The sequence below is a fragment of the Dryas octopetala genome, chromosome 5 (assembly GCF_963921425.1).
Source record: "Dryas octopetala chromosome 5, drDryOcto1.1, whole genome shotgun sequence".
In the NCBI taxonomy this organism is placed as follows: Eukaryota; Viridiplantae; Streptophyta; class Magnoliopsida; order Rosales; family Rosaceae; genus Dryas; species Dryas octopetala.
In genome coordinates, this window is record NC_141370.1 from 19,241,904 (window position 1) to 19,311,546 (window position 69,643).

The following is a 69,643-nucleotide window of genomic DNA, read 5'->3' on the forward strand; positions in this document are numbered from 1 at the left end:
GTTACCAATTAAGGACTTGTTCAGGCCTAAAATTTCAGTACCAAAAGAGGGAAAAACAACATTTGATTATAATTTGTTATGACATCTCAGTGATTGTTTCTGTACGAAAAGTTCAAAATAGAAAAAGGGAGAGGAGGCCAGTCCGTCCATAAGCAAATAATTAATCAACAATATCTCTTCTTTAACATTTATATATACGATAAGGTTACATACTTACATGAAGAAAGTGAATTCAAAGTGAAGATAATTAACAACTATACCAAACGGTCCAAACCTATGGGCTATAACATAGAAATGTAACTAATTTTTTAACGTACCCCAGAAAAAAAAAAAGAAAAGAAATTCAAAGCTATGAATTCAAAGGTCTGTGAAATCTGTAAAACCCATTTGATGTGCACTGAGTTGTGCAATTCCTACAGGCCTCAGTGGTCTGAAACCCAACATGGCAACACAGGCACACCGCCGCGGCGGCCTGCACTGTTCCAAACAAGTTGTTGTAATTGGGCTGCAATTCTGACTCGGCCGAGTTTGCGGAGGATGGCCGAGTGTGGATTGGTAACTCGGACTGGAACGGCTGGAGCCCTATTGAAAGGTCCAAGTTGAGGTCACCACACTTGTACTTATCACAATCTCCTTGTAGCAGCTGTTGCTGATGTGGTGGTTGTTGTGGGCCCTCTTCCGTGGTGGTCCCACTGCTGGTGCAATTCGCCTCTTCTTCTGCGTAGTACTCCGTCTTGGGGTTCTTAAGCAACACATTCATGTTGGAGTTGTTGAGCTTTTGGTGGTGGTGGTGGTGGTTGTGGTTGAGCTTCTGAGGATCCACTAGGGACGAGCCATTTGTGCAGAAATCTAAGCGTGAAGCGGCGGCGGCGGCGGCGGAGTCGTTGAGTGGGCGGTGGGTTTGGGGGTCGAGGCCGCGGCTGATGAGCTTGCGTTTGATGTGGGTATTCCAGTAGTTCTTGATCTCGTTGTCGGTTCTTCCCGGTAACCGACCCGCAATCAGAGACCATCTAAAAGAAAATTACCACAGAATTCATTCATTTTCTCAGCAACCAAACAAACAAAGAAGAGAATTAGTGGGTGATGACTTGATTGCTTACTTGTTTCCGAGTAAGCTATGAAGCTTGATAATGAGCTCATCTTCTTCTTCGGTGAAATTTCCGCGCTTGAGGTCAGGGCGGAGGTAGTTTATCCACCTGAGCCTGCAACTCTTGCCGCACCTAAGCAACCCTGTATTAAGGAAAATTGACGAATTAATTAAGGAAAATTGACGAATTAATTAAGTAGAAATTTGAATTAAATTGATTACCTGCTTGTTTGGGGAGGGAGCGCCAGCAGCCTTCGCCATGGATGCGGATGTAGTCGATGAGGCGTTGGTCTTCTTCTTTGGTCCAAGCGCCTTTGTTGGTGTGAGCTTTCTCACAGCACGGTGACCTTCCCATTAATTTTTATTTTTTTGGGGTTTATAATGATTGAGTGATTGATTGATTGATTGATTGGTAAATCAGAATATTGAAGTTTAGATGAACCCAAAAAAACACAAATACTGAGTGGTGTATGTGTGAAGCACACAAACAGTGTATGGATAAGTACGTAGTCTGTGTGTGTCTGTTATGGTTTTGTGGTGTTTTGTCTGCACCAGTTTGAAAACAGCTCAAAGGATAAGAAGAGAAACAAGAGTAGAACAGAGAAGGAAGAAAGACAGAGACAGAAGAGAGAGAGAGAGAGAGTTTTGCGTTTGAAGAATCAAAATGGGAAAGAAATTAAGGATTTATACGTAGGAAGAAGGGTGGGGATGAGAGAGAAAGTAGTGAGAGAGATAGAGAGAGGCAATAGAGTCGGAGGTGGGGAATGAGGGAAGGATTTGACCGAGTTGGTGAAAAAGACGAGTGGTTAGTGGTTACAGATAGGGCTGGATTTTGGTAGGTAGCTCTACTTTTACGTCACATTCGGCCCCCTCCCTCCCTTTGTGGGCTCTCTTTTTCTATCTCCATCTCTCTCTCTCTTTCTCTCTCTAAACTCACTAATTACTATTTCATTCTCACACTTTTAGGACAAAAATCAGATAAAATAACACAAAACTAAAGTAAAATTGGAATTCCAAATCAACCCGACATTCAAAATCAAAATGCTTCCACACAAGCATAAGGTTCCTCCATGTAAGAAACTACATAATGTGTGAACTGGTTGTAACAAACTACATCAAGAACTCTCATCTCCATGTGAGTCATGTGACGTGGCTCTAAGACCAAAAAAATAATGTGTGAACTTATTTTTGGTACTTTGTGGTGTTGAATTGTATAATTAAATTTATCATTAAATTTGAGATCTGTGAGCGTTTGAATGAACTCTTTTACCACTCAACATTATTACAAAGAGAGTTACAATTCTCACACAAGTCATGTACCACACACCACCTAGAAGCAAATTTCTTGTGGGCTAGGTTTTCCCTGTTTAGCTTATGATGATGCACACTCACACCAAGGCATATTTGTCATTTGGCATTAGCATACACATGATCTTATCGAAATATATACCATAATAAAACTTGGGCAGATAAAAAGGGAGAATTTTCTGAGTCATGTTTTGGGTGGTTGCTTACCTCCATCTTGATAGGCTAATAGGTTATGTTGTTCATCTCAAAAGTAGCATGAAAGGTATAAAAGGTGTTTTTTCTTTGCAAAGGAGGCTGAAAAGGGTGAATATTAGAGAACAGGGGAAGATATAATAAGGTAAAGTATGTGTGCGCGTTTGATCTACGCACAACGAGAAATGGAAAACAACTTAAAAAAAAAAGTCGGAATAAAGTTTAGTTAATTACCAAAAAAACCTTTTTTTTTTTTTTTTGTGGAGATTTTACATGTTTCAATTTAGACTGCATTTTGAAAATAAACACTATCTCGATTTAGGTGACCCAAAGAACTTTGACATGAGCTTAGGTATCGTCTCATGCATAGATTTAGGTTTGGGGTTTGAAACTATCAAAACTTGAAATGAAGAGAGAAACGAGTTGAGTAGAATAATAGATCATGGGCACCAAACAACCTCATCAAAGAATAACTACCAGAGCAAAGGAGAAGGTTTAATATAATACAAAAGAATTATGTCTTGATCTGTTATTGTCCTTATACAATGAATTTTGAGTACCTAACGAAAGAATCAATACCTGGGATACACTCCCCTCTACTCCAGTGAGAAAAATTTCGGAACTCAATTAAATGACTATTACAACAATTAAATGATACAATAAATTACAGTTTTACAAAACAATTGTAACCCTAGTGACAATTTTTATGTATTCAAGTCAGTCTTGTCGTGTTAATGTTTTCGTTTATAGCTTCTTCTTTACACATACAATCTGGCATGGGAAATGTATATAGTGACCCACTGGGTTTTCTCAACTCAAAACCCTTTTGGTCACTGTGTCGAAGCATATCTTGCATCTGTCTCTTGAAATCTTTCCATCTGCGACATAGGAAATATGGATGAATTAAAATGTGACGATGCTTCATAGTGAAATATAGGGCTGTTAATGAACAGATTAACGGCTACAGTGGTTACAAGACACACAAATTACATTCATGTTAGTTTGTATATATGCTTAAAGTTCCATTCATGTTGCTCCTATCTATCTATATGCTAATTTAATCTGTATATAAAATGATGAAAATAAGTGACAACCACAGGAAAACCTTAGTACAGTGAACAACAATGAGGTTCTTGAAGTTAAGAAACACCAAAAAGAGAAGTTATGCATGATAATATTCATTCCTAGCCCACTGTAAAACAAAAGTTACAGAAAGGTGTAACTATTTGGATGGTTTTTGTTTCTCAGTTCAGTTATAACATCTGCAAGATGCACAAGTTAAAATGTACATAGACAAAGAAAGCAAAAAATTGCCTAGACAATCTTTTCCAAGAGAGTGTTAAATAATATGTTAATGTGCATCATCTTTCCTACTTATTTGTAAACACAACAAACATTATAAATATAGAGACGAGGTAAAACACAATTTTTGTATCAGAATCAGAAAAAGGAGGGGGGGCATTGCAAGACATAAGAGAATTGTTTACTTAACACTACCCATATTCTTGGGATTAAGAACTATTACTTGAAACTCAACAGATGAAATCAAAACGTAAATGACAGTTCAACCGCATTTTACCTGATATGGGGATTATCCAACAATAGTGCTAATTTTCTCTTATCGGGCTTGATTGTCTTTGAATGCCCTCCATATAGATACCGCCGGTGACCAATCAAGAAGTGGGGAAAATTTCCACCTTGAGTGGTGACAAATACTTCACTGTGAAGGCAAACCGTGTAATCAAGAGCAGCCAACCTAGATGAGTGGCCCTACATCAGAAATTCAGCATTAAGAAGATTAATTTGATGGTAACTATATTATGTATAACAAAAGCAGCCAGGTTAGATGAATCTGCAGAAATGGTATAACAAATATTCTGCCTGCTTCAAGCTAATGTTTGCTTTTGTTCTACATGATCGATGTGTACTTAGTTGGGACCTGCAATTACCATGACTCAAAAAATGGTACCTTAAAAGGAGCAAGTTCTTCTGGAGTAGCCAGTGTGTCTTTCATTTCCAAGCGTGGAAACATCTGTTTAAGAGGAGCCATGTACTTTTCTGCTTTATAAATTTTTCCTGCAGCAATGTATAATGAGGTCGTATTATCAAATCCCATGCCCCTGAGCATCATTCCTACCTACAGCACCAGATAACTAATTAGTCACTAAGGTTGAAAAAAGAATTCATACTAATCCTAGTATGATTAAATTTAGATGCAACTGCTGTGCTTGGTTCAGCCACAGAAAGACCAGCTATAATTTTTACATCATTAGAATGTTTGATACAGGAATGCTATAATATAATTTGTTCCATAAAATCCACAATTGGGGGGAGTGAGCAGAGGGTGCTCTGTTATGGACTTTAAGATGGGATGTCTTAATTTGACCTGTAAATATAAATGACCAACACATTTGTGATCCAGGGGGAAAAGGGCCTTGCACATATTTAATTACTTAAAACTAGCACATAACATATGCATTGCACGTGAATTAAGCATAATAGAATAACCATATAACTCAGGAAATAAAAATTTATTATGTAGTGTCATAGAAAAATTGGATAAAATAAAAAAAAAATACTTCAACTAAGTAAAAAACCGAAAATATTTTATCAATCTTGGTGACATAATTATTAAATCAATAAAAAGTATTGATCAAGAAATTATTAAATTTTTTGAAATATATGATTATTTTTAAACAAATAATAACTAGGAATTTTTTTAGATAGGACATAACAAATAATATATCCTTCTTAGCTGGAAACGCAAGTAATTTGAAATGGGAATAACTTATAAATGAATAGAGATGATCAAGAATAAATAAAGTACGAGAGATAGTGATATTTTATTAAAAAAGGGGTATCAAAGGAAGTTATAAGTCACTTCTCAAATGGCTGCTTCACGGGTGGCTCACAAGCCTCACGACCATTTGACAAACCGAGATCAAGGCCTAATGTTGAGGCTCAAGTGGAGTCCAAGACTAAATACTCAACCAGCCCAGCCTCAGCAACAACGACAAGCACGGTCAACTCAACTGCAACCCTATTGAAGACGATTGCAGGTTGACGTTGGACCAACCCATATAATAAGCCAAATACCTCACCACCAAAAGGTTGTTTCAGACAACTGACTTGCTCATTATGACATTATTGATATAAGAAAGCTACTCACCATAAGAGGTTTTCACACTGCTGATTCAAGATACAAAATTCCATCTAATTGCACTGTTTGTTCTTGAAAGTTAACCTCCTCTTTCACATTCTCCCTATTAAAAATAAAATTCCCAATTAAGGTAGCACTCCTATGAGAATTGACTAAGCGATGAATGAAGTTAGTACCGCGGTCACCTTCCTCCAACCAAGTAGTTCAACATTTTTTCCTCCAACTGTGCTAAGTTCTTCAATTCCATCTTTATGAAAGCAAATGAAAAGACAGATGGGAAAGAGACTCTGTCACAATAAATAATCATATCTTGTCGATTTTGGGTGTGTTCCGTAATTTTAACTATAATATCTTAACCCCCACTCCCCCCCCCCCCCCCCCCCCTCAAAAGAAAAAAAGCCCTAGAATAAAAAAATGAAGGGAAAAAACCTCCAAGCAATGTGTCCTGCTATAGAGGTCGACAGGGTATAATGATTGTTCTGACTTGTAAAAGTTTGTGTAATATTCTTTTCCTCAGAAATCATACAACGAATGTGAAAGCTCCCATCACTCATCTACTTTAATAAGTTTATTACTATTAATTAATATTTCTGAATTCATGTGTTCAAAGGTAATACAATCAGAGAATTTATGGTTCAAACTAGTTGATTGTAGTAATAGAAACAGAAATTATCTGTGAACGAAATCTAAACACTGAGTGAGAGGCTTACTTGCTCATTTTAAGCAATTTAGTTATCCATATGTTAAGGATAATCGTTTCAATAACCCATGCAGCAGAAATTATACATACCCTAAAGCAAACAGGTAAAAGAAGATTTCGGGGGGTGTCCCCAACTCAAATTTTAAAGGAGTTTAATGAATTTTAAAATCCATAGAATCCATCAAAATCCAAAAGAATTGGGTGGAATTCTCATAGAATTTGTTATGTGTAAAAAATGCATTCAAATGCATTCAAATCCGTCCAAATCCATTTAAATCCTTCACTTAATGAAATCCATGACTTTTTGAGAACACCTGGATTTCATTGGAATCCATTAAAATCTGAGTTGGGGACACCTAAATTTCATTGTAATCCATTAAAATCTAAGTTGGGGACACCTAGATTTCATTGGACTTTTAAAATCCAATGAAATCTAAGTTGGGGACACCCCGAAATTAAAATAGAAAGAAAGAACAGACTTATACCTCTAATGGAGTTAAAGGGCATTTCCCATCCACACGATTTGCTCCTGGCCTTATTACTCTACCCCTTCTCCTGAATTTTCCTCTCCAACTTCTTTCTCGAGCAATATCCATTTCACGTTTCTCTTCCTCCCCACCATCATATTCACAGCACGAAAACGCAACCATGTCCTTTTATAAAAAGAGAAATAACATTTAGAACTTACAGAAAACACAGCTACAGAAGAGTTCAGAAACTGTTCATTTCAAAAAGATGAAAAATAACACCTCTTCAAATCGAAGATGTACTGAAACATATTTTCCCTCACTGTGGGAACTATTTTTAATCATTCGATCAACCATTTCATCTGCAAGCGTTCTTATAGAACTTGAAAACCTCAGTGCTTCGAAATTGGCTAAGCATCTAAGCCTTTGGACACTTGAAGGAACTGCATGAGCCAATCTGTTGGAAAAAGGTGCAATGCGCACGGCCCTGCAACATGGATTGAGGGAAACTATATATAGCTGTCACATACAATGTAATGCAAGCCCATGACTGAAACTAAAGAAATTAAAAAGAGTCGTATGCATAACTGTGGAAGAAAGAAATAAAACACATCATAACATATAAAGATTAAAAAGAACATTAAAAATAGCCATAAAGGTAAGTCACATACCCCATTTCCTCCAACTTTGGGAGGACCTTTTGGAGATAGTAAGTTGAACTTGACCAACCTTTCACTCTCAAATTCACAATGTTGCTTATATTATAGTCAAACCGCTGAAGTATATCCCCTGGGAGCTCCCTGACCACATTCACGTGATCTCTGAGAGCATGAATGAAGAAATCTTCATCAAATATGTTCCCAAAGCGGCTGCAACACGCGTTTAAAATAATTTATCAATATCTTGCAACATTAATAAGAACAGAGAATATGATTTTCTCAATCAAAGCATGACATTTCATTAATATTATTCAGACATGCTTCACCTATATGATTGTGGGTCATGCACCAATCAATAAATATGGCAAACTTTTCATCGACAACACCTATTAGATGCTTCTATATGGTGCTTTCTTTTGGGTTAGAGAAAGGGGAAAATCATATAGAACTCCAAAAGCCTCATCCCAACTGTTTGGTTGGAGATGAATTACCCAATTTGAATGATGCATATTTTCTCATGAAAAGAGAACTTAGAAAATGGTAATTCTTGGTTTAAATTATCATAATTATTTCCCTTTATAAGTACAAAGGTAACTTCAAGTTGGCCAATTGAAGTATTGTATTGTTAAGTTCTGACAGATGGAGAGCCATCCTTTCCTGATATTCAATACAGGATCATCTTGTATCTTTCTAAATAGTTTGGCACAGTTACGTGCATTTTTATTCTTTTTATATTTGGGGCAATAAAACAGCTTATAAAATCAAAAAATGAAAAAAATTCAAATATAAACAACAAGAAGATATTAGATATGTCGACAAAAAAAGTTTGGAAAAAATAAAGAAATGTAGGGCAAAGACCTCGCTCAGGCTGCAAAAATTAGAGCAGCAAAGCGGCTATCGAGCCCAAAGTTGTTAATGTGCGCCCAACGCACTACTGTGCGCCACGATTAAAACCTCTCCCGTGGAATACCACGCCACCCCTTCCTCAAGAGGGAAGCGCTCGGCCTTGGGCGCTTTTGAGTATGACAATTTTGTAAGAGAAAGTTTAAAAAAATTAGTTAAAATAGTCTAAACAAATTCTTATCAGAAAAATGGTGGTAAATACCAGATAACAAAGTCATCTTGTTTTCTCCATCCAGATTGAATTACCATTAAATTCCAAAATAAAAACCTAGCTTTAAAAGGAATCATAGGTCATCATTTCAATATTGAGCTTTTCTTTTTTCTTCGGATCCTGCTTGCACTTGAAGTATCCTCAACTTGAATCATTGTCCTTTATAGGTACAAAGATAACTTAAGGTTGGCCTGTTCCAGTATTGTCTTGTTAAGTTTTAACAGATGGAGTGGGTCTTTTCCTGATATTTCAATACAGGATCATCTTACATCTTTCTAAATAGTTTGGCATAGTTATGTGCATTTTTATTTTCTTTTATATTTTGGGACAAGTAAGAGGAGGAAGCGGAAAATAAGTACAACCCAATGATAGATGAGGATGCAAAAATTATTATATTTTTCTTTACTAATAACTAAATTTAGAAACATCTTAACTTATCAGCAAGAACAACCCAGCAATTATGTTAGTACAATTATATTTTTCTGTACTATCTAAACTATTTAAAAGTATCCAAGAATAAAACAAGAATCACCATGTAGGTGGTATGCAGCTGATGATGATTAAGATCATAAGAATAATAGTATAATAAAGCTAATACTCACCTTGAGTCTCTCCAAACACTATTTAAATGAAAAATTGGAATCAGAACAGTTGCATTCAATAGTCCAGCCACTGCAACTGCATCACATATCTACATTGAATTTGTTAAGACAATTGTCAGAAAACAAAGAGAGGAAAAAAATAGATGCACAAGACATAGTTCAGACAACAATTAAGCTTATAACACAGGTGTCCTTCTGTCCTATCTAGGCAACTCATGCACAAAGCATAATTCTTTTGTCCAAGTCCAAATGTAATTTGATGGAATAAAATGACAATTGTACACCAAAATTACTGCCAAAGGCTATGGATTTGGTCTCACATGAATAGCATATGATCAAATCAATTAAAATATGAGTTAATTACACTTACACCCTCTGAGGTTTATCGTCTTTTCACACACCCCTTGGGGTTTCAAAAATTACACATACACCCCCTGAGGTTTCAAAACTGTTGCATATAACCCCCTATAGTGAGACGAAAAATGATAAGAAATTATGCAAAAAGACATGCTAAGGGGTTAAATGGCCTAATAAGATTACTCAAGGTGTAAGGTCCAACCTCAATACAAATATTTTCTTTTTTGTTTATTTATTTTTTTCTCTTGTAGGGGGTTATATGCAATAGTTTTGAAACCTCATGGGCTGTATGTGAAAAGACGATAAACCTCAGGGGGTGTAAGTGTAATTAACTCATTGAAATATATATATATATGGAAATGTTCTCTTGTCGGTCAGTATGACTTGTTATGTTAGTGGACTAAGAATCTGGACCATTGATAAGGTAGATTCTTGTTTAAATGTAATGTAAAGTTCATATTCACAATCTAACAGCATAATATTCTGTATATTTGGTAAGAGAACATAATCTTAAGTATGTATATATAAACATACAAGTCAATGGCAAGAGAGAACTAATATATATATATACATCACACATAAGTGTATAAGTGTTAATAGTTAATTTCTCTTGCATAACAGCAAAGTGAAACATGGGAGACACTCCTCATCTTGTTTATTGTATTGACTTCACCACATGGTCAATACAACCAACAATCTGCAGTGATCCACAATGTCGAAGACCTCCCACAACTGAAAATCCAATTATACATATATACATTTATATATATATCTAAATATATTAAGCATCATCAAAGAGACCAAGCAGCCTTGGTGTTCTCAAAACAGCATACTTCAACCATATCGTAATTTTCACTTTATAACAAGAAAAAAAAATTTGAGGTGATCACTACAAATTGGTGTTTGGCTGACGAATTAACTCTAGTCACCAATTGGGTTTTTTATTAATCAACACAGAAACAGTACTAAACTGTGAACAAGAAGCCCACCTCAGAAGTGCAAGAAAACTAATTAGAAGAACAAAATACTTTCACTCTACTAAAAGAAACCATAGCCTCACTAAATACTTACACACAACTGCCTTCCAATCTCATTTCTTTCTTTATGATACATTCAAAGCAAACAACTCAACTGAAAAAAGGAAGGTCTAATACTACGCTTAGATATAAAATTCTAACAATGACAGCCACCTAAATCAAACAAATTAATAATAAGTTAAACAAGCCAAACCAATCAAGAAAATGAATTCCAGTTCGAAAAAATAACACCTACCGATAAGCGTTGCTGGTTCAACCCACCATTTGCTTCAATTATAAATAATCCATTTGACTTTGGTAATTCTGTAGTTCCTCCAAGTATTAAAAACCGGTAGTTAGTTATTCATTATATTTTAAAAACCACAGAATTATTCTTCTATTTGTAAATTATCAACATTTATAGATTTAAAATTCGGTTTTGATATTTTACTGTGACATTAAATTACAGATGTCAGACAAATAGAAGTAATCTAAACATAATAAGGAATGGAATATCACTAACTGATAACATGCATTATATTTTGCTACAAAACATTTGTTAATAAGTACTTTGCCACACAACATATACATGATGTAAAAGTAAAAGTATGCGTATTTTTGCAACATATGCATGAAGCAGGATGTCTTAGTAGTTATTACACATTTGTGTGCATATGTGCGAAATGGAAAAGCCAAGGGAGGGCAGGAGACCCAAAGTATAAATTCTAAAGAATCGTCTCTAAATGAATTCCAAAGTGCAGAGTAAGGCATATTGCCAAGAGAGGCTCCAAAACCCACCAAATTGTGAGTCTGACGAAGAAAATTCTAGGTAAGCATTAATAAATGTATCAATCCATCAATAAAAAGAGGTTATTGTCAGTTAATTATGATCCTCATATAGAAAACTCAAACCTGCTTTTGGAGTATCTTTGTTAAAACAAGGCTTCCAAACTTGATGCACTTTTGAGTTCCACACTGTCATCAACTGCATGATTTTCATATCAGCATACTGTCAATTCACATAGTTCACAATGGCTGTAAACAGCATTAAGAAACTTAAAATGTGTTCTTTTTATAGTTAGTAATTCACACTCAAATACACATACACAAACCAATACATCATAATACATAGGAAGTGGACAACAATGTATATCACAAGCATGCATGTTGATTGGCAAAATGATCAAATTCCCAGTATTTAAAATTACATAACAAATGCTGCAGTTTCAATCCCCCACTCAATTCCAATTTAAACAAAGAATGTGCAATCTAAAGCATTTACCAAATTGTCAGTGTGGTAATTGCTCTCATTCTGCATATAAGGCCAGAGCTTCTCAAAAACCTGAGGGCTCCTATACACGGAGCCCGGCGGGGCGCGCTTACGGACCACAACGACGGCGTTTTTCAAGCTAACTACATCGAAGCTCACCGTGCCCATATACAACAACATCCCCGAAATGTACAATAGAGGGGCGAATAAAAGCAAGCCCCGCCGCCTGAAGACCACCGAAATGAGCAAAAACACAACCCTCTCCACAATGCTCTGGTGCTTGGAGCCTCGGCCGGCGGTGTTCTTGCTCCGGCCGTGGCGGCAACGCGGCGAGGACGGCGGGGAGCTGCCGGGGGAGCTGGAACGGGAGCCCCGGGGCATGCCGAGCCGGCTGTAGCCGTGCATTGCGGGGAGAGAGAGGGAGAGTTAGGGTTCTAGAAAATTCTAGAGAGAGAGAGAGAGAGAGAGAGAGAGAGGTTGAGATCTGATTGTGAGAGATTGAGGTCTACATTAATTACATGAATGGCGGTGTGTAAGGTAATAAAGGGGATCGCGATTCGCGCGTGAGGGCGGCTGGGTTGAGAGCTTGAATCGCATTCACGGGAATTGTTGTTGGCTGTTGCCTGCCAGTGCCAGCTCTTTGATCAGAGTGTTGCTGTGTATACGTGGGGTGTGGTTTCAGGGAAGAGCTTCTCTTCAACATTATGACATGTCTTTGTGTAATTTTTTTCTTTTTGGTGAGAACATCTTTGTGTAATTGAGTAAGGAACTAAGGACTAAGGACTAATCTCACAAATTTACTAAATTTACTACCAAGTTATGTCAATTAAATAATGTTGCAGTATTTTATTTATTTCATTCACAAAATTAGCAAGACTCAAATGTCTTTAGCGTTTCGTTAGACTCGTATGTTTTGCAAAATTCGAGTATTCCCAAAGTCTCTAGTGTTTCATGAAACTTGAGTGTCTCGTTGGTTTTAAACGAGTCTCTACTAATTTAGTTCCAAATCCAACCCAACCCAAGCCCAATAAGAATATAATAGTCAATTCGTCTCTCAGCGGGTTTAACTAAAGAACTAATGCATATGTTTTATGGTTTTTTTGTTATCATTTCATCTTAAATTATATAGAACTAGGGTAACTTGTGCCGGTGGCACATTTAAAAGATAAATTAATTTCCTTAATTAAGAAAAAATTAATTAGAAAAGTTGAATGTTAATGAGAAATTAATTATAAAAAGAGAGATGACAAATCAATTCTCATGAACAGAAAAATAAATTTGGAAAATAAATAATAGACCATTGGAAGAAAATTGAAATAATCTCAACTATTCAGACCTAAAGATAAATTTTAAGATTAAAAATTTATTTTGTTTTATTATATAAATTTAATTATTTATGATATAAATCATCAACGAAAACTTATTTATTAGTTTTGAATTTTTTTTCTTTGTTAAAATTTAGATTTTGACTCTCAAATTTTAGACTATCCTGCAAAACTCAAGATTTAAAACTTAAAATATAACCTCAAATAATATTATTCTAATCTTAAAATATAAGACCCTATATCCAATTATGTCGAACCCGTAAAAAATGACAAAATATCATACAAATACTCACGTCCGTTCCGTAGTAGTTGAGAGAATTTGTGGTCAATCCGTACCCAAATGAAAAAGGGTAGAATCGGCAATAACATGGTCTGAAAAGTGAAAACCCTAAAGACTCCATTGCCTTTCAGAAGCCATTGGGTCTTCAAAAGCCGTTGCTCGCTCGTTGGTGGCCTTGGCCTTGGGCTCTGATTTTTGATTCCCTTTGCATAAATCACTTCGATCGCTTCTGATTATCTCCGAGCGCTTTCGCTTGTCTGTTGGTGGTTGATGTGACAATGGATAAAGGGGAAGCAGAGAAGGAGGGACCTATCTTCAGGGACATAAGGCGCTATTACTGCGATTACTGTGGCGTCTGCAGGTCCAAAAAGTCTCTGCTTGCTTCTCACATCCTCGCCCACCACAAGGTAACACTTCCTTCTTCTTAGTATTGATGTGGTTCTGTCGAAAATGAGTTTTTATGAAGTGCGTTTTTGGTTTTGAGTGATATACTGTTGTGGGATTGTTTGGTTTTGTCTTGGAAACAAAATTTGGAAGTTGGGTTTCCTTCAAATTGATTAGGTAATTTTTATTTATTTATTTAGTTATTTTTTGGTGCAGGATGAGATGGAAATGGCTAAGGCTGATGGAGATGGAGAAGTTGAGAGAGACAAATCTAATACTTGCCAAGAGTGTGGTGTTACTTTCAAAAAGCCTGCACATCTCAAGCAACACATGCAAAGTCATTCCCTTGAGGTATTGTTTGCTATTAACTTTTAATTGTCTATTGCTTCCTCATGATTATGGTCTGATTGTATGGAAGTTTCTCAAGGGAATGTATGTCATTGGCTTATGAGTTGACAGTAAAACCAGCTAGCTTCGAAAGCAATAGTTGAATGAAATTATAGGTCTGATATAATACGAGTTTGATGATGTCACTACCAATTGGTTTGATAGTTGCTGATCATGTGCATAGCTTTCTATGCTTTTTATATGAAGTTTTTGTAATGTTTGCGTCAATTGAATCAATTAAAGATATAAGTTTTGCAGGAATCAACATTTATGATAAATATATAAATGGATAGCGTGAAGCATTGGATCCCACACAAGGAACTCCAAAATGCGAGAGGGTTCTGACTTGAATGGACTAGTACCAGGTGGGTGACCTCCTGTGAAGCTCCTTCAAGTGAACCTCAATCACGCACTGTTCGGTTTAAGGTTTGAACCTCCATCAAGTGAACCTCAATCACGCACTGTTCATGTGTATTTTGAAGTCATGGTTATCTGCTTATCAATTTATTGTAGCTTATTCTTTGCAGAGGCCATATGTTTGTTCGGTGGATGATTGCCATTCCAGCTACAGAAGAAAGGACCATTTGAATCGCCATCTTCTTCAGCACCAAGGAAAACTGTTTAAGTGTCCAATTGAGAACTGCGAGGTTGAATTTGTTTTCAAAGGTAACATGACCAGGCATGTCAATGAACTGCACAATGAGGATTGTCCTTCAGCTGATGGTGGAGGTCAGAAGCAGCATGTGTGCCAGGAAATTGGTTGTGGAAAAGTGTTCAGATATGCTTCGAAGTTGCGGAAGCATGAGGAATCCCATGGTAGCTTTTACTTCTAAATTCTGTTTACCTCTTGTTCTTTTTTTGAAGTTTTGTGTATGATTTTATATTCGGTTGTGTATACCTGTGTGTGTAATGAATAATGTACAATGGTATATAGGACACACATGTTTCTTCAAATGAGGAAATGTGTCTTTAAATTGTTTTGCAAGATTTTCATTGTAAACTCTGATGCTATCCTTTACTTTGCAGTTAAGCTGGAGTCAGTGGAGGCCTTCTGCTCTGAACCAGGTTGTATGAAACATTTTTCTAATCAGCAATGCCTTAAAGCCCATATGCAATCCTGCCACCAACATGTTACCTGTGAGACATGTGGGATCAAGCATCTGAGAAAGAACATCAAAAGGCATCTCCACACGCATGAAGCGGGAGGTTCAGTGGAGAAAATTAAATGCAGTTATAAGGATTGTCTTCACATGTTTACAACTGTAAGTTGCTGACTTGCTTTGAATGGTTGTATAGTTAACCAACAGATTTAATATCTTCATATGTAAAAAATGTGGCATTCTTTGTGTTGACATTTGGTTTTACATTTGCAGAAATCAAATCTCCTTCAACACGTGAAGGCAGTCCACCTTGAACATAAACCTTTTGTCTGTAGCTTTTTGGGTTGTGGCATGAGATTTGCATACAAGCATGTAAGAGATAACCATGAGAAGACCGGATGTCATGTCTATGAACATGTGAGTTTTGTTTCTTGGATCATTCAAGACACTCATATGTTGGATTTTTGAATATTTTATTGGATAAGCATCTTTTCAGGCAATGTCACAATATGAATTCATACATGGGATATCAATTGCTTTGAATTTCAGGGGGACTTTGAAGAGGCTGATGAGCAATTCCGGTCGAGGCCAAGAGGTGGGCGTAAGAGGCAGTGCCCCACTATACCGATGCTGGTCCGGAAAAGGGTGACTCCACCAAATCAATTGGGCCAGGAGTCTGAGTACCTCTCTTGGTTGCTCTCACAAGAGGACGACGTGCAGTGAGTCATGGCTCTGTGTTGAATGTAATTTGACATTTTCCACAACCAATATAGAAGTTTCTTGTTGATATGAACCAGAACACTTGATATGTATATGTATAGCATCTTTTTAGTCTCCAGATCTGTTCTTCATTAAGCCCAAGGGTTTTGTAGTACTTTATATAGTGCGTTGTAGTCTTGTTCTCTTCCTCGGCTTCTGTAGTTTTCTTTGAAAATGTGGTTTATATTAGACCGTAATGGAAGCTCATAATGAAAGCTTAGATCATCTCTTTAATGCTTGTATTCATTATTGACCAAAATCATTAAGGCCAGATTCCAAAATTCTTGTCCTTCTTCTCATCTTCCTTCAATTATTCATATTATCAATTTTGAGTATCAGATCTGATTTGACGTGTTCCTAAGTTTTATTAATGTATAAAGAAATTGTCTCGTCCCTTCTACCAATAAAAAAAAAATTGTCAAATGTTGCACGTTGAAAATCAGAATATCTTATTTGGATTTTTGGACAAATTGAATAAATTCCATGTAAAAATCACTTGTATTTTTCGTTCCTTGATTTCTGAAGGGTTTTCTTAACCGGTAATAGTAGATGCACATCCTTTTTTGGTAACCCCAATGCATATCTTGACTTGATCTTAATTATAGGACAATTTTGATGTGTCAAAGACTCAAAATTGATGGTTTATTAAAAACTAATTAGTTTTCTAATAATTCTCTCTCTTTTTTATTTTTGGAGAGATCTAATAAGATAAAGAAATGAATCAAAAATAAAAAAAGAAGTTGGAAAATAAAACTATATTCTATATATACGGATATACCCGATTGTAATTTTTCATTTTTATATTTTTAATATCCAAAATTTTTTGGTTCCTAACGTAACATTAGCCATTAGCCTGCTGCCTCCCCCAGTGTTGGCGCCCTGGTCCGATAAGAGATGGTGTCACTGATATCTTCTTCTTGTTCAGCTCCATCAAGTGGGTCGCTTTTCTCCTCCGAGTTACTTCCAACTCGGTCGACTCAGCCACTCAAACCCGCTTCGCTTTCATGGGTTTCTTCGTTTCCTCTGATAAACATTTCCATGAGCTCCACAGCAGACCCTCCCAGTTCCACACTGAAAAAGGTACACTCACTCACTTTCCCAATCAACAAAACCCCCCCTTTGACAATTTTCAGCTACAAATTCAAATACCTTTTGTTACATTAGATTGTTGGTTTGAATGAATAAGTTATCTGGGTACTACAGTTTTCAATCTTGATTTCTGAATGAGGAGAGATATTGTGCAATTTCGAAGTGTACAACATCCAGAAGCAGCATAGCTTACATGATGGTACACTGTCCCTTTTGTTGTTATTGCAATTCATGTGATGAGAGTATAGCAGTCTCAGGGTAGCAGAGCACTTCATTTTTTTTTGGCTTGCTTAGGCTAAGAAGGAATAACTCCCAATAAAGGGTGAAACTTTAAATTATGGTTGGTAAGTACTCCAGATAGGTTGCATCCTATTTGCTTTTCAAGGTCTATGCTAGTAATTGTTTGTGTCTAAGGTCTATTTGGCAGTGCTTTTGTAGGAAACAATTTTTGCAGTAGTGTTTCTGCTGGTAGCGCGTTTGCCTGAAGCATATAAATTTTTTATTAAAAATCCAAGTTCTTCCTGTAAATGTGCATAGAAGTGCTTCTTGACTAGGTGCTAAAAAATTGTTTTCATGACTCAAAAAACACGTTAATGCTATCAAAAGCACTTTTGATTATCAGAAGTACTTTTAACACTTCTAAAAGCACTCCCTAATAACCCCTAAACTTGTTAAACTCAATTAACACTCTGCTACCAAAAATCCTCCCTCCAGTGGAACGTCTTTGTAGGAGGGTCTACTAGCCCACCCGGCTATCTTGTCTGGACAGGGGGATTGATTTGGCATGTCCTATTGCAAATAGCTGCAAGGTCCAATGGGGCTACTTAGCCCTCTCCCGACTCCATGAACATTTTGAGGGTTCAGCAACTAAACTAATTGTGCAATGGGGACTCAACCTTTTGATGGTAGTTGTGCTATATTTTTTGTCATGTGCAATTCAGTTTGAACCATCCGCTACTGTAGTTTTTGGGGAATTGAGGATGAATTGGTGGGTGAATGTAAACCAGTACAATTACAGTTTTATTTATTTATATATATATATATTAATGTCATATTGGCCCCTTAAGAACTCTTTAAAAGAGGTCCCTAGAAATACATTTTTCCACTGTTGCTTTATATAGAATGAATAACTGAAAATTTACCTGTAATTTTAGAATTCTTTTGTTCGAGCTGCTTGGACCCGGAGATCTCGAAGTGAAGCTGCAAAGAAACCTAACAGGAAATCATGGAAACAGAAGACGGATATGTATATGAGGCCATTCTTACTAAATGTTTTCTTTTCAAAAAAATTTATCCATGCAAAAGTGATGCATCGGGGAACAAGCAAAGTGATATCAGTTGCTACTACGAATGCCAAGGATCTTCGGAGCAACTTGTCCTCACTCACAGATCACAACGCATGCAGAGTTATAGGGAGGCTTATTGCTGAGCGATCAAAGGAAGCTGATGTATATGCATTATCGTATGAGCCCAGAAAAGATGAACGGATTGAAGGTAAGCTTGGGATTGTTCTTGATACCATTAAAGAAAATGGTATCATATTTGTTTGAACTCATTAGTCCAGACTCAAAACTTTTTTAGCCATGTTCACGTAAGATGAAATTAAGATGTAGAATGTTTATCATTGTTCCTCCACCTCTTGTATGTCTCAAAAATTGGTTGCTGTCAAGACTTTCTCTACGTAGTTCTGTCTACGCTTGATTCAGCATCCATCAACATCTAGTGTATAGTGTATAATCTCATTATCTCATTTAAAAATGTCTATCCAATTCTGTTGCTCAAGTTCAACCTGATGGAAATAAATTGACCCTACATCAAACTCAAAGTTGGACAATTGATTGCTAGATTATTCATCAAGCATCTGATGAATAATCAGATCAAGGTTGATTGCTAGACTTTGGGCAATTGAGCTGATCTTTTATGGTCAAGTTTCTTTTAATATGCTTTTGGATTCATTTCAACTTGAGAAGAGTGGGATTTGAGGAGGGGGGGGGGGGGGGGGGGGGGGGCTATTCCTCATTGTGCAGATTAAATAGTAAAACTATGCAGCTGCATACATCTATTGCTGGCGTGGTCTAGTGGTCCAACTAGCCAATTAGATGTCGCCATAGTAGTGTTGATTCATGTATTTGGGGATTAAGTCCTACTGGAAATTTCTCTGTCAAGACTGCTTATCAATCTCTTTTCTGCATTGAGGAGTCCGATTCTTTGCCTTGGGAGTTCAATTGGAAGCTGCTTATTACTCTTAATTGAAAACCTTCCTTTGGCATATAGTCCATGGAAACCAATTACTAATGTGCAAATGGCCAGGAGGAATCTCACTGCTGATGTAAGATGTTGGAGGTGCCCCACCTCCACTTTTATGGTTTTGTTGGAAGTGGAGACGTGGTAGCATTTTTAATGATGGTTATCATTTACCAATTTGCTACAGAATGGTTTGAAGCAATAAAGTTAGTTCTGCGGAGGCCCCTAGACAGACCGGTCATTTGCACCACCTTATTGGTGCAAATTGAATATTGATGGAAGTTATTTGAGCCATTCTGTTTAAGTTGGGGCTGGTGGTTTGCTAAAAAAATCTGATGGATAGTGGATCAAAGGGTTTGCCATTTATCTTGGTATTGGTACCGTTGTGGAGGCTTTGCTATGGGGACTTTTCAATCAAGGGTCTTTGTCTGGTGTGGGATGAAGGGTACAGGAATGTGAAGATTGGATGTGACAGTGCTGTTGTTACTTTAATTAGCTGCCAACCTATGCAAATCATCCAATTCTAAACCTCATTGATGGTTGCAGGGAGATTATAAGTAGGACTTGGGCTGTTTCTCTGGTGCACAACTACCGAGACAACAAATTTGTTGGAGATCATTTAGCTTGTATGATGGCTTAAGGCTTGGGCTACCATCTTTTCAACTCTCCCCTCTTCTCTTGTTAGTTCTTTTTGGGCTTTAGCCCTCCACAACACCAAAATATAAAAAAATAAGAAAAAACAAATATAATAACTGTATTCATCACAATGGTGCCTACTGTCTATTTAAGAGAAATGAAAATGCGAATCACCTATGCTTTTTGTTACGACATTTTAATTTCTTCCAAAAAACATGATTTTTTTGTTTTTTGAAAAATAAAATAGAGTTGACCTAGTTGGGGCTATTTTCTAATTCTAAATGGTCAAATTATATTTTGAATCATGTAGTTTGTTGGGGTTCTCAAATTTGTCCTTATAAATATAAAATGCAAAATCATATATTCACATTTTGTTGTAATCAAGTCTAAATTCCTAATTAAGTTGTCATGAAATGGACAGACCCACCTAAAGACGGACCGAATTTGACTCAATTAACAGTGGACTGAATTGACTTGGAATGGGCCCGAGGCCCGGCCCATTGTACATCTAAAGTGAGTACTGAGTAGTGGCATTGAACTCAGAGGTTCGATTCTGCGTTTGTAAACTAGACGGAAGTGGAAGTGTGGAAGGCTAATCAAACAAGAGGGAATAAAAGTGTAGTTTTCTAAACTGAAAAGTTGGAGACTTGGAGTTATGAACATTATCACTCCAATGCACAAACAGGGTCAGAAACCACTTGCAAGCTGAAAAATCTGTTGAAAGTCGTCAGATTTCTCCAAGGTGAGTTCATATTTCCTAGCCTTGTTGATTTCCATCTCAATCTCTTTCAACCGCAACTCCTTTCTGCTGTTTCTTGTATATAATTTTACACCATATTTACTTTTTAATGTTCTCTTTTGGCTATTGAATATTGAACTTAATTGTAACTAATGGTGTGAGAACGTTTCCTAATGAACTGCAAATTTTGTGCAGTGTTTCCTAAAAATCCTTTGAAGAAAACCCAAGTCACTGATTATGCACTTGGGGTACATGAACTTTCCTTTTAATAGTATAAATAGGGGTCGTCCAAGTGTTTTTATTGTGAATTGTTTTTTTCCTGTTTTGTGATTTTGTTTTTACTGTGTGTGATTTGTGTTCAATGTAGACCCCACATCTCTGCTTTCAACAATCCTTAAGGTGATCATCTATATGGAACGCAGGGGCAAGTTATTAGCAACTGCAGCTCTCAAGGAGCTTGTACTGAGTTTATTGTAGACAGGTTTAGTGATCTTCCGGACGAAATTGCTCATTGCATTCTTTCCTTCCTCACTTTAAGAGACCTTACTCGAGTGGGCAGTGTGTCCAAAAGATGTAGAGAGCTTTATCTTTCAATTTCGTCGTTGAATTTCGACACAAGCTGCTTCGAAAGATTAACCATGTGGAAGCGATTGAAGTTGTTTAACTCTTTCGATAGGTTCTTGACTAATCGTGAGGATAATAAGATGCAGTGCCTTCGTATTTGTTGGACTGACTCTAGAGTTCAAAATGCAAGCCTATATGATGAGCCGTTTAGAATATTCACATGGATTCGTAATGCAGTAAGGTGTAATATTGAAGTGCTTGATCTTTAACTCCGTTCCATGCGGTTGACACCATTAGCATTGCCCCACCTTGCTTCTTTATTTGTCGATCTTTGAGATCTTTACACTTGGACTCTGGAGGGGACATTCTTAAATGGCCCTCATCCACTTGTTTCACAAATCTCCACTATTTGAAGTTGAGAAATGTTAATATAGTAGGTGAGGAGTTTTTTATAAATGGATCTCATGTTTCAGCAAGTTCCTTAAGGAATTACATCTTGAAAATGTTCTAGGGATAAATTATGTCACCATTGAAAGCTCTTCTTTGGAATCATTTAGTCTTGTGGATCCTTATGAATGTAAGTTCTGCCATCTTAACATATCGGGTGAGAAACTTGAAGATATACATATAAGGTGCATTTTTCATTCACCTAGCAGCAGATCGTTAAATATTTGTGCTCCAAATCTAAAGTATTTGAAATGGGGTGGTGATTTGATGAACCACCAAAGTTTGGGGAACTTAATGTGCTTAGAAAAAGCTGAGATTTTTCTGAAGCCAGAGGTAGATGACTATGAGAAAGTATTTGAGGTTCTTTGCAGTATAAGGAGGGTTAAAACTCTTATTCTAAACAAAGAGACCACCAAGGTAATGTGTACACTACCCTTCTTCAGACAATAATTTCCTTTTGTCAAAACAAGATATTTTGTATTCTAAACTTATTATTTCATCTTTCCTGGCTTGAATGAAAATTCATATTATTTCATACAAAAGACTAAATTCATTTTTATGCAAGATTCTTTAAAAGTCATCTACGTAATTTTATCAGTCTTGAATGATACTAAGTTGAAATTTTTGTTAATTGTGTTAAATATTAATGCCCAAAAAAAAGTTAAAACTAGGAAAAAGCAATGGATTTGGCAAATGAAGTAAATTGAGAAACATGATATGAGTTTAAATTTTCGACATATTAATGATTATTCATCTAGATTTATAAGGAAATGTATTGCATTCAGTTGTACTTCATTATTGTCTTTTTTTCAGAGAAGAAGGGGAAACTTTGTTACTTTGTTTATTACTGGGTTTTAGGGTTCTCTACCTTCCTCTATTTAAGATTTGGCCCATATAACATTGCAGGCCCTGTTCAGGGAAGGTTTCATGCCAGCACCTTTAGATGATATTTCTTTCTTTGGCATGGGTATTAGGAGCTTGAGTGATGACCTAGTCCCAGCACTGGTCTCTCTTCTTAGAAGAATGACTACTTTGAGTACTTTGTGCATAAATTATGATCCATCCTTAGTATGCCTCATACCCGGCGGGTACCATCATGATCATGATAGTGTAAGTAATAGTACTGTGTATTGCCTCTCTCTCTCTCTCTCTCTCTTTCAAGCACATACATAGTGCACATTTTACAATGGACATTTCTTGAATCAGATGCATATGGTATTGGTCAAAAAATAAGTAGTTTTCCTGTCATTATGTTTGGCAAAGTAGTTTTTGTTTTAATTTTCAAATGATTTTCTTGTTGCCTTTCCAGTCATCCAGATTTAATATGAGATACTGGACATCCCAGAACCTTGCTTTTCTCAATCAGCTTATGGAGGTAAAACTAGAGCTTTCCAATGGTAGTAATGAATGGGAGTTTGCAAGGTATATACTGGAGCATACTCAGAATTTGAAGAAAATGGTCATTCTTCATTCACCCTATCAATCAGATGTTGTATTGATGGTAAGGAAAATCAAGACGATCTCCAATGCAACAGTTGTCTTACAGAAAAAACAGAGCAGTTGACCAAGAAAAAGGGTAAAGAAAAAAAAAAAAAAAAAAAAGCAGCTTTAATATTTTTTCAGAAGATTTACTTCTGTTATAATATTGTTATTGTAAATTTGTAACCTTAGTCTTGATGTTGATTGATGCAGTGTGGCCTTTCTTTTGGAAGAGAACCCTAACCTTGAGATATTATGAATTTAAAATATTGTTTCCAATTAGTGGATTTCTCTTAGTTTGCTTGTATGTGTGTAACAGTTGTATGACATTATTTTCTGCAGCATGCCTACTAAAGTACTAAGGATGAAACTCACTTGGCTAATAGTTAGGACTCACCAAACTTCCCACAATAAGTCTCAGTCTATTGACTAATACTTTGGTGATTATAACCTTATAAAGGGTGGAGCAGGGGCCCAAGCATTAACCTTAACCTAAACATATATATCCTCCCCCCAAGCATCCCAACAATGTTGGTAGTAGGAACCCTCCAAAAATCCAACGCAGAACATCATTAAAGATATAGAGATCCAATTAAACACTTGAAAAAAATATAGTTCATATATAATTTGAACTATATACCTATGAGAATTGAGATTAATGTGCAATTTCTTGAATCATAATGTGAAGTTTGAATTAATGTGCTATATATCTGAGTTATGTATCAACCTAGCTAGCTAGTAATATGGCTCTTTGAAGAAGATCACATATATGATACAACAAATAGCAAAAATGATAATGAAAACATCAATGGTAAGGGCTGTCATTGCTTGATCCCCCAGCGCCATGTTCCTTCCACCAAGCCGATCAACCATGTCCGGGACTGGTTCATACTTCTCTACTTCTTTCACATAAGGATCCTCCAACTTCATTCTCATCTTTTCAGCTTGGCGACTTGCAGCCTCTTGAGCAAGTGTCCAATTGTAAAACTTACGGCTCTCTTCGTTACTCAACACATCGTAAATTTCTCTTAACCTTACAAACTTTTGGGACGCGGTCTTTAGGGGAAGGGAAGTGGTGTCTGGATGGTACTCTTTGGATAATCTTCGATAAGCAGCTTTGATTTCTTCTAGATCAGCTTCTGCTGATACTCCTAAGAACCTGCCCAATTACAATGAGTGAAACTATGCACTATGCATATGTGGTTCTACTTCATGCATGTGAGGATTGTACTTTACTTTTTAAGTACACATAACTCATGTAAAGTTCATAATCAACCAACCAAACAGAGTTAATAACTAGGAGATGACATAGAAACAACAAAAGGCAGAGATATAAATTATATAATGAATGAATCACTTAAAAATTGTAACAAAAGACTCACTGGTAGTGAGAATCAGATACTGAGTCATTGAGCAAATCGGCAAACTTGTCTCTCAAGAAACTCTTTTGCTCCTCTTGTTGTGCTTGTTCTTTGGTACTAGCAGTTGTGCTTCCTCCAATCCAACCTTCATCTTCGTTGTCCCAATGGATTCTTGTATCAACTCCAGGTGGGGGTCTTTCGAACTCGCGCTTGCTCGGGCCTTGTGACGCGTACACTTGCAATCTAACATTGCTTGCTTTTCTTCTAGTTGTTGTTGCCCTTCTTGTTCTTGCTGTTGTTGGGCTCCCAAGCAAGCTGAAAGTATGTGAAGCCTGAGGAGCAGCTGAGAAGGCCATGGAAAGAGAGCCAAAAACGGTGTGCTTTTGCAAGTTTTTATTTACTGAATTCATTTTTTGATGCCAAGGGGATCGTTTTTAGAGGTTGGAAACAGAGCTTTCGTGAGCTCGTTTATGTGGTTCAGAATAAAAAGCAATCAGCAGGTTGATATTTTTTCAAGAATTTTAATTTGATTTTAAAGTTTTTGGAACTATATGACAGCCCTTGGGATTTGACCCCACATAAATCTGATATCCCAACTTTTTTTTTTTTTAACGAATATACCTTAGAGCATGGGATAGGCCAATTTGTTGAAGCAAACGTGTACCATATTATTCAAAATAATTTACAATTGGTTTGTGAAAACATAGATTAATGGGGTTAAAAAAAAATTAAAGGTTAATATAGTTGTTTATTTTAAAAAGTGATTGTGTGATGGGAGAGCTCGAACCAGGCAGCACGCTAAGGTTTTGGAGCCTTGACCTATGGGAAGAGCCCGGCCAGGAGCCCCGGGAGCCCAACTTCCCAATCCATATCCAACATATATTGGTTTTTTTAGCTACCCACCCATTGTGGATGGGGGCCCTACTTACCCCGAGGGTTAGGGGCGTGCTTAATGTGATTTCACATCAAAGTGAATAGATCAAGCTCCGCACCTTTCCTAGTTAAGTTTCAATCATCAACCAACCACTTTAATACCCTGCTTAGTTACAAGCCCACGCTACTAGGCTCGGCAATCACAAAACATGACGCAATCCTTTTAAGCATTTGTATCATTCAATATGTTTTCAATGTGGGATATTTGCATTATGTTAATTTGTAAGATATTGCATTCTTAACTTGAAAAGACAAGCAGGAAATTAAAAGTTTTAATAAAGCACACCCAAAACTCACAACAAGAAAATCTAAATTACCATACAAATGGATTGATTTTGAGACATTAATTTAATTTGATTAATTCCTTTCTAAAAGTTGTAATGAACTATCCTTCAAGTCAATTAAACCTCCCAATTCTCTACTACATGACCAGGCATGTCGAAGAACATCACAGTATGGATTGCCCTTCAGCTAATGGTGAAGGTCAGAAGCAGCATCTATGCCAGGAAATTGGTTGTGGAGAGGTATTCACTTTTTCCTTTAGTTTTTAAGCATTTTTTATTTGTTTACTTTTGGTCTGAAATTTTGCTCTTTTTTTCTTTTTCGGCCTATGGAAATTACAGCCATGCTTTCAAGTATACAGAAGTTTACTGCTCGTACAATTAGAAGATATATGCTTGGCATTATATTGATGATGTGGTCTAATGACTAGGAATATGAGGCTGCCTCATCTGGTGCACTTCTACTCAAAAAAGAGAGGCCTTCCAAGGATGATGTAAGTCTACTTTAAGATATTGGTGGTTCAGATGTGTCCATCCTAATCAAAACTAATTAATGATCAGACTATGAAAAGTAACCAAAAGAGGGGGAAAAGAGAACAACTCTTCAACTTGAGTCTTGACACACAAACTAAGAAAGGAAAGAAAGGTAAATGAGTTGTTATAGGGGGTTGGGAAGGAGGGGGAGGTGCTGCAAAACTATCACAAAAAATTGATCTGTCTTGTTTGATGTAGTTGAGAGTACAAGTACTGCAGCATCAATGTTGGTTAGAGGTTCACAAGGTAGTAGTAGTATTCCTAAAGTGATGCACACAGTTGAAACTTTACTTGAGGCAAAGCTTGGTAGCAAGTTTTGGTGGTTTGCAACTCAATTATTCATATCTCAAGATCGAGAAGAGAGAGATGTTTTCTTTCATAAAAGATCTGACCTCAAGCTTCAGTTTCTTAATGGTGAATTAGCTAAAAAATGAGTTGGATACACCTATTTTGTGTTTAATTAGTTTCTTTTATGTTGCTAACATGATTTAAATTGGTGATTGTTATTGGATCACTTCATTTTTTTTATCTGTTTTCGTTTGCTACCTAGGCAAGTAAATTTGCTTGCTTTTGCTTCTAGTTGCACTTCTTGTTCTTATCCCAAGCAAGCTAAAAGTAAGTGAAGTGTGAGGAGCAGCTGTGAAATAAATAAATAAATGAAATAACAAGTCTTATTTTCTGCCACATGTCCCACGAAGAGGACTAATTGCTAATAGTTGTTTATTTTAAAAAGTGATTGTGTGATGGCAGAGCTCGAACCAGGCAGCACGTTGAGGTTTTGGAAACTTGATCTGCAGGAAGCTTGGGAGCCCCGGAAGCTAGCCCAACTTCCCAATCGGATTCCATATGTTTTTTAGCTACCCACCCATTGTGGATGGGGGGCCCTACTTACCCCGAGGGTTGGGGGCGTGCTTAATGTGATCTCACAGAAGTGAACAAACCAAGCTCCGCACCTTTCCTAGTTAAGCTTCAATTATCATCCAATCACTTTAATGCCCTACTTAGTTACAAGCCCACGCTACTAGGCCCGGCGATATTAAAACATGATGCAATTCCTTATAAGCATTTGTATCATTCAATTTGTTTTCAATGTGGGATATTAGCATTATGTTAATTGGTAAGATATAATATTCTTAACTTGATAAGATAAGCTGGAGAAAGTTTTCATAAAAACCACACCCAAAGGCAACAAGAAAATCTAAAATATGATACAAACAGATTGATTTAGAGACATTTTTAATTCATTACTTTATAAAAGTTGTAATGAACTATCCTTAAAGCTCATTAACCATATGCATGGAATCATGTATTTCGTTTGTATATATATTTCTTTTCTTGTGATCAAGAGTAGTACTATTTCCCGGCCAAAAAAAGAGTAGTACTATTCTCACCGAACTGTCAACTTGCCTTGACCATAAACTCATGTTTATGATTACGAAACACGGGTTAATTATTAATAAATTTATAGAAAGAACAGTATTGTGTGCCTGGGTATTTGTCTACTAAATCCATAACCCCCTTCTCAGGCTTCTCTTTCTACAAGATCAAGAATAATCAAGTCTAAGCTAGACTATGAATAATCCAGTTTATGGAAGAATGAAAGAATTTACCGTGATCCCTAGTAAGCATGACATAACTAATGATCAAGTAGTAAAAAATGGATGACAAAACCACATTATTCAAATTAATTTAAAACCGTTTTACAGAAACATAGATTAGGGATACAAAAGTTTAATGATATAAAAACGAGTTAAATGATTAAAGGGTCGTATTTTCCAACTGCATATTCCACTGCTGCTTATCTTCTCTTTATTCGTTTTCTCTCATCAACCCTCCTGTTCTTTCTTCCCTAATACTTTCCTCCTGAACTAGAAAAATAAAAACAATACTGTTTTCTAAACTGCACTTACTAAATACAATATAAGCACGCAGAACATGGCATGAATATGAGTATCGTAAAATCAAAGCTGCCAAAAAGCCAATCGATACTGATTTGAAGTATCATATACTTATTAGGGAGTGCATATCCAATTCTCCATATCCATGCAACAGATGTTTTCCTAGTAATCCATTGGCGTCATCAAGTTTCTGACCAAAGGAAAAAATGGCGCATCAAGATAAATTTTCCAAATGAAGCAACCCACGAAATTCGAAATTGCAGAACCCCTATAATGTGAATTTCATATATTCAAACCTAATATGTAACATTTCCCAGATGACGGTTCAATTTAATTTTCTAATTCGAGATTATGATAGTGGGTTACAAGCTTACAGAAAGAGAACACCCCATTCTATACAGGAAAGGATGTATCATTGCGGCTCAGGTAGACATTAAGGGCGCCTCTATACAGTATGCTGGGGATTAAAGCCAATCTGTTCGGTTGAAATGCAGCTCAGAAAATGGCTAACTGTGCATATGAACAGAGGTAGAGAGCAAATCAGCTAGCACCTAGCCTTCTTACAACTGTTAAGTACTCTGTGCAGATGGAAAGCTTCACCTTGATCCCCACTCAATGTCCTTCTCTCCAAACCGCAAGCAGTGAGCTGCCTGAGTAACCTCTCAAGATATGAATGCAAGCAACCATGTGAATCTTTCAGGTTGGGATTTGTTGACAAGACCATTGCATTAACTGTGTCTGCCACGACTTCACGCTGTGACTCTTCAAGCAGATATCCAACTGAGGACTCTCCTGGTCGTTCATATGCCAGCAGCGCAACACAATCCTACAGAAAGAGGTGTTGTAATAATGACAGGCTTTAAACTACGATAACCAAAATGGAAGGATCTAGTTCTAATGCCTGATGCACGAAAAAAGCACCAAGGAACTCGAATCAATAGTGCAAGTGGACTACAAGTCACCACTCATGAGTTTGCCATTAGTGTATTTTCATGCCTCATTGGAAATTGAAAAACAAGCAAACTCTTAAGACGCATGGTTTAGTACTTTTTTTCAATAATATGAACTCACATATTATCCAAATTCCATATATATCAAAAAAATAAATATTTCATAAGTTAAAAAAATGTTCGGTTCTTACCTGAACTAGGTCCTCAAACACAGGCAGGCCAAAAAACTTTGCTAATTCAATCCTTCCATATTTCACAGCCTCCTCCAGTGCTCCAACCTACATGAGAAGTTTTAAGTATCTCAAGCCATCTGTATATATCTATCTATCGACTTTGTCATATTCATGTAGTATCACCAAAGCTGGCAACCATTTGCTCTATACAATAAACAAAAACAGACATTTAAATAAGACATAAGTCAAGAGGATAAAGCAGGCAGCAGTTGTTATTTGTGAACACACAATATAATGTGCCAGTTCACTTTGGGTAACAGTAACACTTGAAAGTTGTACGTCCAGCTATTTGAAATGATTTACACATTTCAGTCCATGTTCATAATATTCCTCCAATTTTATTCCGATTTAATTTAAAATAAATAACCCAAGTAGTTGATGAATTTTAGTAATATTAAAGCTAATGATATGCAAATAGGGGAAAAACATACCCGAACCAATTCAATAAACTTTTGGCAGTGAAGCAGAAAGCAAGTAGCTGATTTATCATCCTGCAGACAGAAAAACTGAGGTTATGACCTTAAATAAGCTTATAATATATATGTAGTTCAATAATCCGAACTGTCTATATATATATATAGATATATATTAGGCCCATTCAGGTGCGAACGTGCATTGGCCGAGCGATCGGTTCTGGTTTGTCGGCGTTTATGTAATGGTTTAGCTCCGGGATTTTGGGCGGAGCTAAATCCTAACATAAAGCCTCCAACAAGCCCATTCTATACCCTAGGAGGGGATGGGGTGAAAAGATGGGGAATTACCCTCAAAACTCAGGGAAGGAAGCAGCGGAGAGCGCTGCAACCGTGTTAAAAAAAGAAGAAAGGAACCAAGCGATTGGTTTCGAAACCGATCACTCGGGATCAGGTGCGCATGTTCGTTGGTGCGCACCTGATGAGTTCTCATATACATATATATATGTGTGTGTGTGTGTGTGTGTGTGTGTATTTAGTCAATGCATAACTAGCTGTGATGATGATGTCATCTAAAAATTAACAAAGGGAAGAAGGATGTTTGTAAGAAAGAGGCATATGAGGGAATTCAGGCTTTGCAATTATGTGAAGCCAACTACAAAACATTTGAGCCCTCTTGATGCACAATGAACAGAAGTTACAGCATGATACCGAGAAAACCATGTGGGTGTCAAGTGCAAAGAAATATGAAATATAAAGATATGACCACAAAATTAGACAGTCCACCTGAATGATTTGGGGATACCATTCACGGAGTTTACCAAGTGCAGAGTCAATCTCCCCGTTCCTAATAAGCTTCATTAGCAAAGAAAATTGGTCAGCCAGATGCAAATTTTTATTATAAAAATTAATATATATTGGCTAAATACTATGAAATGAGAAACAAAAAGGGCTAAACCATTAGGTCCATTACTAAAGAAAATATAGCCAACATTGTAAGATAAAAGGCATATATCGTCCAATCCATAAAACTTGTCTATCTAATGAAGCAGCCTGCTGCACCTGCATATTTTGAACTTTTTCATATAGCTTACACATCTTATAGCCAAGTTGGCAAAAATTCTTTAATTGTCTTATAAAGTCCTGTGGTTGAAAATTTGTATTAAATACAATACTATCTCCAGACAATAACAGCTACAGATTGTTTCTGGTTTCTTAAAACATTCAAGCCAAAAAACTCATCCCAAACAACTGGGATTTGAAAATTTTTATACAAACATAAGAGAAGCTTACACAGGACTTGATTCCAAAAAAGAAAAGAAACAGAATATTAGTGGACCAATGAACTGCAAAAACAGATTGTCATTGAAATAATTCAATACCTGTCTAAGAGTCTTTCTCTCATTTAGTGCATACACAATGTCCTGCTCATCAAAGCCATTTTCTTGAGCTATATATACAGGAGGAACAGTACTTTTACTAGCCATGTCAAATGAATTGACCGTATCTTCATAGCCATAATGTAGTAAGAAGGAGCGCACAATTCTGGTTAACAAAGTATAAATGAATTAACAATTGAAGCGTAGAAGTTTTGGAAATAAATCAAATTAAAAAAAAATAAAAATAAACAGTAAAATTATGACATATCAATTTCCAGGTAAACTTTAATACTGATAAAGAATACAAGCCAAACTAAAACATGTGACTCCTCTTAGTTAACAACTTAGCATTACAGACATGCCCACAACACCAAGGGATGCTAGTGTGCAACCCAAACAAGATGTGTAGGATGGCCATTTAAAGTAGCACCAGAAAATCTATTGAATCAAACTTTGAAGTTTACAACATCAGTAAACTCAAGAAATGAACTTGAAGCTGTTTCTCTAGCGGCACAGCGGCAGTGACCCATCTGGCAGAGTTCAAGATCTCGGGGTTGAGACAGTACAACATCAGGGAGGGGTGGGATTTGAGAGGGAAGGCTTCCCCCACCTGTGTACCTTATACCTATGGATTGATATAACGAAATTACTTGATGCTGCAAAGAAAGAATGGAAGACTACCAATCCCTCTATCTACCAAATCAACCACAACTTACAGGGATATATTTAAACTAAATTATAGATAAAATAAAATTTTAACAGTACAGGGAGCCTTGAAACCAATGTTTTCAAAAGCGGGCGTGGGGCACACCTTGAAGCGCAAGTCAGAGCAAGGCAGCTGGAAAACACCTTAGGCGTCCATCTGCTTGAACATATACCACAAAGGCATACGCCTTTTTTACAACACATGGGCCCCGCACCAGAAGCACAAAAAAACACACTATATCGTAGGCAACGCCTGATGATATCGCGGATGTGACATGCCAATGTTCTCAAATCCTCTCCTTCCTTTTCTCAGATCTTCTTATACTGATATTGGCAGCTCCTACATTGACGAAGGAGGTGGAGATCTAGGCTGTTGAAGTTTTCGTACGTTTCGTTTTCTGTTTAGTTCTGTAACATCTTGAATTAGAAGTTTCTGGATTTGTTATTTCAGATCTAATTTTGACTATGTAGCTTGTTAGTTTGCCAAGTTTTCTGTACTCGGTTTGCCACTATGTGGTCTGTTTGGCCTTGAAATTGTGTTATTTGCAACTTCTGATAGAAAAGAAAAAACAAAAAGTTAACAGCCATCTAATATTTGACAAATTTGTCACAGCCTTCCTCATCATGATTTGATTTCAATGGACCCCAAATACTGGGACTGATATCGCCCAAATGTTTTACCTAAAATGAGGCCCACTAACAAAAATAACTTATGGGTTGAAACCTTAATAGAGAATTATACTAAATAAAATAAGATAACACTCCTAATACTAAAAGACTTATAATAAGATTAAGAGTTCTTGAGGACATTTTATACTATACTTCTAACTTTATAATTTTAATCGAAATTATTCAAGTCCTAAAAGGCTTACGCCTTGGCTAATGAGTAACAAAACATCTCATTGACCCCAAAACACAGCCCGCTTCTTCATCTTCTGACACCCTGAATCTGTCCAAATTCCGAATTTACTTAAAGTCCAGTCTGGAAATTTAAGTATCAGGCTTTAGTTCAGTAAAGAAATTGGACAAATAAGATCAAAGAAGTAGAATGATGACCTAGCAATAATGTAATAAAAAGAAATGCTTGTTTAAATCCAACTACGACTATTATGCACTGCTTTTAATTCCTCAGAAAAATTTAAAAAATCGTACAACTAAATTAACAAATTATATATTAAAGCTAACGCAGAAACACAAACTTCAGTTACTAAACCAATTACAGAATGTCCGTTTCAGAGCATTCCATTTTTTGGTATATAACTAAGCCAAAAGCATGAAATGTCTTTATTCAAGGAAATGTATAAAACTAATGTGAACTTACCCATGACTAACATTAGTTGGCAAGGAAATTTTTTCAATCGTCATTTGTTGCTTCATCCTCTCTTGCGCTTCAAATTCCTAATCAGATGTTATGAACATGAATTTTGACAAGAAAACATGATATACAAAACATTTAGCAAGTTTCATAATTTCAGAATATGGAATGTTTTCAATTGTAACTCGTTTATTAGCAAACAATCCTTTATGAAATAGGACTTCATGAAAATTATAATACATACATTTTCTTTTCAAAAAAAACAAGTATAATGCATAACAGAAATGAATAAGAGAAAGCAACAAATCAGTGCAAAGTAGAAACATTATTTCTATCTTTTTACTTTCTCAAACTAACAAAGTTGTTGAACATTTCCAAATGAGGGGGGAAAATTAAAGAGAAGAAAATTAAGTCAACAGTCAAGCATTCATTGCTAAAACCTTAATGCCCCGTTTTATCTCACAGAATTGGCAATTGTAGACCCTAAACCCCTTCCGTGAAATGAATATCAAAGGTATGTGTGAGTGCAGATATTTCCTTTTGAGCATCTGGAAATGCTGGGAATTGAAATTAACAAACTGTTTTAATTCTTAGTCCAGTTGTTTGGTTTGTCCATGAATAGGAATCAGAAGTTCCTTTAGTTAATTGTAGGAAGGGACACAAGTGGCATTTTTATTCTTTTAAGACACAGTTAAAAGGACACACTGGTCATTTTGATTATTATAAAGTTCATACCTAAAAAGAGGAAAACAAAACACCAGGGTTCTTAGGTTTGCAAAACCCACAAGAGCCCACATCTTGTGGGTTTTGAAACCTATGGGAATGCAAAACCCATGCTTTATTGTACCATCTAAAAGTGAGAAAGCATTCCATTGGAAAGCTATTCCCTTTCCTACCCACTCCGTGAACAAACACACCCTAACAGTAAGACAGACTATGATGAACAGCTAGAGAGAGCAAAGGAGCAAAGAGGTGTTTGCCTCTTCACTAGTAAATAGTTGACCTTATAACTACAAAAATAACAATAATGATTACCATCACTCTAAATTTAAATTTCTTACTTAAAATTCAAAAGATAAACAACCACCTATGGATAGGCTGAGTGTGAACCAAGGACACAGAGAAAATTAAATGTACCATATTGATCGAAATAAAAGAAGAGGATAAGTATATCTTGCCTTAAGATCAAAAGCAAAAGGTTTCTGCCCAAAGTTGACTTGCACCCTGCCAGATTAAACACATCTGAGATGTAAGTACACAAGCCATTTCCCAATTACAACAGATGAACAGAAGGAAAAGCTTAAATATTCAAAGAAGATACCACATACTCCTCATTTTGGCTGTGCACAGCAATGGTAGGAAATAAGGGGTCCTTCATATCCTTGGGCACAGTTCCCACTACAGCACCATTTTTACTGTCACCGACATGAGAAGCAAAGTACATAAGAATCTTTCAATTACAGAAAGAATCAAGGGAAAAAGCATGAATCCAAAATCAAACAAGGTTGCATTAAACACCACTATATTCTTAAGAACAAGACACCAAAGTACACCACTGTCTTACTTACGTGAAAAAGAACTCCTGTGAGGCATAATTGATACCACCTCCAACTACATCACCAGATGTGTAGGTTGGGCCAAAAGCCTCTCCTTTTCCACCTCCACGATAAAGTAGTCCATCATCCCCGTGATAGCCACAACTATTTGGCTCCCATCTGCCTCATGGGGGAAAAGATTAACACAAATAGCATAACTAAAATAAAAAAACTTGCAATTCAATACTAGTAGTTTTCAAATCTCACAAACGATACATGCAGGAAAACAATGTTATCTTCCTTTTTTATTCCTACTTTTGTTCCCTTTCGTATTGGGAAGCAAATCTACACAGTCAATTACAGAACTCCCCAGAAGACACAGAAGATTGAAAATCAACACCCACCCACTATATCCTATTCATTGCAGGTTGTGGTGGACCACCACAGGTTGTTGATTACCTGTTGACCGCACGGAGAGCCAAACTCTCTTATTCATAACAAAAGTTCTGTACTACTCTATCTCACAGAGAGGCCTTATATCTTATTCTACCATTTGTTCATACGCCATACAATTATGAATATCATTTAAGAACACTCAGATGAGACAATCAAAGGTCAGAAACAACTATGCAACAGAAAACTGAACAATTGATCCGTTAATTGCTAGTAAACCCTATGCCCAATTACCTTATACTAGCTAACTTAATTAAAAAGAACCAACAGAACCAAATAAGCTACTTTCTTCATAAGAAAATCTCTAAGCTTGCAAGTACCCAGTTGAAGATTAAAACACAATTTTACTTTTTTCACCCATTTCTATTCTTTTTTATCCAATTCGATTTCACAACCACTAACGAATGCCCGCAATCCAATCCCCCACTAAAACCCAATACGCCCATCATTCTTATTCTTCCAAATTTCTAAACTTTCCAAAAACCCCACTAACAACTACCACTTTATTTTCCATTTTCCAAGCAACCAAATAGACCCAATCAAACAAGAAGCCTCACCCGGGCTGCCTCCGCATCTTAAAGCTCTCAGTAGTAAACCCAATGGCAATCTGGCCCTTGGTCCCAGCATCCTTGACAAAAATCTCGAAGTAGTACACGAGACGCTTGACTGGAGCCGGCTTGTTCGCTTGAACGACGCCGACGTCGTGTCCATGAAGATTGACGTTGGTGTACTTGGCGGAGAGCTTATCGGGGAACACCACCAGGAAGCCCCCGGAGCTGTTGATAGTGTTGAGCTCCGTCGGCGCCTCCTCGTCCTCGTCCATGTCGCTGGGGCCGCGGCGAACCGAACAGAGTCGCGATTGCTCCAGGAACCACAGGCCGAGATCTCGGTTGTTGCTGTAGTTGGTGGTACTGTTGGTGTTGTTGGTGTTGGTGCTCATTGTTTGAATCTGAAATCCCTAGAATTCAAGAATCATTTGGTGGGTATGAGAATGGAAACGAAAGCGAACCCCTTCGATTTGGGGACTTAGGAGGAGAGTGCTAGAAATATAAATGATCTGTTGCTGCAAGTAGAGGGAAGGAATCAAGAATCTTTATCAGACTGTTTGATAATATTTCATGAAAATGTTTTTTTTTTATGAGCAGGAAAATGAAAATGTAAACGGCTCGTTTCACACTGCTTTTGAGAGGGCTAAAAGACTTTTAAATGAGTAGAAGCACTTTTGTTTAAAAATGCTTTGTGGTGCTTCTTCCCAGAAGTGCTGCCTGAATTTTTGAAACTTCCCAAACTACCCCTATTCATTATACCAAATGCCTACATAGCCCTCGCATTTGTAAGAGAGTAGCAGATGAGTTGACTGTTCGGTTGATGAATCAGAAAATTGATGGTAGTTGGTTCAAAATTCTTAGCTTAAATGAAGTTAACCCCAAACTCAATTCCATCTTCTGTGCTCTTGCCACCATAACGAGCTTTATGTAATGCTGAAGGACAATAGTGAACTAGTGGGACTCTATAATCGGCAGTTGGCTGGAAATTAATAAAGGAATATGGACATCTAAGCTTTTGCATTCTTTTGGCTCTATTGTTGTCTGTTGATGCAATTGCATTTGTGGAATCTACTGTACCACCCCATTCAGGTTAGTAATTTCTTATCATCTAAGCTAGTAGCTAGGTATCAGGTGCAACATTCTTTACAATATATAGTGACTTGTTGGTTTCAGATGAAGTGAATTAAACCAACAGTTCATTCATATGATATGTGGGTCGGTGCAGTTTCACATCGTGTCATTGAATTGGCCACTCCTTTTTTTTGGGTCCAGAATTGGTCAATCCTGCTTCTCATAGTGCTTCTTCTAAACCTGCTAGGACTCATCTTCTCTTGGTCTGGCAGTTTCCTGTGCATGGTATTATTAAGATCAACACAACACTGATGGGTGTTTCAAAGCGCAGTCTGGGCTTGCTGCTGCTGGGGGTGTGTTGAGGGATCATACTGGTGGCTGGTTAGCTGGGTTTGCTGTCAATATTGGCAAAGGCTCTGTGCTCAGTGCTGAGTTGTGGGGTGTCTATTTTGGGCTTAAGGTTGCTTGGGAGGCTGGTTTTTTGGAAACTGCCTCGGCTACTGCTCTCTTTGCATCTTATTCGAAATCCTGTTGAAGAGTTTCATCCTTTGGCTACTCTAGTTCTGGGCTGTCAAAATTTGGTGGGCCTTGATTGGTCTTGTCAGATCAAGCATGTGTATCGTGAGATGAACATGTTGGCTGATGGGGTTGCTGAGTTTGGTCTCTTTGTGGACCCTGGTTTTCATTTTGCAGGATAGAGTGTTTGAGGACCTAGCTGGTGTTGCCAGGTCTCGTTTTGTTTTGTAGTTTGTTGTTTCTGGGCTTTTGGCCCCCCATTTACCAAAAAAAAAAAAGAATTGGTCACTCCTTTAAATTGACTTACTGCAGCTAAGTTTTACATTTTTATCACTTCTTCTGTGTTATATTCATTCGTGTTGCTTTATTTGGAAAAGCTATGTCAAGTATTTGGTCCAGTTTTACATACATGCCTACTAACAAGGAAGTCATTTCATAAAATTTATCAAAGACTCTTGGGGAAACCAATCTGAAATTAGATAATTCTCATCATGCTTGTCATTGCACTGGAGCTGTATAACCCATATTTACTTCTCTACTAGAGAGCACATACAGCCTCTGAGCCTTTAAATCGAACACCATCCCACCACCCCTGTGTGTCTCACTTGTTCCTCTTCTTCTGTAAGACTGCAACTACATCCACATATATTGTTCCAACCAAAATTTGGAAAAGGGTATTTAACTATGCAAATTAACATCAATGCCCTTGCTATGACATCATCTTGTTATGGTGGACATATGTAGCTTGTCACCTTTTGTTCATCACAGTATCAACATGTATGGATTTTGTTCTTTAGGGATGTTGTTAAAAGCATAAAACTTATTGCTTCTGTGGCATTGTTTGTTGGTACGTTGGGACAGATACTATTATTATGAATGCAAATTAATTAACAAAACAAAGATCAGGAGATTGAATGACAACTTTCTTTTATTCATTCATATAAATATAATTGCTTGTTAATTGTTCTAAACCAAGGCCAAATTAAATGGGCCTTGGGTTTTTTCCAATGAAGATGTTATTGAGACCCCCCAAAAAAGAAACAAAAGGTTCGAGTTTCAACTCGCGTGCTTCGGCTTCCAACATTCCAAAAAATCCAACTACATTGTCTATGGGCCTATGCCAAACTCTCACAAAGATCCAAGGCTGTGAAACATTTAATTCACAAACTACATCGTTTAATCCCAACTACCAGTCATCTATCAATCTAGAAGCAATTAATTAAGTGGTTACCACATTTCATGGCATGCATGTGATTGTGCCCTTTTCACTCACATATCATACATTTGTTTTAGTCCTAACAACAAATAATCTATCATTTTTAGTCTATTCCATCAACATCACACCCATGTTTAAAGTTTGAAACTATATTGTATATACATTACATTAGTTTCTAAGACACATTACATTACACTTAATTTATTATGAGTTGGTGCAGCCAAAAGCTTGGCTTTTGAAACCATCGGCGCACGATAATGACTGGCAACTACCCATTTTGTATATTAGATACTTGGTTTGACGGTAACCTCAATGTGCTGGGAAATCACAGTACAAAATTACTCATTTTCCTGGTCTTGTCTTGCTTTGATTGCCATTGACAAAATACACAAACAACAAGATTTTAATTCTACATTAACCCACAAATTTGTCTTCTATCATCAATTAATGGGCCCACATAAAATGTTCCTTCTAAAATATTATAGATCTCAAATTCTCAATGGACTGACTGAACTTATATTAATAAACATTATTTTTATAAAGTAATTCGGATGGGAGTTAGAACCTAGCCCAAATCTACACAATTTATTCACACTGCTAAAGGCCAAAAACATCAAGATATGGCGGACCAACATGTTTTACATAAGTGAATTGGGGTTAAAATTCAATGAGAACATCTTATTCAATCTTCATGTCCAATCAGTTATTATAAAAGAGAGTGCATAATTATAATATGCATCAAGTAAGAATTTTAAAGTAAGAATTGTTTATGTACACATAAATGACTGTACTTAAGATTTATTTTTAATGTAAATAGACTATACTTGGTAATAAGAGAAAATTTTGAATGAGACACTTATATGATGGAGAGAAATTTTCCTATAATATGGACATGACTGATTTAGTATTTCAATTCAATAATATAATGATACATATACTCTTATACTTCATCACATAAAACTTTTTCTAATTTCAAGATAAAACATATCTTATTGAATGTCAAGTCAACCTCTATTTTTATTATAGGTAAATTTTTTCCAATATGATTATATCATGTTATTAGGAGGACATGACACATGCATGAATGATTAAATTTATTATACCAACGTAGGAGCCTTCATTCAAAATTTTGTCTCCTGATAAGCCCTTGTTGTAGTGGTCCTATATACTGATGATACTACCTGGAGTTTTTGATGCCTAAAATGGATATTCTTGGTGGATACTCTGGCAATGTGGGTGGCATATCTATCCCAGAATGATGAGGAAATCAGGACCATAAGCCCCAAATCAAATTCTGCATTCCCAAGAGCACAACATGAGCAGATTGAGAGCCACAATTACACGTGGCAAACATGCAAGCGGAAGATGACACTCCTTATGTGATGCGGCACATAACCTATGACTCATGACCCAGATAATGACACTAGTAGTTGAAATTACACTTAAAAATTATTCTGCTCCTCTTTATTTGTCGGCAACATAAATTGCTTCTTCAATTTCTCTTCCTAAGATTATTTATAGTATATTTTTTCAAGATTGTGATGACTCTCTCTCGGTCTAATTCGCAGAGGTTGTCTCTGTTTATTATCAGATGCATAGAGCTGCGTAGCGATCAACAATGCCATTGTCAAAAACCCAAATTTATTTTTGTGAATTCAATGCAATATTTGAACTTCAAGGGCTGCATTTAATAAGACCATTTTCAATACATTTACTTGTAGCACACATTAGAAAAAAAAAAAAAACATACTTTAGGAGAAAATGTGAATCTCTCTACATTCAAGAGTTAAAAATATTAAAATATTTGCAAAACATCAGATAAAATTTTCAATATTTATCGAGTAAACGCCAAAAAAATCTCCAAAAGCAAGCTCAATTTCCAGCCTTGGAAAAGTTAGTGGATGTATTAGAAAACAAAAACTTCAGAACTAATACTGGCATTATTGGTGTCATTATTCATCTTTTATGAATATTTCCAACCGCACTCAATAAATAACATCACCACCAGTAATTATCTATGTCCAACTCAACAGCAATGTTTACCCATGATACAAACAAAGCCATACACATCATGATTTTGACTAGCTCTTTCTCTATTCAATATTCCTCAGAACCTAGTGGCCAAAAAAAAATATGTTCCTCAGAAGTCAGAACCTCATCACAGTCATCACAGCTTGATCATCAACAATTAATCAACAATTAATATGATGGTGAAAGCAAAAGCTTTGAGTAGCATATGCAGGATTAAATGTAACGCCCTACACACACACACACACACACATTTTCTAATTAAGGTCAACAGCAAAGCTCATATTGTAAGACATTGCGTGTTCGATGGGTTAAATCAAAGACTAAAACATAAAGTTGACACCAATAACACCAGCACAATCCAATGGTTTCTTTCTTTGTCAGAGATATAATTTCTTCCCCTTATTTCCATCCATGTAAATATGTAATCAATCAAGTAAGTACCATTATTTTCTTTGTCAGAGATATTTATTTTCCCTTGAATTCCAATTCATGTCCCACAATTCATGTGGAGTAGGAGAATGGGAGTTCATAGATTCCTCCAACTATCAGCTTCATTTTTCAGACACTGCCAAATATGTGAAACCCCATGAGAATTGAACCCCAACTGCCCCACTTAGGACCTATTACCTAAATTCCATAACTCACCCCAATTTTCCCAGCAAACCTGTAAATACGGACATCTACTTGATGGGTTGACAATTAATTGATGGGCCTTATCTTCATTGTGCTCTTACGATGGAGTAGTTGGGGAAAAAGGGAAAAACAAAAATGACTCAACATAAAAAATTACACATTTCTCAAACTATTTTATAGTGTAAATATCATGGTGAGTTAAACAAAGCCAAAACAGATAGGAACAGGCTGAGATGCGGACCCCATGCACAAATCCAACCAAATGAATCAAGAAACAGAGCACCGTACACAATGAACTTGATAAAAATACACCATTACATTAATAATTGCATTAGGGTGAAGAGCATACACAGAGGCTGATAAGTTTTTACAATAATAGAGATCAGTAAGTGGATAATAGTGATAATAGACACAATGATAATTAATAGAAGAAAAAGGGAATGATCCACTGTCTGCTTAAACTATACAAAAGGCATTTCTTTTCCTTACCAAACTAAAATTATGAAATTATCTACTCCTTAATTATCCGAAAACCCCCAAAAAAGAGATTCTACTCTTCACCCATCACATACCACCTTGGCTGCAAAAATATTACACATGAACTTGAAATCTTCACCTCGACTTTGCTTCCAAAATCGAATTCCCAGATAGATATATTCCAACTCTCCCTCTCTGCTTCAGACACTATTCACAATAAGAGAGAGAGAGAGAGAGAGCAAAATAAGATAATTAAAGGCCACCAAATTAACCCAAAATAGAATCATGAACAGATATTGCAACAAATTATCAGATGGGTAATCTTCTTTCACAACCCACATGACATGACCCACTTGGCTCACTCTCATTTCACCAGCTCCGAGACCCACCCAACATCCGGAACACCAGCAGCCGGGTCGACCCGATCCAGAGAATTCTCCTTGCTCAATCTCTCAAACATCTTAACCCTCAAATCCCTTCCAGACTCGACCCTCTCCATGGGAGGCTCTTCCTCACAACCCTCTTCACAGAAATCCAAATACCCAATTCCAGAACGGGTCGGGATCCGGGTCGGAGTCGAAGGCAGGCTGCAGAAACCGGGTCGGAGCATGGACCCGCGTGGAGATACGAACCCGGGAGATCCCACTTGAACATTCCACGAAGAGGGCAGAGACTTAACCTTACTAAGCTGCAGATTCCTCAGCGACGCCACCACTTCGTTGATAGAGCTCGAACCCAGAGAGCGACTCAGCGACCGAGTCATCGGCGACATCGGCGGAGACTCCTCCGGCGAAACCGACGTCGGAGACGACATGAACGGCAGCGTTTTCCCACACGAAGCAGCAGCCTCAATCGCTTGCCTGAGAGGCGACCCGTCGTACGAGTCAGCGGCCGAGTTGACCGAGTTAGAGCCTCTGGGGCTCTGCTGGGGCAAAACCCTAAGCTGCTCTGGCGTGTGCGCGAAGAAACAAACCCGACGCTTACAGCTCGTGCCGTCCTTGCATGGCTGGGTCCGGTACCGGGCCGGGTGCAGCCAGCACTCGAAAACCCCATGCGCGAACTCGCAGGCGTCCCCCTTCTTGCAATGGCCCTTTCGGAAATCGGGGCAGGCCGTACCGGAATAGTGGTACTTTCTCGGATCGCGGCGTCGGGCCTTCTCTCCCGGGTGGGCGTACGGACACTCGGTCCAGTCGTGCGACCTCCCGCGCGCGCAGCGTCTCACCTTGAACTCGAACATTCTGAAATGGTCGCAGGAATAGGCGTCGACCGGAGCATCCGATTCCCGACCCGAAATGTCGGAGTCCGAGTCCGGGTCGGTTTCGTTGGAGGGCAGGTAGCGTTGGAGCGACGTTAGCGCTTCGTGGAGATAGTAGGGGTTGTTGTTGTAGTCGGCGCTATTTGCATTGCCGTCAGAGTTAACGGAGACGCCGCTTAAAGGGAACGGACTCAACGGAGAGTACATCTCGGCCGTTGGATCGTCGAGTTGGAGCCATGGAGGGACGTGGACGGTTGGATTTGGACGATGCGGTTCTCCGAGCATCATTTTTGTTTTTTTGGGGGTGGTTTTTGGGGTTGGATGGCGGTGTTTAGGGGAACATCAGTGTGGAGTGGGTTCTATATAAACTGCTTCAGGAGTGGGGCTTTAACCGTGGTTAGGTTATATTAGGTTGTAGGTTAACCATGGTTGGGTAAAATTTCTAGGAGCTCTATTATCACTGCGGCTAAAAAAAACGTACGGGGAGTTTCTGAGTCACGGGGCTGTGAGATTGAGTATATACAGCGTCAAATCTTTTCTCCACGTGTTATCAGCAGGGTTTGGGGTTTATTTGTGTTGATCATGAGGGCAACGTGGACTTCTGATTTGTCGGTGAGATAAATGCAATGAACGTGCTGTTTGTTGATCATGGGTTTGGACTTTTTATCATGACTACGCCCTAGGCTTCCTAAGGCGGTGGAGTGTGATTCGTACAAGAAATTTTGTAAAAAGAAAATAATAAAAAAATCTTTTGGGCTGCTGGGTTTGTCTAAACAGCAACAAAAAGAGAAATGAAATCCCAAAATAAAAAGACATAAAAACAGAAAACTGCAAATAAATAGACAAGAAAAGGAAGCTTCTAGAATTTTTTTATTTTTTTTACAGTTCATTTAATTTTGAAGCATCCAATAGTATACAATGGAGTAACTTGCGCCAAAAGCGTTTATAGAATATCATATTTTGTTGAATTATGTTAGAAATTTTAAAAGTTGTGTACCATATTTGAATTTTAATGGATATGTTAATATACCTATAAGTATTTTCTTTGTTATAAATTAACAAATATAAAAGTAAATCCAAGGAATTAAATTTCGGATTTCGAGAATATTTTGATGAAAATTTTAAAGATTTTTAATGAAACTTTATCATATGTTTATTTAACATATTATCTACTAAATTGATAAAAAAACATTAAAGAAACCAAATTATATAGTAGGTTTTATGTGATATAAGGTGAATATAATGCGCGCTGGAACAAATACTGTTAAATAAAATTAGTATAATTAATAAATAAAATTAGTATATTCTTTATACTGTATAATTTAATTATATACTAAAATCTAAACTCTAATACTTTATATACTCTATATACCTTAATACTCTTTATACTCTATAATTTATACATTAAACCCTATATATTCTATATTTTTTAGAATATTATGTTTTAAGCTCTTTAGAATATTTTTAATTATTTTTTTATATAAAAATGTATTAGAGTTTAAGGTTTAAAATAACTAAACGAAATCTCAACCTTTTTTTTTTCTTTCCAATTGCCCAAAGGCTCCAAACCCCCTCCTTTTTTTTTCCTCATGCCTCTCTCTTCAATCTTTTTTTTTTTTATCTTTCCTTTTTTTTTTTCTCGTGCCTCTCAACCAACCAAGCTTTGTCTTCACTGAGTGTAACAACTCAAATTTTGGCTTATGGTAATTTTGTTATTTAAATTTTTCAAATTTGTTTTAAAGTTTGTTTAAAGGAATTAGAAATTTCCTTAAATTTATTTTAACTAACTTAGTCCTTTAGTTGTGGTTCTAGAGCTTAGTTGTGTGGAAATGAATATTAGAAAATGAAAATGAAAATTCAAAAATTTGGTGATTATTATTTTTTTCAAAATTAAATTATGAGAGTATGATTTTTCATAATTTTTTTAAAAGCAATTTGACTATTTTGAGGTCATACAGAATTAGTACTCATCAATACGAGTCCGTAGAATTTTTCGGTGAATTATTTGGAGTCTCGAGCTATTTTTGGTGAATTTATGAAATTGAAGAAAATAGAAAAATTTCGACGAAAATTTCGAAAAAATATTCACAAAAAATTGTTAAATATGTGTTTTGATTTTGAAACCCTAAAAAAACAAAATTTAATAGCTTGAGTAAACCCATCATCTAAAATTGTATGGTATATATGTGAAAATTTAGAGAAATGTGTAAGCTTCAACATCATGCGTGATATTGATAATTTGATACAAATACCCACAAATTTGCATATTTATATTATAGGCTTTATAGCATGCATAAATTAAAATAGAATTTTAATGAAAAAATAATTGCATAAAAATAGGATTAATCATGCCTTAGGATTTTGCTAGGGATTGGAAAGTAATTAGCATCCTTCAAGATTCAAACCCTGAAACCCAGGAATTAAATCTTTACTCACTCTTCTCAATGTCACTTGAATTGGCACTCTTTGATATTAACACCCTTATCACATTATATAGAAGTATAGAACAAAAAGAAAGGTATATTGTGGAGTAAGTCTTCGGTGGGGCTTGCCCCATTGGGACATCTCTCACATGAGATGGGACCCACATGGTTGTGGGTCCCACCTCATGTGAGAGATGCCCCAATGGGGCAAGCCCCATAGAAGATTTATCCGTATATTGTGCGTACGTATATAATTTTGGGATCAAAGTATTTATTGTATTTAAGTTAACTTTTGGTGAAGTTAACATCAATGTCTAAAAAATAGTTAAAAGTGATGCTACTCGATCTAGGTTATACCCACTGCACGAATCTTGGACAGAAGCAGATCCCATCATTTGGTTTGTAGTAGGAGTCAATAGATGAGATGGCTCAAAGGCATAAAATAGACGCTTCATATTTTCAACTTCAGAAGAATTTGTGTAATTTTTTGTTAATTACAAAATGAGAAATAAAAAAGGATAAATGATTTAGAAAATTAGTATTAAATACTAAATATAAATAGTTTTTTCACAAAAAAGCAAGTCACAATTTATTTTTTAGTTTAAGTACTAACCTAGAGTAAGATATTTTGGATTATGTCATAAATTAGTTTTCTATACGGTTATAATTGTTTGAAATTCATAAAAATTTAAAGTTTATAAAAGTTTAGTGCTTTTGATTTAGGCTTGGGAGATGAAGTCTTATAACCTAAAGACTAAACATTAAAGTTTAAGCCTTGCAAACACTGAAAAAACAACAAATTAATAAAAAGTTGTGACTATTAAATAGTCATAGCTCGGTATAACTATATTTTTAAAAATTGGTACATAAACTGAAATTTAGTATTTAAAGTGAAATGACATAAATATTTTAGTAATTAAAATAAAATAATATTGAAATTATATACTTAAAGTTAACGGACCTAAAATAACTATATAGGAAGAGGAAAAACTTTTTGGGTTCCTTTGTATATTCATGATAAGAGAATTTATATTGTACATAACATACAAATACATCTTTACCTCTTAAATTTTGATAGATTCACATAATTTTTCATGATACTGTAATATAAATTTATTTGTGAAATTCTCATTTTAGAACTTCCTCTTTAGCTAGAAAATTTCTTCATGTCATCCACATTACCATGCTTGAAAAGTCTAAGTAATAAAACTCCATAGGCATATCCATGAACCTCCACTTGTAGAGCCAACCATATGGTAGATGGTCCAAAACCCTGAAAATGATATTCCCTAAACACAGGGCCACAGCTGCTTGTTCTTGACCAATTTTGCTCTAACCCCACAAATCCTATTATGCTGTATTTGGGATGTGATTGTGTGTTTTAAGTCACTTTTAACCAAATAGAGTATGTGTTCCCCCATTGCAATCCAACCACCATGGGCCATACATCTATGGATATTGAAATGGACCTGCATGTGTGTGGTGGAGTTTTATGTTTATCCACTTGAGGAAAGACAGAGATCACATGATTAGATTTCTAATTTAAATAATACCCCTTTTGGCATAATAACTAAAGTTGAGCATCCTGCATCCCTAGTTGGGGCTCACCTTTTATGGATATTTTTACAAACAGGATCACTCTATTCTCTTAGTTAAAGATTTCCTTCCCCTGGCAAAAAAAAAAAAAAAATTTCCTTCCCCCAAAAGAAAAATCTTTACTTTTATAAAAAAAATAAGAGTGGGTGTTACAGGCTTCATAAAAAATATTATTGTCTAAAATACTCTTTATTCAATAGAATATTTACATAAAAATAACTTAATAAATAAAGATATATTTATAAAATATAACTATTAAAATAAAATTTAAAAAATAAATAAAATACACCACACCACCTTAAACACATAGGAAGAACAGTGAGAAGTTATAGAACAATAAGAACAAAATACATAATAAAAATGCTAATTAACATGCACGAGAGAACGTGTCAAGAGACTAGTATAATAAAGGCTATGCAAAATTAATGGTTTATGAATATAATCAAGTAAATTAGTTGATCATGAATTTTTTTATTTAATACTAAATGGAAGTTTTAGTATGGGAAGAGAATGAGTAAAAGTGTAAAACTAAGAAAAAATATTAAGTCTGGTGCTTTACAATAATCATTCTCATTAAATCTATTATTAAATCTTCATTTTCACTAATGAGAAAGACTTTTGCATATAGACACAAATTGATTGATAAATGCCAAAAATTTAAAGAATCTACCCGATCTAGGGCAATATAGAGTCACCGATACACAACGAATAAAAGTCAAATGGTGAGCTTTTAATGAAATAAACGAATGTTCCAACAATTAGAAATTTTTTTTCTTTAATATGAATTCTCTATTTATCATTCTAATTTATGTCTTGCGAAAAAGACAAATGAACGAGAAACTATAGGCCGTTATTCTTGAACAATCTGAAGGCCGAAAAGTACTTTCACGCCAAAAATTGTAGACTTGTTGGCTGTGCTTTTAAAAATCTTAGAAGCGTTTTTAATTAGTCAAAATCGTTTTTATTTGTGTTTGACAAAAAAAAAAAAAAACGTTTTTGGGTTATAAAAGTATTTAGAACTATTTTTTGAGGAAACACCTATCATGTGCTTTCTTATGAAGCATTTTCAAATACATTCACAATAAGTACTTGAATTTTTTTCAAAAAATTTATGCATTTTTAACAAAAACGCTTCTAGTGAAAGTGTAATGAATAAATGCGCTTTCTACATAAGTACTTCCAATCAGGCCAAGCGAAATGTGAGATGTTAAAATTAAAGCTTAAGTACATTTATATTCACTAATTTGATGAATTTCAAATTAGTTCATAAACTATAAAATATTTCAAATTTCTCCATTAACTAATAAAAATATATAAATAGTTCATCCGTTAGAGATTCCATCAAAGGGACCATTAAGTGCCACGCTAGAGGTAGTCTACCTATCATTTTTAATGACGTGACATTGACTGGTAAGGGAAAAAATGGATTTGACCCCAAAATAATTTCCTGCCAATTCCACGACGACACGTAACACCTAACTCTGATATGGGCCTACCACTTTTCTCCCCTTTGTAAATGAAACCGTAAAGCCCCATAAATTAAAAAAATCGAGTTTTTGTTCTAAAAGCTAAAATAATGCATTTAACCATTGGAATTATAATTTTCTGCTCACCCAATAGTTTTGTCCACGATTTTCACTGCAAATTGAATCTTATACAGTGTAAAGGTTGATTTTTTTGTTATATATGATAGAAATTAGTGTTTAAGGAGGCCTAGTAAACTACGTCTAACATGGCATTTAACAGTCTCTTTGATGAAATTCCTAATGGATGGACCATTATGTATGCTTTTTGTTAATTAATAAAGAAATTTGAAATGTTCCATAGTTCATCAACTAACTTGAAATAGACTCTATAGTTGATGGATGTAAATGTACTTGAGCCTAAAATTAATGTATCAATATAAAAGCATTCTACCTAGAAAGAATATAACCGTCGTGATGGACGAAATAGACCATTATTCTTCAATTTTTTGTTGAGGTCTTTTTAAAAAAATACTCAAATTGAATTAGTGAACGATTCTATGCTTCGCGATAAACCTAACTTTGAAACTCTTTGAATACTTGACACTTTTGTCCTTCCATGAAGTTCATTGTTGTCTTGGCTATGCTACCCTTTCCACTTCACAACTACAATGAACAAAAAAAAAAAAGGCAATATTAATTTATCTAAAAATAATAAAATTATATTTAGTATTCCATATGTATTCATTGACAAAAAGTATTATGTTTATACCTACATATTAATTTATCTAAAAATAATAAAATTATATTTAGTATTCCATATGTACTCATTGACAAAAAGTATTATGTTTATAGTAGGTAGATGAGAATTGAAATGGATAAGAATGAGGCAGGCATGTGCAAAAATGTGTAATGGAAGAGTAGTGGTGTGGTAAAGGCCAAGCAATGACATACATAAAAAGCTCCTCTGCCAAGCCAACCAAACTTTTGTCTCTTTTCTCTGGCCAAAAAATAAAATAAAACTTTAGCCAATGCATTATTCTAAACATAAATGGCAGCATAGATGATAGAATAGAATACAAGTGATGAGGCCTTTGGGTTTAGGGTACACTTGGCGGTTCTAAGGTTTTATAGGCCCTTTTATTGCGGCACGTAAGCCATTTGCCACCACAACAAAGGGAATCCGGTACTCTGTGTACCCTGTACTCTACTCCTTTCTGCTGCTTCTAGCCTTCCAGCGTTTTCTGGCTTTGTCCAACGTGCCCTCGCATTGTGCCATATGGTTTTGGGCCTTTTGGCCTTCTTGGTCCTTTTCGAGTAACTTTATCTTTTGGGCTAAATGAAGCAACGCAGGGTATTTTCTTCTCCTCAATGGATAATATGTGTAACGTGTGTTATTAAGTATATAATTTTCATCAACTAGTAAAAATATACTTACAAAATACTATGTTCAAAGATATTTTAGGTTCGAATCTTGCCTTAAATAAAGAAGAAAATAAATATTAGCTATTAAGAGTGTCAGCGTTAAGGATAGACATGGAGACAACAATATCAGGCCTCCAAATATTGAGAACCTTTAATTTTTATAGACTCATTATATACTTATATATTATGTTAAACTCAAATAAAATACATTAAAATTGAGAGATCCATCTTTATAGTTTTTTGTGGACTATCAAAATTTTAAAGTTGAATATAATCTAATAATATTTTTCGGATAGTCCAGTGAAAAAGGTCATGAAATTGTTCACTATACTCCCAAATTCGATCCCCTTTTTTCTAACTCAAAAAAAAAATCTAATAATACTTTATGTTAAAGAAGTTGTAAATTTGAGAATAATTCAAAAAATGGTTTTTTTTTCGTAAGTACTTTCAAAAGAATGGTTCAATCCCTAATTAATTTTTTTTTTTTAAGGAAAAAAAAAAAAAACATAAGAAGACACTTCCATGGATAGGATTCAATGTTTTGGATTGCAAAACAATTTTGGTATTAACTCACAGGGATCACGTGGAATGTTGACCAAAAAAAGCTAAAGAAGGTTAGAGGGTGGGTGGCATGGGACACATGTCCTAAACTTAGGGCGCTGTGATCCCTCTCGCGTCCCGACAAAACAGAACAAGCTCCCAGTACGAGAAATATCCTGCCCCTCAGTGAATGCTTTGGCTGTACGGACCCCTCCCACGCGTCCCCATTACTGGCCCTATTACCGTACACGTGTCCCTGTCCTTTTCCCACTCGCTCATGAAGCGACAACGCTGTCCTACAATGACTGCCACGAACGCTCTTCCAACACGCGGCGTCATCTCCATGCCTCTAGATCTCGAGATTCACGTGATTTTTGACGCTTCTGCGTCTTTTTTATTGACCGCTTCGATTTTATCTTTAAGATGAGAAATAATAATTTATAAAAGGAAAGATTTTAGTTTAACATAACTCCGAATAATGATGTTTCGTTTTATTTTCATATTCTGTTTAAGAGCTGTTTTACTCGCTTTTCTTTAATTCAGTTGTATATTTATATTTCATCTGAAATGTTATTATGTGTTTAAAAAACTAACCATAAGTTAATTTATTATATTTAATTATTTCTGATGTTATAATAATAAAAGAGAAAAATAATTTAACAACTCTTTTTTACTTTTACCCTTATTTTTTTTTGCTCTTCTCCAGTACTCAAAAAATCACATCTATTTTTTTGGGTCTTTTTCTGTATACACCTTTATCTATTTTTTTAATTAATTAAAAAATAAAATATTCCAACAACACATTTGCAATTCGAACAAAAAACTCATTTGCAAAGTTTAATTTAAAATGTTGGCAAAAAAAAAAATCTAAAACAACTCATTTGCATACATAGAAAATCTAATAAAAAAGTTACATAAGTTCAAAAAAATAAAAAATAAATATGTCGTTGCAACTATTATTCTCTCTTCAAATGCTACAACACTTTGGATTGACCTAAGCATTTGTTTGATCTGAAAAGATCATATATGAGACAAAAGAGAAGAATTCTTAGGCCTAAAAAAAATGTGTTAATGTTGGAATATTTTTTTAATTAATTAAAAAAGTACATAAAAGGTGTATATAGGAGAAGACCCAAAAAAAATGGACATGGTTTTTTGGGTAGTGGAGGCATACTAGAGAAGAGCAAAAAAAAAAAAAAAAAGCAAAAATTATTAAATGGATGTGATTTTTTGGATACTAGAGAAGAAGAGGAAAAAAATAAAAGAAACAAAAATTATTAGAAATAATTAAATAAAAGAGAAAAGAGAAATTAATAGGTAATAAAAAAGTGAAAAAAAGTTTAGTAATAAAAAATAAGGATAAAAGTAGAAAAGAGTTGTCAAATTATTTTTCTCTCTCATCGTTATAATATCAAAAATAATTAAATACAATAGATTAACTCATAGTTAACTTTTTAAACATATGATAGCATTTTAAATAATAAGTGAACATAAACTTAAGTTAAAAGAGATGAACAAAACTGCTCTTATTTTGTTTTATGTAAAATAAAGGGAGAGATAATTACCAAATTCATGGTGGGTTTGTTGCCCACACAATTAATACTTAAATTGTCGGGTTTGATGTGAATCATGTGATGTGGAATGACAGTGATCTTTACTCAATTCCTAATAGTCTAAATTAAGAAATAATTTATTCCCATTTTTGGTAAATGACTTAATGACATATTGAAGGGGCATATACTATATGAGGTTATATAGCCTTTATGAATTATAGGTAGTCCTGTAACTCCCTTCCAGGCTTTCATCACATACAATATTACCAGAGAATTGTTTAATCACTTACCTCGCAGACAAGGCACTTGCAAATGCCATCTACCACGTGATGACTGATCACGACTCACGTGTAGTCAACTGAGCAATATTGCATTTTATTAGACACCACTCATAAGATTTTCTAGTGTTCATATTAATAGACTTATAGACACCACTCACGATTACTTTTTTTTTTTTCATAAGATTTTTACCGTTTACTTTATATTATTTCCAAAACATTCTCTACTAATGTGTTTATAAACAAAGAGAGTGGAGAATTCGGTGAGATTGATTAGGTTAAATTAAAGATTGTTAATAATTATTTGATTTAGTGGATGATATTCATTTTTTTTTTTACTTTTTTATCCAAATACTACATGAGGGTGTGTGCTTCCGTACCACCCAAATTTTTTTTCTTATCGATTTACCACCTGAAATATCAACATGTGCCAATGTGGCATCTACAGTTAATTTTCTGTTAAATCATTAACTTTTTTCTCAAATTTCATAGTTTATCCTTAAGTATAATTAAGAAGAGAAAGGGAAGGAGAGGAAGGGTGGCCGACATCATCCGGGATGGGTCGGCCTTCGGGGTGAGGGTAGGTTGGTTGGGTTTGTTTGTTTGTTTTTTTTTTTTTAAGTGTATTTGGATTTTAGTTTTGTTTTTCAGATATTTTATAATATGAATTGACAATATTACCCTTCAAGTTAATAGAAAAATTAACAAAAATGGATAGCAGATGTCACATTGGCACATATTGATACTTCAGGTGGTAAATTAACAAGAAAAAAAGTTTGGATGGTATGAGAGCATACCCCTTATAGTTTATGTGGTATTTGGGTAAAAAGGCCTTTTTTATAGCAAAAAATGTTTCGAATTCAAATCTCATAAACGACAATGGTTCATTAATCAAAAAAATTAAAATTAAAGAGTTGATCATTTCTACCGTAACAAAAAAATTATAAGAAAATTACTTATTTTATGATACTAGGAGATAATTTTGGAAAATTGATAAGGGGTTAATTAGTCCTAAATCTATAGTTTATGTCGCTTTTATGTCATCTTGGGCAAATTAAGAACATGAAGATAACTTTAGTGAAAGTGATTCTTTTATGGAAGTACATTGTTTAGGCATAACAAGTGTCCCAAGTCGATGATAAACAATTAAATAAGAAGGGAATTGCTTCTTTCTTTAATGTAACGTACCTAATTGCTTGCTCCATTTGGAATAAAAAAGTACTGTTTTCCCTTAGAGATATTTTCGGAATTCGAACTTGATCAAAAGCTAAAATGATCCGAAAAAATAAAAGATGGACAACACAATTTTGTTGGAAAATCTAATATATGCTATATTATCACACCTCCAATAATTCATTTTACTTTATCATTAGTTAATGCGAATAATCTTTTATAACCTAATATCATAAATTATCTTGTAAGGGGACATTTTTGGATCGATAATTAATTATCATATTAAGGCCTTAACCATTTATGAGATGCTTTACATTAGTGGTGGTGTGGTCATCATCAAGGGAAGACTTTTCAAATCCTCAAGTCTAGCCAAGGTGGAGAGTCTTTAAGTGACTGAAAAGGAAAGCATATGTGCATGCGAAATGATAACTGTACTATACTACTAAATTATAAAGAGGGTTTTTATCAAGTGCTGCCCAATCAAGTTCTTTGGGTGAAATTGGTTCAACATCTTAGGGTGAAGTTATATATGGAGATAAATTCATGACATTTTATTTTTGACATAAATTTTTAATGGGGTCTACTTTATATAAAATTTTAATAATCTAAATCCTTTATTTTGTAAGTTTTTATTAAAAGATCATCCTTACAAAAAATTAAGTAAATCAGAAATTATTTAACTATAAAAATTAAATGGTCAACATTTTAAGTATTTATTTTGTTGACCACTTAATCTTTATAAGTAAATCGTTTTCGATTTATTTAATTATTTGTAAAAATAATTCTTTAATGAAGACCTAAAAAATAGACAATTTAGATTATTAAAATCTTACATAGAGTGAATCTCATTAAAAATTTGTGTCAAAAATAAAATGTCATAGTTCTGCCCGTTATATATATTCTTGGTTTCTCACTAATGGAGTTGTCAGCGTTAATGGGATTTTTGAAGATCTTGGAGACCTGTTCAATTGAAAGGGAAAGCACACACGTACAGCTCCAAAGATTAAAGATGAAAAATCAAAACAATGTTAAAAACGAAAGATGGGAATATGCTAATTAAGCTACTCAACCACCTAATTAACCTTCTTTATCTGATATTTTTGGTAGTGGTTTAGAGTCTTGGAAAGTGAATAGTACTGTCGGCAAATATCCGATTATAGAGATGCAGGTTCATATGCATGTGATCCATAAAGGAAGCTGGAAGCTAGTGTTGAAAGCTTTATTAAAAAACAAAGACAAAACAAAAAAGAAATCCATTATTAATTAATAATTGACTTCATTTAGAAGGTTCATATATATTATCCACAGGATGATAAATATTGAAAATAGAATGCTCAATTTGATATTTTTTTACAAAGTATGTTTGTAATGTTGTGTATTATGTGTTTCTAAAGAAAAAGTGTCAATTATGGTAACAAGTTTATCGTTCAGTTTTTATTTTTCTAGAAAAATATATAAAGAGAAGGATTCTAACTTAAAATTTTTTAAAATTGTGTAGAGAATTAGTTGGTTCTCATTCAACTTTCAATCTTTGGTAAAAGATGTTCATGGCCATGGTTAATCATCAAATCAATCAAAAACCAAATGGAAAGTTTGGGGCCATGAGAATGGAATTTTATATTTTTTTTTTGGCCACTAGCTCTTTTATTGTATATTGTTCAAGCATATATAGGTGAAGACAACAGTGCTTATTCCTATTAAATTGATTAATGGAAAATGCTTGAGTACTCAATTTTGAGAACTAATTTTGTACTTATCTCCAATCATATGAGATTATGATAGAATTCATCATCTTCTCTCTTATAATGAATCTCATCATAATCTTATGTAATTGATGATGAATACAAAATGATACTTAAAGTTGAGTACCCAAATAATGCCCTTGATTAATTATAGTACTTGTTTTAGGCTTTTAGCCAAAGATATTTTCATGTTCCGATCCTTTAATCATATGAATAGATATTTTGGCCAAAAAAAAAATCATATGAATAGATATTTGTTAAAAATCGTAGTAAGAGACCGATAATATCCTCAATACTGTTTCTAATAAATTTCCTTTTTAGCTTGCATTGATTTATATATTTGTTTAAAAGACCTTTATATTTATGTCAACATCTATCCTATAGTTGATAACTTGGTGCTCAATGATATTAAAAAGTAGTCGTTAGGATTAGTCTGTGTGAGAGTGAGTGTGATAAAGATTAAAATTAGACTAAGTCTATGATTCAATTCTCTCTAATATTAAAAAAAAAAAAAAATTGATACTAAAGAAATTTATTTAGTAGTGGACCCAATTAATTAAGCAAGTTATAAACTCTGCTTCCACTTTGTATTTTGGTTTTGGGAAGGTTGCAGCCACTTCATTAACAATTATATCTTTGGCTAGTAGATAAAATAAATAAATAAATATAATGGAAATAAAAAAATAAAAAAAAAACTTGGATTCTTCATTGAAAAATTCGAAAGGTCAAATCAAAAACCATAGAACACAAATTTAGAAAATATTAAATTACGGAAAAAGTAAGAGGATGAGACAATTTTGTTGAAGTTAATACCTATGCAATGGACAAAAGTAGCATGGGGAGGAACATAAAAAGAAGGACAAAACCAGATGGATATAAAGGTTTCACTAGTTTGCAATTATTTATTCTTGTTCAATATTAGAATAAATCGACAAACTTTGAGCCAAACTAGTCTTGCTAAAAACCAAACAGTGTTAACTTAGCCAAACCAGAGTTGATTAGCTCCCCCAGACGATAGCAATAGCGATGTGACCAAACAACTACCATATATGTATATAGTGCTAGGACGGCCCCGCCCGACTAAATCAATTTCAACTTTGATTGCCCTTTGCCTCCTACCTTCCGAAAAATCTAGTCAATATACCCAAATAAAGGATAAAAATTAAATTTATTAATATATATAGTTTTAATGATGAATAAGATAGGTTTCTAATTGGATCTTTGTATGAGTTTTTGAAGAAGTTCTTTTTATTGTGTAAATACTGATATTTTAATAAGCGTAATTAATTTAATAAATAATAAAAAATTAATTTGAGAAAATTAATTAAAAAAAGAGATACGACAATTGAAGCTGAAACAATCTTAACTATTCGGATTCAAAAATAATTCAAAAATAATTCTGTTTTAGTATGTAAATTGGTATTCAGATGAAATGATTTTATTTTTGGTTTGTATCTATAATAGTCAAACGCTATGGTGTTGAAAGAAAGAATACGAATACAACCAAAAAAGAGAGAAAGAACTATGAATATGAAAGTTAAGGTAACTTGTGAAACTCATTGATGTTGGGTTTATGTCATGTCTTCTCTGCTGCGTACGGTACGGTGTATACCATTATCCAAACACATGATTGTTGTGGCCTCTCATGAAATAGCTAGCTAGCTAGCTAGAACTAGAACATGAGGTTCCCCTTGTTTAATAAAAAAAGAGAGGACCCCAAGTATATATGATCCTATTCTATCGTAAGCTTCCTTCTCAATGAAATTAAGGTTTATGATTTCATGATCTAAGGAATTGCGGGCTAAGTGACTAGGATATATAAAAGTAGCATGACCATGTATAATATGTTTAGAGTTTTGTTTGTGGAATGGACATTGCCAGGTAGACACTCAATTTTTTAATGTATATCGTGATATAATATCTGTATGATAGAAGGTCTATGGCAAACTTAATTTAAAAATTGGCAACACAACTTTTCAAATATTCGTTGAGAGTTGATTGCTACTCGATTTGTACATTCCAAAATTACTGTATAACATACATAATTTTTTAAATATTTGTCGAGAGATGATTGCTACTTGATTTGTACATTTAAAAATTACTGTACGACATATACAATTTTTTAAATATTGGTCGAGAAATGATTGCTACTCGATTTGTACATTCCAAAATTACTATATGACATAGAAAAGTGAGTAGATGAGGATAAGGAGCAAGTTTGTAATCATATATGCACCAAAATTAAAGAAAAATATTGAACAAAACGTGGGTTTAATCTGTTCATGAAGTTCAATCGGTCATGATCGATGAATGGAGACATTTGTTTGTTTGTAGTGTGGAGGGGACTGGGGAGGGCCTGGAGGTTGCTCTGAAGTTACCAGGACTTTAGGGGACATGGAAATGAAATTGGAAAAAAGCAAGTGTAGTGTCGGTCATACTCATATATATACTCCTGATATAGATAGGACTAGGATCAATTACCACCGTCAGATCTCACTATTATCTCAAGTTATCCAAGGTTTATATATTCTTTCTTGTGGGGCAGGGAGTAATTTTAGGCTTAGTGCGCGTTTCTTTCGTTTATCATCAAGGAAAGGGACAATTGATTGATACGCACCTTCTTTTTATATATATATATATTTATCAATGACTTTATCAAGGACCAATGTAAGAATATGAAGTGTTGACCACGAAATAAATCAATGTAACGCAAAATCAGTATATGTTCTTTTTTTATTATTTACTCTAGAAAGTAAGGGATTTCAACATAATACCTTTTCAATATTGTGAACAAAAATATCACTATACCAAATTACCATTGACTAGCTGGTTAGTATATATATAACTTCTAAGAAGCAACATATGCATAATGGGTTTAAGAGTGTGAGAGAAGATAAAGATGAATGAATAAATGAGAACAATAATTATTTATATGTGAATGAATGATTGTCATGTTGATGTATGCGTATAATTTTATTATAATACCATAATTCATATATATTAATAACCAACCGTTGTTCATGCATGCAAACAAATCTTACCATACCATAAACAGTAAACACTGTGAACTTTACTTGCGTTGGGTCAACTCTCAAAGGTAATTGAACCAATTTTTGAATAAGAAAATAAAAAAATCAGAATCAAGGCCCAACAACGGCCCACAAGTTTGGAAAGAGATTAGATATAGTTCAGGTTACAAAGCAAGTAGTTTTATGATTTGTTTATTATAGATATGGATATGTTGTGCATGCTGTTTTGCATATAATAATGTTCAACATAACTTCAGGAACGAGGATTAAAGAAATCAGGCAGCCATCTTTTAAAGTTGCCTTCTTTCTAAAGATTGAACCGGACCTATAAAGTGGATGACAATCTCACCTAACCTAGATTTTAAGTACATCTTTTGTCTAACCAAATTGCACTTATAAAACAAATATGTACTTTTTGACCCACAATTTAGATGGTAGGTTTTGGACCACGATTATCTGTGGGTGCAAAGTACTGTACAAAATACAACCTATATAGATGGAGATCCAAAAGGTTGCTTGTTAATGGGCCGATCTTATAATAATGGCCCAAGACCTTAGTTTCAGACCATTGAGATCTTTGTGCAGTGTGAAGGCCCACTTGGTTTGTCAAAGCAACCCAAATTTATTGGTTGGTCTAACTCTGACCCAGTCCAGTATCAGTGTTAAACGCATTCTTATGTCTTGCTCCGGTCCAGAACAATGAGTTGGGCTGCCAAATTTTGGGCTTGGATAACGAGGGTAAAATCCATGTTCTGGCAAACGACCAGACCCTTATATGAACTATGAAGGCCGAATGATGGGAATCATGTAATTTGAAGTGATTTCAAGGGCAGAAATGGAATTTGGAGAGCGAGACATTAGCCATAAAAACCCTATCACCATCTTTAAGGAAAAAAAATCAAATTAACCCGATCTTTGTAATTGTAATTTAATTAGGTGCATGATTTATAGTTACTCCTGTTATATTATGCACGTTTTTAATTTGGCACATGATATAAAACCCTAACAAATTGTATACATTGAAAGGGCCTCCACTAAAACGTTTTGCATTTCATTTCCATCAACCAAAAATGCTTTTTTGAGTAGTGAAAACGTGCTCAAATTACTTAATCAACCAATTATGCACATACATGCTGTGTGAGCACCGACGCATGCATCAAAGCTTTCACGTATTCAAATTACGTACACACATTCCTCTTGGCAAATACATGTATGTATTATAGGCCCAAAAACAAACAACAAACAAGGGCCCATCAAGCAGAAAGCCCAGAAAAATATCTTTTTTTTTTTTTTTTGCAATAGTAGAAAAAAATAGAGTGTTGCTATTTGCACACCTTTTTTTTTTTCTTTTTGCACACCCTCAAAATTTAATTTGTGAATTTACCAAATTGACATAAGGAGAAAAGATCTTAAAGGACAACCTTACACTCACAGACCAAAAAAAAAAAAAAAACCACACACACACCCATTCACCCGACCCACCAGCTCCCTCCCCCTCCCTCACCGGACCACCACTCTCCTTCCCTCACCCGACCCACCCAGCCCCTTCCCCCCTCACCCGACCACCTCTCTCCCTGCCCCACCCTCTTTTCTCTCTCTTCCCAACCCATGCAGCACACCCTTTTTTCTCTCTCTCTTCTCCTTGCAGCATGCACCACCCTCCTCCTTCTCTCTCCTCCTAGCGCAAGCAGCACCAGCCACCTCAATCTCTCCTCCCAGCGCAGTAGTGCAACACCACCCTCTCTCTCTCCCCCCAGCACCACATCCCCCGTCACAGTCTGTTCGGCACTGGTCTGCCGAAACAGTTAGTTTTGTTCAACAGACAACCACCGAACATCCAGGAAACGTTCGGCGGACCAGTGCCGAACGGACTGTGACGGGGAGGTGGTGCTGCGGGGAGAGAGAGAGAGAGAGAGAGAGAGAGAGAGAGAGAGAGAGAGAGAGAGAGAGAGAGAGAGAGAGAGAGAGAGAGGAGGGTGGTACATGCTGCGGGGAGAAGAGAGAGAAAGGAAGGTGTGCTGCATGGGCTGGGAAGAGAGAGAGATGAGGGTGGTGCGGAGAGGGTGGGGCAGGGAGAAAGCTGGTTCGGTGAGGGAGGGAGGGCCTGGGTGAGGGAAGGAGGGAAGTGGTCCGGTGAGGGAGAGGGAGGGGGAGGGGGAGGGAGCTGGGTGGGTGGGTCGGATGAAGGGGTGTGTTTTTTTTTTTTTTTTGAGTTGATGAGGTGTGTTGGGTGATGGGTTGTGGTGATAAATTTTTTGAAATTAAGAAAATAGGGATATTATGGTAATTGAGAGGGGTGTGTGTTTGAGAAAATTCAATTGTGGGAGAAGTGTGAGGGTGTGAAATGAAAAAAAGTGAGAAAAAGATGTGCAAAAAGAAAAAAAAAAAAGTGTGCAAATAGCAACACTCAAAAAATATCTACCACTGGCATATCCTCTCAGAATATATTATTGCCGACCTGTATATTATTTTTTGTTACCATAGCCGACCTCTATATTATTAATATTTATTAATTGAGAATATATATAACAACAAAAAGAAGAAGACATGCAAACTTGTGGGGTTGATGTCAGCGTGCAATTACTATTTTACCAAATCAATTAGTCAACGTATGAATGGCTCTCTGTGACTGTTCAAATTTAAAAGGTCACAGCTAAGCCGTTGATCTCACACCCCATAAAAAATAGCACATATTACCTATTTTTTTGGAGTAAAATAGTATGCATTACTTGGCAATGACTAGATGCCGTGTCAGAAAGTCAAAACAAGAATTTAGATATGATATCCACGTTTGGCTGACTCGGACTTAACGCTCTTTCTTCAATTCTAATCATTTTTATTGCAATGAGACATGCTGGCTAACTATTTCCCAATTGGGCACAGCCTTATCAATTTCTGTACACCTGTAGTTGAACGTTTTGAACGTCTCCTTCGGACTGAGTTGGATAAAATAGTCGGGAAAACAATATGTTTTTTTTTCAGTTGAGGACTCCCAAGCTTCTAAATTCTCCTGCAAGGACTTCTTGTGGGACTATAAGAACCCACTTTGGCAAACGTGTTCTAACACATCCATTGTTAGGCGTTTGTTTACCTTTTTCTTCTCTGCTTTTGTAGTCCTTTTGTTTTTTCTTTGAGTCATATATTGTTTGAGTTTTGGAGGCAAAGATATGACTATCCTCATTGTGCAGCCTGAGCTTGGTATACCCTTCTGGCCCTTTTGTTCTTTTTTTAGTACTCTTTCTGCATTGTGTAATCTTAATGTTATTTTCATGTTCCAATAGAGTCACAAGTGGAGGACTTCAAGCTTTCTTATGAGACCAATGAAAGCAGTGAATTGGTGTTGGATGGTGGGTTTGTGGTGCCCAAAGACACACCCAACAATGATGGATGTGTGACACCAGAAATTGAAGTGTCAAATGATGCATTCCTGGCCCCTGAAATTAATGCATTTGGCAAGTCCTTCAGGTCTGTATTGTTCTTCTTTGTTCATATTTTCATGTTTGTTAAGGGGTTGGTTGCTTCTAATGAAGTGAAGTCTGACATGATATGCAAATGCATTGGATTGCAGGGATTATAATGCAGAAAGTGAGAGGCAGAAAACTGTGGAGGAATTCTACAGATTGAACCACATTCATCAAACATATGATTTTGTAAGCATACATACTTGTTGATATATATTGTTCAAGAAAAAAAATGAAACCACAGGAAATTTGGGTTCTGACATTTAGAATTCCAATCTGCAACTGCAGGTGAAAAAGATGAGGGAGGAGTATAGCAAGTTGAATAGAGTAGAAATGAGCATATGGGAATGCTGTGTACTCCTCAATGAGGTTGTGGATGACAGTGACCCTGACTTGGATGAACCCCAAATTGAGCACTTGTTGCAAACAGCTGAAGCTATTAGGAAAGACTACCCCAATGAAGATTGGTTGCACTTGACTGCTCTTATTCATGGTATAATAATATACCCTATTCAAATTCCTTGATTCTGAACCTAAGGCTTTTCATACATCATACTATTTGTCTCTGCGAGTTTGCCATACCCAATTTCTTGGAAGAGTGATTTATTAATCAACTTATTGCATGGCTTTCAGATCTTGGAAAAGTGCTTACTCTTCCTAGCTTTGGAGGACTTCCTCAATGGGCTGTTGTTGGTAAGTATTGTGTTTTCACTATGTATTTGTAATTGCCCTTTTCCCCTTTTGAGCTATTTCAATTGAAATGTCAATTTTTATGTTGCAGGAGACACACATCCTCTTGGGTGCGCTTTTGATGAATCCATTGTTCACCACAAGGTAAAATCCTCACAAAAAGTTGGACTGACTACATTTTAAATGTGATTATAATCAAATTATCTTTGCTCTTGCAGTATTTCAAGGACAATCTTGATTACAACAATCCTTGCTATAACACTAAGAATGGAATCTACTCAGAAGGATGTGGACTAGAAAATGTCACTATATCATGGGGTCATGATGACTACATGTACTTGGTATGTCTGTCACACAATTCAAACATCAATCTGAACTAGTCCTAAGTCCTAATTTTACTTCATCATAATTAACTCTGATTTGGTTAACTGGTATATTCAAATCTGCAGGTGGCCAAGGAAAATGGAACAACTTTGCCTCAGGCTGGATTGTTCATCATCCGGTATCACTCATTTTACCGTAAGTACCATTACCAAATTACCTTCCAAGTATTCAAACTTGACAATAATCTGGCCAATGTGACCAATGTTACAATTCCAATTTATCATCTTGCAGCTTTACATAGGTCAGGGGCATATAAACACCTAATGAACAAGGAAGATGAAGAGAATATGAAGTGGCTCAAAATATTCAAGTAAGCTCCATTTCCAATTCACATAATTTGTTTATATATTCTATCTGATTGCATCAACCAAACTGATCATATTGTGCTTATATATATAATGTAATATTTTGCAGCAAATATGACCTCTACAGCAAGAGCAAAGTTCGGATTGATGTTGAAAAAGTCAAGCCATATTATTTGTCCCTCATTGAGAAGGTGAGTGCTGTTTAATTTATAGTTCCTCGAGTGGGAAATTTCGAACATTCACATTCACCAATTCTTGTTCTAAACTGGGGTTGTGAATTTTATTGCAGTATTTCCCAGCAAAGCTCAGATGGTGAGCCATGTTGACTTTCCAAAGTGATACATAATAGATGAGGAGAATTGGACCTTTGTATGCTCTGATTCATACCTTCATTTGTCAAAGAGAAGAGGCGCTGTGGTCCCCTCTAGCTAATCATTGAGAATTTTTTTTTTGGCCACTTAATTATTGAGAAATTATATTCTGTTATAATATAAGAAATGTATTCTTGTGCTAGCCTATTGCTACTGCACATACCCAATTTCCCAAATAAAGAAAAAAAGTGTATTCTTGCCTTTTTCCTTATAGTAATTTCATTTGCTTGAATTGCTTCCTTATAGCAAATTCTATTTGCGATTATAACTTCCAACTTCCTTCTTTGTTGGCAAATAAAAATTGTATTAACACCAAAAATTATTTTAATCACAAAAATATGAAAAATTATAGAATTTTCAATTTAGAAGACAAAATTGTTACACAACTTTACAATACTTTCTGTTACTTGAGGACTAAAATTTATTTTGTGTCAAATTAGACTATTCCATTAGCTATATTATAAGTTATGTCTAAGAATGGCACGTGACCACTTTTTAGGGGCAAATATGACCACTTTATATATAGCTCGACAATTGACGTACTACAATAAAAAACTGGGATATATAATAAGAGATTTAGTGTTCTTGCAAGTCGGAACAAACCAAACCAAACGGTTCGGTTCGGTTCGGTCGTTTTTTCTACATTAACAATGATTGTTTTTGTTGTGTGTAGATGGGCTTTGTTGTGTGCTTGTCTCCTTCCTGTTTTGTTTACTAGAGGAGCAGGCCCAAAATTGTAATTAATTGTAAGCTACACCATTCGGGGGCAAAAAGGTAAACCGGCCAATTCTAGGTTTCTATAATAAATCCTTAGGAAATGCTTATTTACAAGAAAAAAGTCTATTATAATTTCTAAGTATGTGCTTGCGAATTTTTTTTATTTGACCAAAAAAAAAAGGTATGTGCTTGCGAATTTCCGTAATTATGATCTGGAAATTACAAAGAAAATAACAATTTTGAGAAGAGAATTTTCTGTGATGGCTAAATTAAAATAAAGATCAACGAATGGGTGCATGGGATGTTAATTTTTAAATTAAAGAATGCATCACTCAAACCAGTTCTTCTAGAAAATTTGGTATTCCTGATGACATAGATTATTGGTTAAAATAATATGAGAGTGCATGGGACTTGATGCGAATGTCTAAATTAATCAAAATACTACGTGTAAACGAATTTATCAAACAACTCCTTGGCAATGGCAAAGTACAATTTGTCATAATATGATAATATACTTAATATTACTCAGAAAGAAAATAAAAGTGTTTGTAACATTAATAAAACAGCTTTAGTTTGCACATATAAGGATTTTCACTTAAAAGCCACGTTCAGATGTGTCTATGCACAATAACTGCAATAAAGTTGAGATTTGAGCAATATATATTGGGCGGATTCATATTTGTTCACTATGGTGAGTAATTGTTTACCATGGTGGATATGACATGTGTCATCTGACCACTTTATTGTGACATGAGTCACTCATAATCATAATGATTACCACCAAATATCTTTTGTGCTGAGCAAAAATGGACTCCATATTGGACTTTGCATCTTTGACATGTGACTCTGTGAGATTGCTGGGAGCTGCTGGAGAGAGAGAATCAGCTCAATCTTCTTTTATGTTGGTATGTCTATCTTTTCTGGTTCAGTTATCGAGAGTTGAAAGAGATGGGAGCTGCTGGAGAGAGGGAGAGAGAGACTAGAGAGACTAACGTCTCTCTCAATAACCTTCATATATATATGATATGATAGATCGAGCAGGTTAATTAAATGCTGCAAATTAAGAACGGACACTAATATTTACGGATTTAATTTGAGAGACTACATGCATATTTAAAGATATATTTAATTTAGTTTAATGAAGCCATTAAAGCCATCCACAGAAGTTGACAACTATACAGAAACTCACTTACTGCATCTTCTTATTCTCACATGTACCCACTGTTATTTTCAGATGAAACGACCTACCATGCCAGCTTTATTCAAACATTTAGGTCCAAAAATTGAGTAGCTTTAATTCAATTTTTAACTGCAATGCCAACCATCTCTTTATGGATAACAATATAATATTGCAGAGAGAAATTTGTAATTAAATCCGATGGAAATGCTTATTTACAAGTTTACAACAAAAAAAAGTCTCTTCTGGCCGGGCATGTGCTTGTTTGAACTTTTCGTAATTAATGATAGATTGTCATAAATGTGTGTGAATGGTAGGTATATCTACCTCAATTAACTGCATGCAACCAAGCAGTTCCCTACTACCTCATCTCCCTCCTCTGCCAACCATCTCTAATTTATATATGACTGAACCTAGCTTCTCCTACGATTAGAGGTCTCTGCATGCAAGTCACCGCCACCACCGGTCGTGTTGTTTTGTTTCTTTTGCCTTCTTCTCTTCCTCAGTTTGGTTGAGGTTTTGGTGCCTTTGGTTCTTCTCTTTTTCTGTCACCATGACCACCACCACCACCACCGAAACAGACCCCGCAACCGAAGACGACGATGACAACTGCCACCAAGTGGATGTCATTTGCATATCAACCATTTTGGGATGGGTGGGATGGGAAAGAAATAGGTAAGTGAATATTCCAATGTCCCTTCATTTTACACACTCTATGACTATCTATGCGTGTTTAATGTTTATGCATGCTTACATGTTTAGTTATTGGGTATTTCGTTCTACAATTTTTTTGCTGGTTTTATAAGGAATTGCCATTGTAATTGGGATGCTGAGTATGAAACGTAGGCAGCACAGAAACATATATGATTATACATTTGTTTGTTATTTTCTTCCCTAGCTAGGTGGTTGAAACAAAGGGCTTGGGTTTTTTCAATTTTACCTTGTCAGGCTGGCTTGTCAATCATCACCGCTCCAAAAAACCCCATTTTTCTCAGCCCAAAAACAAAAACCAATTCTATTAATAATTATTTGTTAAGTAATTTCATTATCAATGTTATAATTCCGCTAACTTTTATAATAATTGCATTTCATGGTGTGAGCTAGACCATGAAAAAAGAGCTCTTAATTACAACAACCCGAACATATATACCGGGTCATACAATATTCACCATGAAAGAATTCTCATACTTATCCACCATCACCCGGATGATATGGATTCTATTATAATGTGGAAGATTTTCTTATTTCAGGATTGTCTCTTTTTATTAAAAGTGATAGTACCAACTCAAACTTCTATTGTTATCATAGAATTTTCTGAAAGAATTAACTTTCATGGACTTTTTGAACTTAGGTGCTGGGTTGTTCAAATGAGTAAATTTGGCTATTATCATCTCTCGATCTCCTGCACTTACTCAAATCTTCAGGTATTTTATTTTTTTATTTTTTTTATTTTTTATTTTTACTTTTGCTTTCTTCTAGTAGATATGTGTATTATGTCATTTGGTTTTTTAGAGAGAGAGAGAGAGGGCAAGTGCATAGAATGGTAACCATGAGTAACATATTCTTGATTATTACTAATGTTGAACACTTTGCAGCGAAGTTGGAGCTCTCCAACGCCCACAACGTAACCCTTCCAAATTATGACATTGATTCATACTGTGAAATGGTGCGAAACATTCCTGTCCCAGGCGGACATAAATTGTGCAGTGTGATCCCCGAGTTGAAGCATCATATATCAAGCCTGACAGAAGATAGTCCTTATGATCATTGACAATACAGGACACTGTTTGTCAAAATATAGTGTGTACCGAAGTTTCTACAATAGCGTAGGCAATCGAATGGATTTTCAACATTGTATGGAGTCCCACTAACATAATCAAGATTTTCAATGTAGTAAGAAAATTATTTACACTTGCCCCTAATCTCTGCGTCAAAATCCAGTAAATCACCTAACTTAGCTCTTAACCTTTGTTTCATTTGTTGAAAAGTCTTGGATCGGTTCTTGGAAGATTCATAACTATAGTATTAGTTTTTTTTCTTGTACTTACATCTCTGGTGGGCCGACAATAAGATCGGTACTATAGTTATGAATCTTCCAAGAATCGATCCAGGACTTTTTCAGTAAATGAAACAGAGATTAAGAGCTAAGTTAGGTGACTTACAGATTTTGACACAGAGATTAGGGGCAAGTGTGAATAATTTTCTTACTACATTGAAAATCTTGATTATATTAGTGAGACTCCATACAATGTTGAACATTCATTCGACTACCTACGCTATTATAAAAAATTACCTTGAAGCAGATCGAACCTTAACCGTTATATGGTCAAGCTATTTATCTGCAGTGCACGATATTTTGAGTGGGTTCATGTTTATGATTGACATGGTGGAACCATTAGTTGTTTGGTTCGTTCAGATATTTGTTTTTTAGTTTTTTGGTCAAAGATCTTTGTCTAAATTGAACTTTTGCCTTTTTTATTTTTATTTTTTATGGCTTTGTGCTTTTAGTTTGATTTGTTTGCTTTTTATTTTTTGGCCTCTTGGTCATTTGCTTTTTAGTTTGCTTGTTTATGCATTTCTTGTACGCCCACGTGGCTCTTTCTATTCAATGAAAAATATTAAATTGATTGTCGTATTGTGAGTTAATTTAAATGTGTTTGAAAACTAAGAAAACAAATTAAAGCATTTTAAAGGGAGTTTTCTACTTGATTTTGAAAAAAACAAAAGCAAAAAGAGTAGGGATTTATACTATAAATCCCGAGTTTTTTTAAAAATTAATTATACAAAATAGACAATTAGCAATATACAGAGTAGAATGAAGAGTAAATGGTATACAAGAAATGCTATGGGATGAAGAGTATATGCCTATGTCAATCTGTGGGCACAGAACAGACATCAGAATAGAGCCAGAAAGCTTTGGTTGCAACGCAAGAAAAAAACAGAGTAGTAGTAGTACTACTGAATCCTGATCGATATATTTACTTCCAGTCTTCCAGTGACATTGGCTTCTCGTATTGAGTGTTGGTTAAACCCCTCATTTTACTGCATCAATGCATGGTGTTAACCCCTGCTTGGCTGCTTCTACTGCAAGCAAATGTGTGGGTAGAGTGATGGGGTTGTCAAATTCTGTGGACGGCTAGGAATATCTAGTTCTATTATTTCTTTTATGCTATTCAAGTCGAATTCTGTGAAAGTTTTCGAATTCAAGGAAGTATTCGATGAGCAAATTAATATCAAGTAGGTATAATATGGTAAAATTTAATTGGTTGTGCAATTCTTTTCAATTTTGGGGTCGATAGTGTTAAGAGTTTTAGAGAGGAGTGAGACAATACAATAAATGATGTATTGAATGGTGTAATTAGAGATGTACAAGAGGTGCCTATTTATAGGCTTGGCCTAAGCTTAAGGTTTGTGTGAGTTTCCAATGTGGGAAAAAGTCCCTTCCTTATATATACACTAACATATGGTATTTGTATATATGTTTTGTTTTTTTAGGGTTGATTAGCTATCGTTGTTGTGGAATTTACTGCTTTTCATTTTCATTCTAGGTTATTATATTTTGAAAGCACTCAATAGTGATTTAATTTACTTAACAAGTTATTAACAACATTGAAATGAAAAAGTTGTGTGACTATTAAAAATAGTGAATGGGCATATGAATGGAAAAGGCCTGTTAATATTCGACAATATGAAAAGTGTGAAATACTTATAACTTATAAGTTATAATTAACCAATTAACTTTTTACCAGCATAAAAAATCAATTAATATTTGAATTATAATGAAAAAAATATTTTTATTAATCAACTATAATTCTTGAGATTTAAAAATTTAAAAGTATTTACAAATTACAACCAATTAATTTTTAAATATGTTCGATAAAATTAAAATGGCCAAAAAAGAAGTTGTAATGAGCTTGAATATGCTTATGATCATAAAAAAAACAAATATGCATCCAATTGTGAGAATATGCTTATGGTAAAATGAGAGGAATAGAAGCCCTTGGGTTTAGCTCAAATGGTGATGATGGGTGGGAATGAGATAAGGCTTAGGATTAGGGTAGGTCCAGAATTCGATTCTCTCCAATAACCAAAAAAATGGGGGGAAGAGAGATTATTACATGAAGTAATTGATGATGGGCTTTGAAGAACATGTATTGGACCCTGGAAAGAATATTCTTAGTAGCCTACCTTAGTGACTTGAGATGCCCTAATAAACG

General features: G+C 35.4%; 8 protein-coding genes, 2 long non-coding RNA genes and 1 pseudogene across 11 annotated transcripts; 5 read left to right on the plus strand and 6 right to left on the minus strand.

Annotated features, from left to right (window-relative positions):
• Window positions 1–165: 165 nt before the first annotated feature.
• Window positions 166–1,723, minus strand: LOC147285336 (transcription factor MYB3-like). The gene is made up of 3 exons (XM_086245245.1): window positions 1,310–1,723; window positions 1,101–1,230; window positions 166–1,010 (listed from the first exon to the last, which is right to left on the minus strand). Exons 1-3 carry the CDS (start codon window positions 1,440–1,442, stop codon window positions 350–352), a joined length of 924 nt encoding a protein of 307 aa, XP_086101371.1. The 5' UTR covers window positions 1,443–1,723; the 3' UTR covers window positions 166–349.
• A 1,347-nt stretch (window positions 1,724–3,070) lies between these two features.
• LOC147285337 (O-fucosyltransferase family protein) lies at window positions 3,071–12,607 on the minus strand. The gene is made up of 10 exons (XM_086243574.1): window positions 11,945–12,607; window positions 11,575–11,647; window positions 10,919–10,986; window positions 9,290–9,378; window positions 7,586–7,783; window positions 7,197–7,401; window positions 6,933–7,100; window positions 4,557–4,724; window positions 4,167–4,357; window positions 3,071–3,465 (listed from the first exon to the last, which is right to left on the minus strand). The coding sequence occupies exons 1-10, from the start codon at window positions 12,335–12,337 to the stop codon at window positions 3,300–3,302; spliced, it is 1,719 nt and encodes a 572-aa protein (XP_086099700.1). The 5' UTR covers window positions 12,338–12,607; the 3' UTR covers window positions 3,071–3,299.
• A 998-nt stretch (window positions 12,608–13,605) lies between these two features.
• On the plus strand, window positions 13,606–16,269 carry LOC147285338 (transcription factor IIIA-like). Its single transcript, XM_086244211.1, has 6 exons — window positions 13,606–13,944; window positions 14,138–14,272; window positions 14,836–15,124; window positions 15,335–15,570; window positions 15,682–15,825; window positions 15,958–16,269. Exons 1-6 carry the CDS (start codon window positions 13,816–13,818, stop codon window positions 16,129–16,131), a joined length of 1,107 nt encoding a protein of 368 aa, XP_086100337.1. The 5' UTR covers window positions 13,606–13,815; the 3' UTR covers window positions 16,132–16,269.
• A 719-nt stretch (window positions 16,270–16,988) lies between these two features.
• Window positions 16,989–19,085, plus strand: LOC147285339 (uncharacterized). The gene is made up of 2 exons (XM_086244897.1): window positions 16,989–17,247; window positions 18,411–19,085. Exons 1-2 carry the CDS (start codon window positions 17,062–17,064, stop codon window positions 18,804–18,806), a joined length of 582 nt encoding a protein of 193 aa, XP_086101023.1. The 5' UTR covers window positions 16,989–17,061; the 3' UTR covers window positions 18,807–19,085.
• A 750-nt stretch (window positions 19,086–19,835) lies between these two features.
• Window positions 19,836–23,599, plus strand: LOC147285340 (putative F-box/FBD/LRR-repeat protein At4g03220; annotated as a pseudogene). Its single transcript, XR_015122515.1, has 7 exons — window positions 19,836–19,945; window positions 20,047–20,126; window positions 20,822–20,878; window positions 21,071–21,123; window positions 21,298–22,303; window positions 22,793–22,996; window positions 23,196–23,599. The product of XR_015122515.1 is annotated as a putative F-box/FBD/LRR-repeat protein At4g03220 (transcript).
• Window positions 23,600–24,048: 449 nt separating this feature from the next.
• NDHT (Chaperone DnaJ-domain superfamily protein) lies at window positions 24,049–25,140 on the minus strand. Its single transcript, XM_086244843.1, has 2 exons — window positions 24,748–25,140; window positions 24,049–24,524 (listed from the first exon to the last, which is right to left on the minus strand). Exons 1-2 carry the CDS (start codon window positions 25,134–25,136, stop codon window positions 24,101–24,103), a joined length of 813 nt encoding a protein of 270 aa, XP_086100969.1. The 5' UTR covers window positions 25,137–25,140; the 3' UTR covers window positions 24,049–24,100.
• Window positions 25,141–28,463: 3,323 nt separating this feature from the next.
• Window positions 28,464–36,574, minus strand: LOC147285342 (ran-binding protein M homolog). Its single transcript, XM_086243953.1, has 10 exons — window positions 35,910–36,574; window positions 34,933–35,079; window positions 34,693–34,779; window positions 34,543–34,588; window positions 33,371–33,447; window positions 31,348–31,510; window positions 30,752–30,820; window positions 29,987–30,046; window positions 29,514–29,600; window positions 28,464–29,198 (listed from the first exon to the last, which is right to left on the minus strand). Exons 1-10 carry the CDS (start codon window positions 36,290–36,292, stop codon window positions 28,917–28,919), a joined length of 1,401 nt encoding a protein of 466 aa, XP_086100079.1. The 5' UTR covers window positions 36,293–36,574; the 3' UTR covers window positions 28,464–28,916.
• Window positions 31,616–33,360, minus strand: LOC147285343 (uncharacterized). Its single transcript, XR_015122315.1, has 2 exons — window positions 32,156–33,360; window positions 31,616–31,969 (listed from the first exon to the last, which is right to left on the minus strand). It is a non-coding gene; the product is annotated as an uncharacterized LOC147285343 (long non-coding RNA).
• A 246-nt stretch (window positions 36,575–36,820) lies between the features above and the next one.
• LOC147285344 (uncharacterized) lies at window positions 36,821–37,817 on the plus strand. Its single transcript, XR_015122313.1, has 2 exons — window positions 36,821–36,989; window positions 37,074–37,817. It is a non-coding gene; the product is annotated as an uncharacterized LOC147285344 (long non-coding RNA).
• A 3,847-nt stretch (window positions 37,818–41,664) lies between these two features.
• On the minus strand, window positions 41,665–43,445 carry LOC147285345 (zinc finger CCCH domain-containing protein 20-like). Its single transcript, XM_086243437.1, has one exon. It carries the CDS (start codon window positions 43,385–43,387, stop codon window positions 42,209–42,211), a length of 1,179 nt encoding a protein of 392 aa, XP_086099563.1. The 5' UTR covers window positions 43,388–43,445; the 3' UTR covers window positions 41,665–42,208.
• Window positions 43,446–61,401: 17,956 nt separating this feature from the next.
• LOC147285346 (inositol oxygenase 2-like) lies at window positions 61,402–63,852 on the plus strand. The gene is made up of 11 exons (XM_086243375.1): window positions 61,402–61,519; window positions 61,603–61,786; window positions 61,890–61,971; window positions 62,071–62,275; window positions 62,416–62,475; window positions 62,564–62,616; window positions 62,691–62,813; window positions 62,922–62,991; window positions 63,088–63,166; window positions 63,271–63,352; window positions 63,451–63,852. Exons 1-11 carry the CDS (start codon window positions 61,489–61,491, stop codon window positions 63,475–63,477), a joined length of 996 nt encoding a protein of 331 aa, XP_086099501.1. The 5' UTR covers window positions 61,402–61,488; the 3' UTR covers window positions 63,478–63,852.
• Window positions 63,853–69,643: the final 5,791 nt, after the last annotated feature.

What these genes read in the sequence shown, in the direction of transcription:
- LOC147285339 (XM_086244897.1), top strand. Translation starts at nt 17,062, where the DNA reads ATGGTGTCACTGATATCTTCTTCTTGTTCAGCTCCATCAAGTGGGTCG. An exon ending in CCAGTTCCACACTGAAAAAG is followed by an intron (nt 17,248 to 18,410) that starts GTACACTCACTC and finishes CTGTAATTTTAG; the next exon opens with AATTCTTTTGTTCGAGCTGC.
- LOC147285338 (XM_086244211.1), top strand. Translation starts at nt 13,816, where the DNA reads ATGGATAAAGGGGAAGCAGAGAAGGAGGGACCTATCTTCAGGGACATA. An exon ending in GAAGCATGAGGAATCCCATG is followed by an intron (nt 15,125 to 15,334) that starts GTAGCTTTTACT and finishes TTTACTTTGCAG; the next exon opens with TTAAGCTGGAGTCAGTGGAG. An exon ending in GTCTTCACATGTTTACAACT is followed by an intron (nt 15,571 to 15,681) that starts GTAAGTTGCTGA and finishes TTACATTTGCAG; the next exon opens with AAATCAAATCTCCTTCAACA.
- LOC147285337 (XM_086243574.1), bottom strand. Translation starts at nt 12,337, where the DNA reads ATGCACGGCTACAGCCGGCTCGGCATGCCCCGGGGCTCCCGTTCCAGC. An exon ending in GCCCTTTAACTCCATTAGAG is followed by an intron (nt 4,725 to 6,932) that starts GTATAAGTCTGT and finishes CTGGTGCTGTAG; the next exon opens with GTAGGAATGATGCTCAGGGG. An exon ending in TTGGATAATCCCCATATCAG is followed by an intron (nt 3,466 to 4,166) that starts GTAAAATGCGGT and finishes CCTATGTCGCAG; the next exon opens with ATGGAAAGATTTCAAGAGAC.
- LOC147285342 (XM_086243953.1), bottom strand. Translation starts at nt 36,292, where the DNA reads ATGAGCACCAACACCAACAACACCAACAGTACCACCAACTACAGCAAC. An exon ending in TCACAGGAGTTCTTTTTCAC is followed by an intron (nt 34,780 to 34,932) that starts GTAAGTAAGACA and finishes TGTCGGTGACAG; the next exon opens with TAAAAATGGTGCTGTAGTGG. An exon ending in TGTTTGAGGACCTAGTTCAG is followed by an intron (nt 29,199 to 29,513) that starts GTAAGAACCGAA and finishes CTCTTTCTGTAG; the next exon opens with GATTGTGTTGCGCTGCTGGC.
- LOC147285345 (XM_086243437.1), bottom strand. Translation starts at nt 43,387, where the DNA reads ATGATGCTCGGAGAACCGCATCGTCCAAATCCAACCGTCCACGTCCCT.
- NDHT (XM_086244843.1), bottom strand. Translation starts at nt 25,136, where the DNA reads ATGAATTCAGTAAATAAAAACTTGCAAAAGCACACCGTTTTTGGCTCT. An exon ending in GTATCTGATTCTCACTACCA is followed by an intron (nt 24,525 to 24,747) that starts GTGAGTCTTTTG and finishes GTAATTGGGCAG; the next exon opens with GTTCTTAGGAGTATCAGCAG.
- LOC147285346 (XM_086243375.1), top strand. Translation starts at nt 61,489, where the DNA reads ATGACTATCCTCATTGTGCAGCCTGAGCTTG. An exon ending in CATTGTGCAGCCTGAGCTTG is followed by an intron (nt 61,520 to 61,602) that starts GTATACCCTTCT and finishes ATGTTCCAATAG; the next exon opens with AGTCACAAGTGGAGGACTTC. An exon ending in ATTTGTCCCTCATTGAGAAG is followed by an intron (nt 63,353 to 63,450) that starts GTGAGTGCTGTT and finishes ATTTTATTGCAG; the next exon opens with TATTTCCCAGCAAAGCTCAG.
- LOC147285336 (XM_086245245.1), bottom strand. Translation starts at nt 1,442, where the DNA reads ATGGGAAGGTCACCGTGCTGTGAGAAAGCTCACACCAACAAAGGCGCT. An exon ending in CTCCCTCCCCAAACAAGCAG is followed by an intron (nt 1,231 to 1,309) that starts GTAATCAATTTA and finishes TCCTTAATACAG; the next exon opens with GGTTGCTTAGGTGCGGCAAG. An exon ending in CATAGCTTACTCGGAAACAA is followed by an intron (nt 1,011 to 1,100) that starts GTAAGCAATCAA and finishes ATTTTCTTTTAG; the next exon opens with ATGGTCTCTGATTGCGGGTC.